Below are 72,089 nucleotides of genomic sequence, written 5' to 3'. Positions count from 1 at the left end.
AACTTAAAATCTTATTTGAAAATGTTAACTTCTAGATATTAAGTTGGAATTAAAAGACATTTTACTAATACTACTTCTCATGTAAGCAGACACATGTAAGCGTAAATTGTAGCTGTTGTCTCGAAAATTCAAATAAAAGCCATTTTTTTTTAAATTCGAAACTATTATTTTCAAAGTGTTATTTTTAATTCTAGCACAACCTTTGAAAAGTTCAATTAATTTTAGTTAATATGTCATACAACTTCAAAAACCATAAAAAAGGTTTAAGTAATTTTTAAATAAAATTTCCATCATCATCTTCGAATCTTAAGTAATCACAAAGTAACCTCAAAAACTTCAAGCAATCTTTCAGCAACCTCAAGAAGTTTTAAATAACTTCAAGTAACCTTTCAAGCATCCCCAGGAAATCATAAAAAAATATCAATCGACATTATTGAAACTTAAAAAATCTAAAGCAAAAACCTCAAGTTATCTAAAATAATCTCCAACAACCTTATGCAACCTCAATCAAGCTCAAATAGCCCTTTAACAATTTTAAGTAACCCTAAGAAACTGAGTAAATTGAAGCAAAATAATATTCACCAACTTCAAGTTTCACTGAAAATTTCAAGAAACCTCCAGGAATTTTAAATATTCTCAAAAAAATCACAGTTAAAACCAAGGATTCTAAGAAATTTCTAGAAACCTCAAGAAATTTCAAACAACTTTCAGCAACATCAAGAATCTGCAGAAAACTTAAACCAATGTACACACATTTTAAGCATGAACTCAACAGATTTTAAGCATCCTCAAGCAAATTCAAACAAATATAAATCAACATCAACCTTCTACAACCTTAAAAAATTTCAAGCCATCTCAAACAATTTCAAGCAATCTCAATCAATTTAAACTACGTAAAGTAACCTTAACCAATCTCACGCAACCTCAAGCTACTTAAGTTTACTTTAAACAGTTTCAAGCAACCTTAAACAAACTTAGAAAACACTTAAGCAACTTCAGAAAACCTCACGCAACTTAAATCAACTAAAAAAACTCAGCTCTTTTAAGGAACTTGAAGCAATTTTATAAGCAACTTAAGATTAACCTTACTCACTCAAAATCACTAAAATAACAATTTTACCAAAAGCATTTTGAAGGGAGAAAGTTTCGTATCCGTTGGTAGTTCTAGACTTAAATGTGGAGAAAGTCTTCTAAGAGTTGCGCTTTAAAAATGTTTGTTTAGCTTAATCCCTTAAGCAGAATCGTACACTAACAACTAGACACAAACTACAAAGTTACAAGTCAAGAATATGCAAATTATTTTTAAGATAGCTCTCTTACCAGAAGAGACATCTCACAGAAACTGAAATGATTCAAACTTCAAACACGATTGTAAAAACACTTCTATAAAAATATTCATATACCTCTGCTATGCACAAGTAAGAATTTATAAAAGCAATAAAAAACCTTGAGGTGCGCTGCCAGAGAGACGAAAAAGTTTCATGTGGAAAAATTATTATTGAAACATAAAGTTTTTTTTTATTGTTTCAATAAAAAAAAGTAAAAACCAAAAAAATACGATTAAAGTCAAAACAATCTTTCAAACATATGGAATTTTTCAAATTCATAAAAAAAACTAAAACCAAAGTAAAATCAAACTTGACATTTCTTTGACGTTTAGAAGTTGAATGAATTTTAATTTTAAAAATATCAAATTTGACCAAAACCTCAATGTCTATGCATAAAACCAAACGAATTTTCATTTCAAACTTCAAAAATAATTCTGGCACTGTTTCCAAAGAATATCTAAAATTTGAATTTATATTTACATCCAAATAAACATAAAGTCTCTTTCAGAAAAAGGAGGAAAAAAACAGTAAAACTGCGCTTCCTGGCCACAATCAAAAGGACCGAACCGAAAGATCGACCCAAAACGTGCTCTTCTCATCGAAACAGATTCAAAGACAAAAAAATAATAATAAAACAACCAAAAACAAATAAGAATACGAAAATAATAACTAAATCCGTCTCCCCGTTTGGTTAAACCGACCGACCGACCCAACGACCAACGACCGCCAGGCATTTTTCATCTTGTATCCAAAACATTTCAAGTAGATCAATCATTTTCTGGCGATGATTATATGACTTTATGAGTCCGTGTCCGTGTTTTTGTTTACGTACTTTTCCCCCGTTCATTCTGTTTTATGGTGGGGGCTGGAGGATTATTCGGAACAACCTTGTTAAGTTCTTTAACATTTTGAAATTGGTGCTCTGTACTTTTGAAAATGTGATGCGATGTTTTTGAGGATGCGACTTGACTTGTAAGACTTTGATGACGATGACGATGACGACGAAACAAATTAAAAGAAACAAGTGTAAATAAATTGGCTTGCCACTAAGACTCATTATTTTACATCATTTCATTTTCTGTAAAGACTGACTTTTTGTTTACGTTTGTTGGTGTAGAAAACAAAAACTAAAAGAAAACAACATAATCTTATATAGACCTCCAATAAGATTCTCAGATAGGTAGGTACATATTGTCTATAGAATTCCCCCTTTTAGTTTGTTGAAATCTCAATATTTGTGTGCAATTAAAGGTTTATTATGTTTTCGTTACATTAGAAGATGAAGTTATCCTATATCAACAACATACAAACTGATGTAACTTGAATGTAATCATCACGGAATCTGTTACCACTTTGATGTTTCCTTTCATCAAAAGAAAGAATTAAAAATGACATTGATTGAAATGTCTATGACACTTTATAGGAAACCTTTTGCCACAAAAAGATCAATACGGATCGTACTTAACTTATAAAAGGCGTTAAAACGTTGTTTGTAGAAACATTTTTCTCTTCATTTAATTAATCAAAAAAAAACATGGCTACCAACAAGTATGAAATCTGCTTAAAAAGTTAATTTTTATATAAAAATAAAATTCAGTTCGCGAACGGTTGGTGAAAGAAAAAATTCGCGAACGAATTAATGTATACAGGGCTTCCGGTCAAAAACAAATATTCCTGAAACAGTTCATAGCCTTCTGTATGACTGTTCTGAATAAAAAAGGACTTCCTCAAAGGGTACAGAAAATATAATATGAAATTTTAAGGTCAGTGAGTGTTTTTTAAAAATGACTTTACGTTTTTAAAAACCCTGACTAAAAATAGATGAACTTCATTGATTTTCTATTTTCAAGAATTGAAAAATAAAACCACTTGAGAAAATTCAACTTATTTAGTTATAAGAAAAGATGCTGGGATGCTGATAACTTCCCATCCCGTCTGTCAATTTGATTTGCTTAATAGTTTGTAGGTTTTCGTGTTTTGTTTAAAAAAGTTATCATTGATTTTTCAAAAAAAACTAACTAAAAATTACCAACAATATTTTGTATAGCTTGAAAACAATATTTTTAATTTTTGAAAAGATATTTGAGTCAAAAAATAAAATTTGTACCAAGTTTTAGTATCGTTTTCTTAAGGTTTTTATTTTTTATAAAAAAAACTGTCAATACGATTTTTCCTTAAATTTTGCGGAATGTTGACAACAATATTTTTTAAAATAAAAAACATTAGTTTAAAGCCAATATCTCAAAGTATTGAAAATATATTTATGTTAGTCGACAGTCACTTTTGTAAAAAAAACTGTCAATTCGATTTATTCGATTTTTATCAGAATTTGTCCAGATGTTAAAAAAAAAGAACTGTTCCAGAATAGCAAATGGCGGAAGGCTGATAGACATTTTAAAATGTTACGATTTAATTTAATCTTCTTCTCTTTGCCGACCTCGTGTGATATCATCTTTAATTAAGAAATATTTTATTTTAAATAAAGGGACTTTAGTATTGTAAGTATAATCCTTTATTTCGAAGTCGTCTAAAGGTAGGTACTCTACTAATTATCTCCAAAATTGGTGACCACAAACAAGAGCCTGATCATTTATTTTTCCTGAAACACAGGAACAGATGCAACCTGATGGGTCATTCAATCCACCACCTCCTCCTCCTATTTTAGCGAATTATTCTTTCGCCGACACTAATGCTGAAATAGCATCTAATATTGCCATACGCATTTCACCGTTTTGGCATGAAAAACCTCAAATATGGTGTGCACAAATAGAGCCTCAATTTCAGTCCAGAAAAGTAACTGAAGATTCATCGAAATTCAATGCGATAATTGAAGCTATCGAATCTCAAGTCTTAACACAGGTTAAGGATGCTGTTTTAAATTCCCCTAGAGATAATAAATATGAAAATCTTAAATCGAAAAGTATCGAAAGATCATCGCAAAATTAAAAAAACTTCTGTCTTAAGTTGACCTAGCAGACAAGAGGCCATCCCAACTCTTGAACGAATTAAGAGAACTTGGTGAAAATCAAATTAATTCAGAATTTCTAAAATCCTTTTGGTTACAGAGACTACCACCTCAGGTACGTCCATTCAGTAAAGAGCTTGCAAGAGCAAGTACAACAACTTAGCTTTCAGGTGCAAGAGCTTATGAAAATTTCAAGAATTAGAGAAAATCTTTATCGCCGTCGGAGTACACATCGTTCAAGTACACCGCACTCATACTCAAATAAAAATGACACCATTTGCTGGTTTCATAAAAAAATTGCCATAAAAGCCAGAAATTGTCTTGAACCATATCTTTCCCTTTCAAACTCTTTCAAACGTCATTCAAAAAACTAATTAGCGATACGTTGCCCAATGTTCTCATTAAACAACGCATTGGACAACAAGATTACAGATTGCTTGTTTGCGACTCGACGAGCAAAAAGAATTTTCTCATCGACAGCGGAGCCGATGTCTCCGTTATACGTAATTGAAAATTCGAGAAAAGTGGCTTTGTAGTTCGCAGATTTATGTTTAAAAATTTGTATGTAAAACCGTTTTAATAAAAAAAAAAACTGTAGCTCGGATTAAATCATCAAAATTTTAAGCTATAGATCATAAAAATGTTTACATTTTCTATATCTATTTTTTTTGTTATTACCCCAAACTTTTTTAAATAAATTGAAAACAAGTGAATTTTTTGACTATAGCCTTTTTTCTCATATAATGATATGAGCCTATATTTCAAGTAAAAAGAGTAACTTCAAACTTTTCGAGGTAAAAATACTCCGAAAAAACCAGGTTAACTTTCAAATATTTGTTATCATATCAAAAACACACAGGACTAAATCACATTTCCACATAAAACTCTCAGTTGATAGATATCGCTATCTTTTCAGAAACGTTACGTCCCTACATTGATAGCTACTCGATAATCTCTATGATCCTTACATTCCGATTAGCCATGCACATTTATGTGTCCTGCACTTCACGTCCATTGAAATTTCTCCGAATCGCCATTTGAATTATGTGTAAATGAAGTATACACGAGTATGGTGAAATAAATGTTCCACTTTAGATTTTTGCACTCGACCTATACCATATCTATCCTGAATCCTGATGCTTACGAAGGACGCATAACATAGCGATAGCACGCTTTCGGATATCCGAGCAATTGCGGCTCTTTTATTTGTATTACGAGTACATTCATCTATAGGCAAAAGGCAATTCATATAACTCAATCCCCTCTCAACACACAAAACTCACAAATTCTCGACTCGAGAGGAAGTATGAGGTCGTACAAATATATATGTTGCAAAAACTCGAACTTGAATCAGCTTACACACGTAAAATTGTCGTAATTCTCTTTTTCTGATGTGATGTGCTGACGCACAAAATACACGCCACCGCACCGTCATTATTCGATATAGACAATTCCTCTTAAAAGTGACGAAACTATATATTCACTATTAGCATCAAATTCTGCGTCTGCCACCATCGTGCGTCGTCGTCGGTGGCGGTATCGAATGAAATCATTACGTTTGGCAATTGGATATGAATTCGAGCCGGCTATTGAGAACAGCTTTCGGGTGAAGCATTGTTGTTCTGTCGATCTGAAAATATATGGGAGAGGCTGAGGACACAATGCTGAATACCTTATCCCTTATCGTTTGTAAATATTTACGCACGGGATAAAATCGAGGATTAATTTGTGATTTTAAACTGTGTCCCATGTCCCATCACATAAAACGTCCACGCTCTCCCGCAATTTCCTATTACATATATATGATTCGAGAGTAGGTACAAGTATCTATATACCTAACGTACTTCAGAGCCAGAGCCGGGTGCATAATCGCAATGACACGGCTACGTTGCTAGGGCACGTGTCACCCGAATGCAACACTAATCATAGTTTTTTTCCTATTTTTCTTTTTGTTAAGCCCGAGCCCTAGCCCAAGTCGAGCACTCCCCCTAAAGGACACTGAAGCTGGTAATTCAGTAATGGGTCGTCGAAAATTTCGGGTATCGTATCGATCCTTGAAAAATCTGCAGCACCCCTTAGTTCTGATTTTGATTTTTGTCATAATTCTTTTGCACTCTTTTCCGATTTTCATTTTTGGGGTGACATTTGGCTACACTAAATCTCAAGTATCGTAATTATAGTTCTTCCTGTTTTTCAAAGAACCCATACAAAAATTTTAGTTCTTAGATTTTTTTGTTTAATGAAAATATACTGATGATTGTTATCATTTTGGCATCATGTACAGATGGTATCGAAAGGAAAGGAATATAGAATTTCTTATAGCCTCGAGGTCTAACTATATTTTAAATTTAAGCATTTTTGAAAATTTTAGAAGGTTAGGGGTGAACCAATGTATTTTTTTTAGAAAAATGCTAGAATTAATTATTTTGTAAGTCTTATTGTAATCTGTGATTTTGATCCAAAAACATACTTATCTTTTTGTAAACTTTTTTAATCGACGCAAGTTCTTTGAAAAGAAGCAGAAAAGCGTCCGTCTGGCTGTTAAAGCTTTTAAAGCCATTGAGTCGATTGAGTTAAAAATTGCAAATTAAGGCGTTAAGCAGATTTGCATAATGCGCTTTTAAATTTTTTTTTAAATCAAAACCAATGGAGGTCACACAAATTTGTTGATTCAAAGAAGGACCGCGTAGATTTTTATGCAATTTTCTCAAGATCTCAATTTTAAACTTCCCATAAGAAGATAATTGTAATGGGTCCGATTTGTTAAATTTTGATATTTCTCCATGTATCAAGGTCCATAGATTCGAAATAAAAGATTTTTAGAGAGGTGTCTGTACGAGCGTGTGTTTTTTTCGTAGTCCATAGCTCAAGAACCAGAAGAGATATCGACTTCAAAAAAATTTTGTTATACAGATAATAAGGCAGAAATATGCAGAAAGGTTTCTCAAGAAAATTGCGTGGATGGTTTTTTACCATAGCAGTTTAAAAAAAAGGTGGACATTTTGGTAAACCTTGAATTAAATTTTATATTCTATATTGTAACGTGATACCAAAAAAGTATATTTTTGGAAAAAAATCCAACTAACGTTTTTTTTTTTAATCAAAAAAACTGAACAAAAAATTTGTTACCTCGAAAATTTTACGAATAAAAACGATTTCGGTTTCAAAATAAATAATTTTGTATAACGAAAAATAAGGTTTTTAACATCTGGTAAAATTTTGAGAAAAATCAAATTGACAGTTTTTTTACAAAAAATAAAAACTTTAAAGAAAATTTAACAAAAGTTGGTAAAACTATCACAGCAAGGCTTTAACGACAGTTTCTTAAACTGGATCTCCTCATATTTGCAAGATAGACGTTATAGTGTAAAATTTAGAATTGAGTGTTCAAGTTCATTTTTAGTGAACTCTGGTGTCCCCGAGGGTAGTCACCTCGGTCCTATTCTATTTGTTTTATTTATTAATGACTTGATTTCGATCATACAAAATTCGTCCGTCCTAATATATGCTGATGACATTAAAATTAAAAAAAAATTAACTCTACATCTGATTTTCTTCTCTTGCAAGAAGACTTAATATTATTCAGGGAATGGTGCAATTAAATCGTCTTGTTTTAAATGTTAACAAATATAAAATCATGAGTTTTACAATAAAAAAAGTTCCAATTGTTTTTAGTCACATGTTTGATTGTTGTCCTTTAAGTATAGTATATGTATTTTCTGACTTAGGTGTTGTCTTAGATCCTAAACTAACATTCATAAACATATTGACTTCATAGCTAAAAAAGCAAATAAAGTTCTTTGTTTTATTAAGAGATTTGGCCGTAATTTCCGTGACCCTTATGTTTTAAAATTACTTTTTGTTCCATTTTTGAGATCAGTCCTGGAATATGCTTGTAAGATTTTTAGGTTTTTGTCTACAATCCCTTCCGTGTTTTCATGATATTCAAACATTACCGCCTTATTCACAGAGACTTTCTCTCATAAATCTTATTTATTTGACAAATCAAAGGAAGTACTTGTTCTGTTTTATTGCTGATATAATAAACGGACAAATTTCATCACCATCAGTTCTTGGTAGTTTAAACTTTAGTTTTAGTCGTTCAAGTATAAGAATCCAGAAACCATTGAATACTAATTTTAGCAGATCAAACTATGGTGTATACATAGCTCCTTAAATTATTTAATTGAAATCTATAATAAATGTTACTCTTGTATTAATTCACCTAATGGTAATATAAGAAGGATAGATTGCAAATTAAAATTTTTCAACAGTCTTGTTTAAGTATATATTAAGAATTTTTAACGTTAGTATTTAACGAATTATAAACGAATTATAATAAATCAAATATCTTTTTTTAAATTTTGAGATTGTGTTGTTAAACTACGTTTATTTTTTAAAAAATATTGTTTTTAACATTCAATAAAATTTTGAGAAAAATCTAATTGAAAGTTTTCTTACAAAAAATAAAAACCCAACAAAAAAAAAACAATACTAAAACTTGGTAAAAATTTACTTTCGACTTTAATAGCACAGAAAATATTGCTTTATATTCTGTAGTTTTTTATAAAAATCTAAAAGTCCGTCATAAAACAAATAAAATCTACAAAAAATAGTACGCAAATTTGGTAAAAATTGATGTTCGGTTCTATATCTCGTGAATAATAGAAAACATTGGCTTCAAACTAATTTCGTTCATTCAATTTGTATTTGTTTATATTAGAAATAGTAACTTTTAAGAAATGCTACTAAAATTGGTAAAAATAATTTTTCGAATACAAATCTCGTTAACAAAAAAATAGATTTTGAAATCAAACTATTTCATCATTTATGCAAACATTTTTTAGAATTATTCAACTAACAACTTTTTTAACAAAACACGAAAACCTACAAACCTTTTAAGCAAGACAGCGATGGGAATTATCAGTGTGGGTCGCATCACAGCCTATTGTTTTATAAGTTTTCGAAAAAATTTAAATTTCTGTTGGCATTTACTGAAAAGCTTTTCAAAAATTTTAATATAATTTGCAAAAGTTATTGTTTGGTGAAACAAAAATACTTTGAAAAACAACAACGTTTTTCAGAAAAGACTTTGAGCTGTGCAAATTTGAGTTTGGTGGAACGTATTTTGCAAAGAGGAAAAGTTTTCAACTTAATAATTAGCTCTTTTTAAAATAGCCCTTTTTAAACGGTATTTACAAAGTAAAAGTGCAAAGTGAAAAGTTGCAAGGTGAAAAGTTGCAAAGCGAAAAGTGTTTGTTAAAATTTGCAAAAGCACTACCTAAAAAAAACAAAAAGTCAAAATATTAATATGTTTTCTCAAAGACAATTAATATTTTTCATAGTGGAGTTATTGAAGAACTGTTGCTTTAAAGATTTTATACTTGAAAATGATGTTAATAATTTGAAATAAAAAATTGTAACCTTTCAGAATTTTTAAAACCAAAATCTTGTTCATACTGAATTTTGTAATACAGAATTTTAAATAAGGATTTATTGTGCACTATTTCCACACCAGTCCACAAAAATATATTTTTGTATTTCCGAACAAGCTCTTATATTGCCTTTTGTTTGGATATTTAAAACGGGTGTCTCAAAACGGGTAACAAAAAATGTAGATATACACAAAATTAAATAAAAAAATCGCTCTCACAATTTAACAAAAAAAAGTATTAATAAATGTTTTCTTGTGAAACTAGATTGCGTTGTAGCATTTACTTTTGAAAAATAAATCGATAACTTTAAAATGATGCCAGTTGAATTTTAACAGTTACTCATTAAAAAGAATTCGAAGTAAAAGGAAAAATAGCTGAAGATTAAAAAGGTTGTGACCTCCTTAGTGCTAAACCCTGTTTTTGATTGCACTTTATTAATGAATTGCAAAATATATCGGAGCAGACTATTTGAAATCAAATAATATCATCTTAACACTTATTTATTTTATGTTTTGTTTACCTTGAACAAAAATTCTTACTCCTAAATTTTGCGTTGGTTCAGTGAAAAATGTTTAATTCATACTTTTACTGCCTTAATTCTGTCCGCGTCTGGACTATTTTATCAAACAAATAAAATTAATTACAACTCATGTATAGGCCTCAGCAAACCATCTCTGATGTTTTTATTATTTTACGACTTTGACATGTGCTATAGAACGACTGGCTCCTATAAACCCAAACCCACCCGGAATAACATAAACGTTTTGAAACTATAAAAAAAAGGATCTTTTGAAAATGGCCATGATGTGTTGCGTATGTTCAAAAAATGTTTTTCGTTCTTATTTTTATAGTTTCACAGAATCGCTGATTGTTTAGATTTAGAAAAAATGACAAAAGAAGAATATAAAATAAACGGTTTACATATTCTGAAGCGGTCTTGGTCATAAAACTTGTTAAATTTTTAAAAACGCTTACATCGCATATGTCTGGCGATCAGTATTCCAGTTTTTAGGAAAGAAGGTCTTAAGGTCAAATAAAACATGTTACGTTTTTCTGTTTTAATTAATTTGTTTTAGAAAAAAGTACATGTAAGTTCCATTCCAGGGTTTTCCTATGTTATCACTCATAAAGATAGTTTCCTCTCTTAAAGCTTCAATAGCGATTGTTCCCTCCCCATTGTTCTTATAAGTTGTACTTTTTTGTTTTTCTTGAAAACGCAAGTATCAGGTGCACTTTGTTCCTATACATTAATTCTCGAGGCTTTACACAAACCAGATATGAACTTGGCTTTTCTTTGTTTTTATTCACTTATGATAGCTCTTCAAACAATATTGCACACGATAGGGAGCTATAAATATTCCACAATTGACTTTTTGTCAAATGCAGTCATTTGGAAAGTCAACTTTTGTCTTCAACCCTTCAATGAGTAAAGATGAATAAGAAAAAAAAGCATAACCAAATGGTACCTTGCTCTGCTTCACATTTAATGGTGAAGCAAGGGGTGAATTTTGCACAAATAAAGCAAAAGGATACGCTCAAATTTCGACTCGTATAAAGTCGTCGTCATAATGTTGATGCACGGCAAATTTGTAAAGGGTAAGTTGAGGGAGTCTTCTTCTATGTAAATTGTCATCGTCTCATCATCTTGATTATGTGTGCTTTTACGTTGCGTTTAAAATTCAAATATTAGCATAAACGTTTCGTCTCTGTGTTGTATAAAGGATGATGGAAGGTATGTATGCTTATTCTCGTGTACATCAAATAAATTTCTCATACTTGAATACAGCCCTCCACAGTGTAAACATTGGTCTTACAAAATTGAAATTAATTTGAAATAAAAAGTTGCCAATTCATATGCAAAGTGTGGACCGCATATGACATCCAATCCAAGGCTAATATATAAACGGACGCAACCCTGATGTATTCAACTTCTACTCGTATATAATAAGGGTTGATCGTTTGTTCAACCAACAATTTTTTTTTAATAATAATAAACGGCCTTTTAGCTAGCGCGAATAATATATCGGCACGTAGGCTTGAAAAACTGTACAGTGTACATAATGAATGCCTACTTTACGAACATATACCTACTCTTTTATGACGGCTGAGCAGTGGGCAATTTCCGATATTACTTCAAAATTACCACGATACGTCATTGAATAGAAATATTTTTAATAGAAATTGCATAACTCTTGACGGGGGTTAAAGTGCGTATATTGTACTTTGTATAGTATATACGAGAGAGCGCACTCGAAAAGGATATTGTACGCCATATGGGCCAAGCAAATGTCGTTAATCACACTTTCAAATCGACAACAATATTAGGTATGTAGATACAACTGACGACCGACGACGCACGGTGACGACAAAAAGGAATGATTAAAAAAATAAAACGGAAAAAATCTCATCTAAATCGAGTTTTAAAGTGTATCTTTGTTTAAGATATGGGGGTTAAAGGAACAATCTCAAAGGGGCACTTGATATCTACTTAAGAAACTTACAACCCCGTTGATGATATAGTATAGGAGCATATTCTATTACAGGGCCGCATTTGTATTTGATTGAAAACTTTTTTTCAATTTACCAAAAATAGAAACGAGAGTACCCGTAACGTGTAGGTTAGGGCGTTTCACTATCATGCCAGATGTCTTGGGTTCAATCCCTGCCTGTTACATCTAAAGTGTTTCTTCACGGGCTCTTGCGAAAAATTGACAAATTCTCCAAAAGTAATTCTTGTCATGAAAAGTGCTTTCTCAAATTAGTCGTTCGGATTCGGCTTAAAACTGTAGGCCTCTCCATCCCTGATAACATTAATCGCATACAGCAATGGTTGAGAGTTGTAAGTCACTAGGCCTTAGTTCTCAACTGACTATTACGCCACCAGATTTATTTTATTTTTTTATAAAAATAAAAAATTAAAAACTTTTAACAGCTCAAGATTGAACTCAAAGCTGGTTGCTGAAAAGCTATACTGGTTAGCTATCAAATTTATTTGTTTGTGAACATTTAATGCCATGTCAATACTTCTAAGAAATGCCAACAAAGGAGAATTTTAGTGAAAACCTTCATTTATCAAGGTCTTCATAAAATTACCCTTATATTTAGGGTGATGGAGAAAGGTGAAGTGTAGTCTTATCCTAGCTTCTTCAATACTAAAGGTAGGTTTTTAATTTGTTTATACACATTTTTTTAGTGAATATATAATTTTTTTGATTTACTAACTCAAAAAAAAGTTCAGAAATAATAGTTTAGATATAACAAGTAGGTCTGAAAACGTAGTCATGAAATTTGATGATTCTGATGACAACTTATATTGTCTTGAAAGTTAAATTGGAATTATAGAAAAGACGCAAAAAAACAATTTTAGACAAAAATAAACTACTCTCAGTACTAAACAAGTGAAACAAGTTTCATAGAAAAGACCTTTAAAGACCTTGGTTCTTATAAATATCCAAAAATTTCAAACAATAACATACGATTTGATTTGATAGGAATTTAACAGCTTTTCCTGCTGCTAAAAGAATTACTGTTTTACAACAGGCATTGTTAAAGACCCGTTTAATACTTATTTTCAACCACAAATTTCAAAAATATTCTGAAATTCATGAAGGTAATATTGTTTAAAACCGTTTTCGAAAAATATTCTTCCGTTTGTACTCAAAAAATAATATTACTTTTAAAAAAACGCTACCAATTTCCTAAGATTTTTCCTACCGTTTTGATTTTAATTTATAACTTAAAGTATCTACCTAAAAATGAACGCTATTAAATTTCCCAAAAAACTTGATTATTTCATTTTTTATTTTCGAAAGCCATTATAGCGTTTTTTCCAATGAATTTTGTACTTTCCAATTTTGTATATTAAAAGAAGCCATGTTATGAAATTCAATTTTAGATAGGGCTGTAGGTAGGTAGGGAGAGATGGCAGTCATGAGCAGCCCTTGTTGCGCTACTCAATTAGTGCTGGAAAGCGCCGATTTGATTCCATAAACTCGTTAGACCTGTGTATTAAAAATATATCAAAAGATAATTTTATGACGAATTTATATTGACAAAATTAGTTGAGAGAGGAAATCAGATCTTTGATTGTCATATCGGAAAGTTCATCAAGATTTTTAAGGAATACCCTTCCGAAGCTTAACATTCTAGAACTGACCAGGTGGACACATTAACAAAGAGAGGAAACATTGATTCACATTCACCGTAAATGTACTGCCCTGGTCAGTTCTAGAATGTTAAGCTTCGGAAGACCATTCCTTAAAGATTGGTCTTTTCAACTACGACAGTGAGTAAATACTATAATATTTTGGTTTGAGTTTGATTTAAGTGTTTTGCATGCTTTAATGATTGCTGGTAATTCATCTTGAAGTATGTTATTATTTTCTTACAAAACTCAATTGACCAACTAGCTCGGCTCCAAGCTAGATGTCTCCAATTTCGAGCTCCAGGTTGGGTGAGATCCTTTTCCACTTGTGCGCGCCACCTGATCCAAGTACTTCCTCTTCTGCGCTATCCTGTATAATGATTCGATGAATTTCTGGGCCGGAGCATTGGTTTCCATACACTCTACGTGACCCGGCCATCTTAATAGTTGGACATTTACCCTTTTGGCTAAGTCTACGTCACTGTACAACCCGTACAGCGTCGTTCCATCTTCTCATCCAGTCCCCTTCTATGCATACGAGACCGTAGATCACACGAACAACTTTTCTCTCGAAACGACCAAAGGTGCTTTAATTCGCGTTTGTCATAGTCCATGCCTCTGCACCGTATAGCAGAACGGGGATGATGAGGGTCTTATACAGCATACACTTTGGAAGCTCGAGACAGGGCTTTGCTACTCAATTCCCTTCTTAACCCAAAGAAACAGCGGTAAGCAAGAGTTAATCTTGGTTTAATCTCAGCTTTGGTGTTGTTTTGTACTTTCATATCGGATCCTAGGTAGACGAAGTCCTTAACAACCTCAAAGTTACGTCTGTCGATGGTGACGTTTTGACCGAGTCGTCGTCGGTTTTGTAAGCCCTTTCTTGATGACAGCATAAACTTTGTTTTGCCTTCATTAATCCTTAAGACCATTTTGCCACTTTTGCCTCAATACAAAAGCCCCATTGACAACACACTGAGTTCTTCCCATTATGTCATGAGCATATGCTAGTAATTGGAAAGACTTTTAAAAGATAGTTCCTCTAGTGTTGAAGATGTACGATGTTAAATAAATCACATGACAGCGCATCACCTTGTCTAAAACCTTTTTTGACATCGAAAGGTTTTGTTAAGTTGTTTTTTGACATCGAAAGGTTTTGTTAAGTTGTTTCCAGCAGCGAGTATTCTCCTTGGTCATCCTGCACAAACCGACAAGTTTGGAAAGGATGCCAAAACTAGACATGGCTCTACACAGCTCGTCCTTAAAGATGTTGTCATATGCGGCCTTGAAATCGATGAAAAGATGGTGGATTTCGATTTTCATTCTTGGGTTTTTCCAGGATCTGCCGTAATGTGAATATTTGATCGACTGTGGACTTTTCTGGTATAAAACCACACTGATAAGGACCTATCAGGTTGGGTTGAGAGAAGATTTTGTAACAAAGAAATATTTCAGAAGAATTTAATAAACATTTCAGAAATGTCTCTGTTTCTGAAATATTTCATAAATGTTTCAATGGTTAAGACACACTTTTAGCAATCCTTAAATTTCAACCACAATGCACAATACTTTTTGTAATTGAATTTTTCTAAAGTACCAGACAAATATTTTCTAATAGGTTCCTAAACGACCAATGTCTACAGACTTAAAAGTCAACATAAACTAAGTCACATCTCTCAATTTCAGCCGAAATTTGAAATCACAACATTACGAAGTCTGATTTTAACCATATTTGCCTTAAAAAACACAACATGTCCCTAATAAATAGTCGATGCTTGTTTTCAAAATTTGTGTCTAACATACAATCGTCAACATACAATTGGGAAACCCTTAGCCTTGTTTCGTTCTTATTTTGTAATAAATATCAAATCCACCCCTGAGTGGTTTTAATAATCATAACATAAGTACTGCACTCAAATATTTTCGCTTGCTGGCAATAATATTTCTCAAAACATTGTCGTAATTTGAATCGTTGTCGTCTCATTTTATAGGCTGTCCGCCTCTTTTCGGCTGCCGCTTGCCAATGTTGATGTCTATGTTGATGTCGATGTCGATGCCGATGGAACATGGAACTTTTGAAGTGTGTTTACAATACAGAATGAAATTATTTGATGCAGTCCGACGACAACGACAACAACGACGACAATATGACGCTGATGATGATGATGATTCTGAACTGCTGCTGCTTCTCTGGCGCTGAGACACTATAAGAGTACATAAAATGGGTAATATGGGATTCATATTAAAATATGTAAACAAAAAATGTATTTAAAAAACACAGGACCCACACTGAGAATGAAATGCTCATAAATATCTAGATCTAGACCATTAGCCGACTAAAAAACAAGCCGATGGATTCTTCATGGATAAATCGTATACATCCAAACATTGTACTCATATTTGAAGAATCTACTAGATACATATTTAATAATTTTGTTCTTGTTTTATTTTTTAATTTTGTTGTTGCTTCCGCATATTTCTGTGTGTTTTGTTTGTCTCTGATGCAACCGAAACCTAAACCCTTTGAATAATATGAAGTTCACAGACGATCAGGAATCTGAAGGACGTCATGATTGCCATTTATATGTGAATAGAATGTTATTATCCTGACTACGACGACTAAAGGACGACGACTTGGACAAATATGTTTCTGATCCGACATTTTGCCAATGTACTATACTATAGTGTTCTGCTAACGTCATAAGGAAGAGAGAGTGGGCATTTGCATTGGCAAAAGGATAAAGGATATCGCCTTATGCTTTGACTTTGACTCTAACTCCTCCGAGAACGATGTGGGAGTGTAGGGAGAATGCGAGACAATAAGGACAAACATATGATAATATTGCTTAATGAATTATGCTCCTGCTGATGCTGGTTTTTGGAATATCCTATTTGTCGGCATTCGTATTAGACATGGCGTGGCATTATTTGTTTTTGGGAGTTTGAGTGTGGGTATACGGATAAGATTTGAATAAAATATCAAGACTTAACGCTGCTGATGGTTTGCTGCATCAGAGATAATATCTAGTGCACATATTTGGAAAGCCGTATAAATTTCTTAAGACTTCAGATGCCAGAAATATATGTAAGTTTGTATATATTTGAAGAAGTCAACTATCTTCGAGTATTTAATGTAGTTTGTGGCCAATTTTAGGAAAGCCAAACTTTGTGGGTTACAAGACATTCATTTAGCCAAAACGCAACAACAATCCTTTATACTCGTATGAAGTGCATTCTGGCTATCTATACATATGTAATTTCAAGAAGTGTGTGTTATAGTTTGTTCTTTGCTCTTGACAGATAAATGATATTTATTCTTAGACTTAATAATGTCAAATGTAGTTGACCTGATATAAGATTGAACTTTTTGTTTGAAGATGTTCTTATAGATATAATATTAAGTAGGTAGATAAAGTGGATTGTTTATTTTCATTGAATTTAGAAACTCAAATTCAGTTATTATTTATGTCAACTGAAAAGAAAGGATACATTTTGTTTGAAATAGAAGAGGGCAGCCCCGCCTGAGTTCGATGACATGTCTGGCACCCAATTCGAATATTCTATAATTTAGTGTTGTTACATATTTGGTTATTGACAACATTGATTTTCCAATGGTGAACGCAGCCTTAAACCAATGAATCATTATGAAGTTCAAAATTTAAAAATACAACAAGCTTTCCAATAAATGCTTTCATTTTAGTTTTTAAGAATAAACATTGTTTTAAAAGAAAAATTTATATTAAAAGATGTTCATTGCAATGTTAAGAAGAAGGGGTATACCATTTACAATGTTTAAAGATTACTACCATGGTTACGGTTGCAGCTCCACTTCATTTTCAGGAAATTTTCCATGACCAATTCGCACCTTTGTGGTTATGTAGTCTCGAAAACGTCACGATTTTTATATTTAGGGCCTTGCAAAATTTTGGAGAGCATTGCAAAAGACTTCAGCTTTGGCGTATTCTAAAACAAAATATTCGAAAGGTGTAATGTCACAAAGTCTCGGTGGCAAATCAGCAGAAGAATTTTTGTATTAATACGATCCAATCATACCACCAACGTCAGTCCAAAAGCTGAACTAAAGTAAGAGTAGGCCACCAACAGAAGTCAAATCTTATAGACTAATATCGCTTATAACAAGCAGGGAAACATTTTCTGAAAAACTGTCGAAAGGCTCAGCAAAATCATAGAAGAAAAAAGACTTATTCCGAACTATCAGTTGGAATTTAGAAGTAAACATTCCACAAACAAGTACAAACGAGTATGCACGACTATGTTCTTAGATATTTCTCAAGCCTTTGACTTGTTTGTAAACTGCATAGGGACCTATTCAAGTATTAGTATAAAACAATGAATTCCTATATAATGAACCGACTCTTTATAGTACGGTACGAAAAAAACCTTTTCGGAACTAAGGAAACTAGAAGTTGGTGTACCGCAAGGAAGTGTCGTAAGACCAACCTTGTATCGTTCGTATGTATAGGAATATTCTAGTCGATACCAAAGCTATCATAGCTATTTTTGATAGTGATACTGCAATATTTTAACAGTATCCGTTGCAAATGCTACGCAAAAATTGGAAAACAAAGTAAGTGTTTGGACGTAAAAATGGCGTATCACATTAAATTAAACAAAATCGACGCATATATATTTTATAAACAAAAACATCAATATTGTTCCAATTTCTATAAAAATTACAGAAGTACCTTACTACAATCCTGACCAATACCTTGGAATGACTTTCGATGCAAAATTTTTCATAGAGCACATCAGTGACGAGCTAAATTTGAAGTACAGAAGAATGTAATAAAAAGAACTCTGACCTTTTTATCCAAAACAAAATATATAAGTAGTGCCAGTTTCATGATGTTTAGTGCGTTGGACTGTTTATGCTAGAGGTCTTGGGTTCGATCCCTACCTATTAAAACTGTAGGTCCCCTTCACTCCTGACAACATTATTTGCACACAGGAATGATTGAGAGTCAATAGTCACTAGACCTTAGTTCTCAACGAACTGTTGCGCTGCCTATTTTCTTAATAATATATTATAAGCCAGTACTTATGCCCGTTGAAGCTTATGGTATCCAACAAATGCTGAACCTATATTAAATTTCCTAAACAAATTTCTTCTTGGAATAAAAAATCTTTTTTCTATAACTCTGGTTTCAAAAATTTGGTAGAAAACTGTAGAGCTATTTGTAAAATATCTGCAATTCCGAAACAGTTTGAACTTATTGTCAGATACCATTTGTATTGTAATATTTTACTCCTGGAAGGTCAACTACTAATCTAATGCTATATTCTAAATTTACCACCGATGCTTATGGGTCAAAGTTCCAAGTTGACACGATATTTAAGGATTTTATCAAGACTTTCGATCGATTTTTCACCTAACTAAAAGCTATTGGAATTCATGGTATGCTCCCTAAATGGTTATGTTACCTAACAGATTAAACACAATGCGTTAAGCTCGGAAGCAATAATTGTTCTAACCGGTGATTTTTTAAGAGCTTGAGAACTTTTTTTTAAAAAAAAAACGCATACAATTTGCAAAATCTCATCGATTCTTTATTTGAAACGTTAGATTGGTTCATGACATTTACTTTTTGAAGATAATTTCATTTAAATGTTGACCGCGGCTGCGTCTTAGGTGGTCCATTCGGAAAGTCCAATTCTGGGTAACTTTTTCGAGCATTTCGGCCGGAATAGCCCGAATTTCTTTGGAAATGTTGTCTTCCAAAGCTGGAATAGTTGCTGGCTTATTTGTGTAGACTTTAGACTTCACGTAGCCCTACAAAAAATAGTCTTAAGGCGTCAAATCGCATGATCTTGGTGGCCAACTTACCGGTCCATTCCTTGAGATGAATTGTTCTCCGAAGTTTTCCCTCAAAATGGCCATAGAATCCCGTGCTGTGTGGCATGTAGCGCCATCTTGTTGAAATCACATGTCAACCAAGTTCAGTTCTTCCATTTTTGGCAACAAAAAGTTTGTTAGCATTGAACTATAGCGATCGCCATTTACCGTAACGTTGCGTCCAACAGCATCTTTGAAAAAATACGGTCCAATGATTCCACCAGCGTACAAACCACACCAAAAAGTGCATTTTTCGGGATGCATGGGCAGTTCTTGAAGGGCTTCTGGTTGCTCTTCACTCTAAATGCGGCAATTTTGCTTATTAACGTAGCCATTCAACCAGAAATGAGCCTCATCGCTGAACAAAATTTGTCGATAAAAAAGTGGATTTTCTGCCAACTTTTCTAGGGCCCATTCACTGAAAATTCGACGTTGTGGCAGATCGTTCGGCTTCAGTTCTTGCACGAGCTGTATTTTATACGGTTTTACACCAAGATCTTTGCGTAAAATCTTCAATGTGGTCGAATAACACAGACCCAATCGCTGCGAACGGCGACGAATCGACATTTCACGGTCTTAAGCAACACGCTCAGAAACAGACGCAATATTCTCTTCTGTACGCACTGTACGCATTCTTGTAGTTGGTTTAATGTCCAATAAAGTAAACTTAGTGCGAAGCTTGGTCACAATCGCATTAATTGTTTGCTCACTTGGTCGATTATGTAGACCATAAATCGGACGTAAAGCGCGAAACACATTTCGAACCGAACACTGATTTTGGTAATAAAATTCAATGATTTGCAAGCTTTGCTCGTTAGTAAGTCTATTCATGATGAAATGTCAAAGCATACTGAGCATCTTTCTCTTTGACACCATGCCTGAAATCCCGCGTGACCTGTCAAATACTAATGCATGAAAATCCTAACCTCAAAAAAATCACCCTTTAGGAACATAAGAGTTATTTCTGGTGTGCCAGAAGGAAGTCATCTTGGGCAACTTTTGTTTACTTTTTATATGAATGAAATTTTTGTTTTATTGAACAATGTATTTTCTCTAATTTATGCTGACGATATAAAATTATTCATGCGAGTAAAAAGTTCAATTTTCAAAATGATTTAAATGTTTTAGCCAAGTGGTGTCAAACTAATAAACTTCCACTTAATGTATAAAAATGTTTCGTTTTTACTTCTCATCGTGTTCTAATGCCAATGTCTCATAACTATGATATTTATGATCAAGATCTTGGGCGTAAGATTTGAGATTCGTGATCTTGGTGTCATTTTTGTTCCAAAATTTACATATTCTTTATATTTAGATTATGTTGTTGCGAAAGCAAACTCTATGCTTGGTTTTCTTAAAAGAAACTGTAATGAATTTACAAATCCTAATGCTTTGAAATCTCTTTCTTCAGTCCGTCCTTTTCTAGAATACTGTGCAATTATTTGGGGCCCAAGTCCATCTACTTCTGTTGGCATTAATCGAATTGAAAGAGTTTAGAAAGCTTTTACGATTGAATGTTGATCATGTTTTTTCGTACAAAATTAAAAGCTCTGTAATATTAAATATATTTCAAGTACATGTTCCAGAAAGAAGAATGAGCCACCGAGATTTTTTAAACTGTCCAAGGCATAGGTCTAATTATGGTTGCAATTAACCTTTTACTAGGTGTATAAATATATTTTATATTTATTCAAATGAAATTGATTTATCAGTTAATAGAAGGAGTATAGATCTAAAATCTTTTATTTGTAAAGTTAAGTCCTAATAAATTAATTTTGTAAATACTGTGAGTAAATAAATAGATTGAACACAGGCTGCCATTTAAGTTCCACGAACCTCTTGAACTTTGGCTCTTTTTTGGTAATCGGTCCAATTTTTTGAATTTAAAATCTAGACATTTTTCGACGTTTAAAGTTCCCTAAAATCAAAGTCCTCAATTCTTAGATAAATGAAAATTGAAAATTTTTGTAAAAGAAATAAAAACAGGCACGAATGGGAAGTTATCAGCAAGGGTCGCATTCCATCCTCTTTTTTTCAATTGTTTTCAACAAATGTTGTTAAGTTTGTTTTATGTGAAAAATGATAAAGAAGCCTTCCAATATGTGTTCTTACATTTTAAGTATACCTATCTAAAAATGTTCTTTATCCTTAAAGATTAAAATTCATAAACAAATCCAAAAATAAATGTTTACTCATTTGTCACATCATCGGCACAGCAGCGTAGTAAATTCCCAACAACCAGTTGCTTTATTAGCAAATTCAATAAATCACAAATTTTATTGGCAGCAATTAACACTTTATGTTCTTAAATCTTAAGTCATTTGCTGCCGCATCAGCATCATCATCAACATCATGTCAGTCAGTTACAGTCACACCATCATCATCATCCGTCGAAGTTATATGTGTTGTTACATTAAACTTTCGATCTTTTGGGCGCCATTTTAAGCACTTAAACTAATAAAATTTATTTTGGCAAAAAGTCAGGTTGTAGGTATGTTTTTTTTGTTTTTGTGTTGTGAGTTATTAAAAATACATAAATACTTGAATATTATTGCCAACACGACATTCATCGGACGGACGTGAAGCAATTTAAGAACTTGTCGCCACTGCCGACACCGAATTAAGTGTTGTGTGATTTTTATATTGATTGATGGAACTGGCTGTGTTTGCTGTTGTCACTTCATTTCTTATCCCGCAGTACGTTTGGGTTCCTTGGACAGAAAAAAAAACACCAAGATCCAAGAAATCTTTTTTAAAGGAACTACAACAAAAAAAAACTCATACAATATCCAAGAAATGCTCCTTTATCCATCAAAAGGCAAGAAGTATAGAGACAAGAGACAACCAAGACGATGAGTCGACATCATAAGACAGCATTCGACGGCGAAGATGCAGATGATGACGAGCGACGACGACGACAACGACAACAACGACGACGGAAAGCTAAAGTTAAAGCAACGCCCGCCCGCCAACACAAATAGTTCTTAAAACCCATATAGCGCTTGGCTGACTTTCTTAATTAGTATCTGCATAAATTTCCATCCTGACAGCACTCAGGCGGTCATCAATCAAATTAAATTTTACACTGCACAACTGTTCACGTGGTTGTTTTTTTTTTGACAGCAAAATTATAAAGAAAAAAGAAATTTTATTTTTAAATGTTTTTGCCATAAGCGATGGACGACGAGCGACTCACGGCGAGGAGGCAATATGACATTCATCAGTGGGAATACTATGATTGGCCATATCGTAGACATCGACGCACGTAGTGCTGTCCTTCATAGTGACGCTGACCTCGTTCCTGATGGTTTTAAGTCTGATCAAGTGTCTAGATGACAAGATTATATTGACATTTTGGTATTTCTGCTCAGTGGCGTAGTGTGGTCAGATGCAAGTAAAATCAAGGATAGTATGTTTGGTATAATTCTTCACAAAATAACTAAAGAAGGAAAAAAGGATTCATATACCAGAAGCAAATCTATTTTAAAGGTAAATTGCTGCTATTACTCCCGGTGCATGGAAAACACAGAGCCCCGACTTTCTTCATGAATGTAGCTCCCTTTAGTATCGGCGTTGTGAACATGAGTGTCAACTTTACCAAACAACGTTCGGCGATCGAAAAATGAATAAGCGGATGATTAGCCGTTAAGTAGTCATGAGTTGGAATTCTACCGGATGAAGCCAAGTTAAGAAAAAATTTCAGAACATTTCATAAATAACATATTTGTTCACTAAAGCCTCACGTTTTAGTACTTTATATTATTACTTTGTACTAGACAGATAGGTCAGAGTTCTTTCGTAGTACCCAGAGCATTTTTCTGAACTCAAAATTAAGCTCTTTTTATTTCTTTTTGACGTACTTTTTCCATTTAAACTGAAGAGTTTTTTGATTCAATACCAAAGGCAGATCAAAAAACAACTGTGTCACTGATATATGAAGCTTTGGATCACACAAAACCCCTTAGAATTAGTTGTTTTTCATCTAAAGATTCCTTCTCATTTCAAGGAATCACCATCGACAATGCCGTTCAAAAAGAAAGACAACAATTGCTCGTCTCTTTGATCCGGGTCGAAGGACCAAAATGGTTTAAGTTACATTACAATTTAAAATCTTGGTTTATAAAAATGAAAAGAATAAACGCATTTTTAAATAGAGGTAAGTATACATTTATTCCTGACCATTATATCACCTTCAACAACTAACAACTATTCTCAACATATCAAAAACATAAAATATTTGATGAAGACATCGTGTCGCGTTTTGTGGGCGGCAGCATCCAGCATAAACTTTGCATCTAAAGTCATTCCAATATATCTGACTGTATAGTACTATTTATGGAATTTGATACATTGTTTGTTTGTAATGTTTTTTTTTTTGTGTCCATTTGAGAGTAAACGTGCTGTGAGTCGCTCTCTAGCTGCTCTCGAGAGCGATCTTGCAGGTGGGCATAGTCTGTAGATTAGTAGAAAATTTTAACATTTCTCAACGTTTCAAGATCCCTAGAGTCGAAATAAAAGATTTTAAGAACGATGCCTGTGCGTGCGTGTGTACGTTCGTTCGTACGTCCGACGTTTTTTCGTCCTCCATAACTCAAAAACTAGTAAAGATATCGACTACAGAAAGTTGCGGAAAGGGATCTCAAGAAAATTTAGTGGTTGGTTTTTTACCATAGCATTTTAAAAAAAGGTGAAAATGTTGGTTAACCCTAAATATCTCACGAACCAAAACCGCTTGAGACTTTTATTAAATTTTATATTATATATTGTAACGTGATACCAAACAAGTATATTTTATGAAAAAAAAAACAATTAAAGGTTTTTTTATAAATAAAAAAAACTGAAAAAAAAAATTAATCACTTGAAAATTGTACGAATACAAAATTATTCTAACTCCAAAACAATTTTGTGCATTGTCTTCAAACTTTTTTATTTCACAGAAAATATTGTTTTCGACATTCCGTAGTTTTTTTTTATAAAAATCCATATTTTCATAAAAAAATTAAATCTACAATATCTCGTGAACATTATAAGATATTGAATTTAAATTAGATTAGTTCATCTTATTTGTATTTATTTATTTAAGAAATAAAATCAAATGCTACTAATTTGGCTCTCAAATGGACAGTCTGCCGAGAGTTGCCCTCGAAATTTAATTAGCAGAAGTACTCTCAAGTTTGACAAGCAATTTTACCATCCAAAAGCTAACTTTATCGCCTAAAAATTTTCTGTAACGGATTTATCTGTCATCATTACTTGATCACCAAAGAATGACATGATAGCGTTGATATCCACTTGAATATCCCTTTTAAATAAAAGTTACAAGGTTGGTCCTAGGACACTTCCTTGCGGTATACCGACTCAAATTGTCTATAGTTCCAAGTAAATAAAATAAACAAATTAGGATGGCGCAATAGTCCATGAAGAACCAGGGCCTTGTGACTTACAACTCTTAACCGTTCTCGTGTGCAAGTAATGTTGTCAATGATGGAAAGGACCTACAGTTTATATGCGAACGGCTAATTTCAGAAAGCACTTTTCATGACAAGAATTACTCTTGGAGGATTTGTCAATTCCTCGCAATAGGCAGTAGCCGTGAAAAAAGTTAGGTGTCACAGGCTGGGATTCAACCCAAGACCCCTTGCTTGACAGTCTAACACACTGATCATCAACTCTACGAGTACTACTAGTTCCAAGTACCGTATTCGAAAAAGTCGGTTTTTAGCACATGAAATCAGTATTTCTTAGTACTGCCGGGAAAAGTCTCTAGGCAGATTGTGATTAAGTCATGAGTGTCAAACCTTATGAAAGACTTGACTAACATCTGAGAATATAGCTGAGCATACTTCTTTTTCTCAAAGTGCATTTTCTCCACATCCGTAATTTGATGCACTTGCTCTATCTTAGAATAGTGGGAATGAGTCTCCTTTTTACTTTTATTTTGCTAAGCTTTTATAACAGAAAAATTTTTTCGAAAAATTTTCCCATCATTAGCAGAAATTATATTGGTCTGTTAAATGTTGCTTCTGTTCCTGGCTTAACCTGTTTAGGTATAATAATGATTTATGTATTTTTTCAATCATATGATACCTATCTTAATTTAAGTCGTATGTTTCTTATATAAACATGAACTTTTAAAGGCATTTTCTTCAAAACTGAAGCAGTATTAGATCAAAGTTTATATGATTTTTTAGGGTTTATCGTTCCAGGTTTTCGATTCATTTACTTTATTGAGATTCTATTACCAGTATTTTTAGATGCATTGTAGCTTTCCATAAAGAGTTTTCGGTAGAAGGTTAAGGTATTTTCTTAGTTTTCGGTAGAATAACCTTCTAACTAAGGTATCTTCTTTGTCAGTATGTTTCCGTGGGGAGATATTGCCTAACTTGACACTATTGTAGCAAATGGCTAAAAAACATAAAAACATCAAGAAGTTAGCAGAACAAAAACCAACATAGAAAATATTGAACTAAAAAATTAAAATTGTCAAAACTAATTACCGACAAATTAAGCGTAAATTATCGACCTATCAATCTGTGAAACTATCTGGACACTCATATTTTAAATCTTGATTTCAAAATCAAACCTTTGAACTTAAAAATAGTTTCAAATTTATTTCAAAATTCAATTTAAAACAAAAACTCTTGACTGACAACACTTTTTATATCACAATCTACGGATATCCATAAATTCCATTCATATTGAATTTAATTTACACTTAAATCATTTCAAAATCGGTCCTACACATATTCTTATACTCTTACTTCGTGTGCGAGCTGTAAGCGTTGATATGATTTTGACACATGTTGATGCCACTCTTGATGTTTTATGCATCAGTGAGGTCTATTTGCTTGATATGATTTACTCATTTAATCCCTTCTTCTTCATCTTCTCTCTAATTCAGTTATTAATATAAAATTCCAATGATCACCATCAGTAAATCAAGCATCCATTAGCAAGATGAAAATTGTGTACCAAGATCCATAAGCCATAAGCAATTTGGTGACTTTGTTGATGATGGTGTTGTTGTTGTTGTTGTTGTTTCCATTGGAGGTGCCTCTAAACACTTAATGTCATCACTTTATTAGTCAACCAAATAAATGCCATTTAACAGCACATCATGATGTGCGATGCGATGCTATATAAATTATCTTCATATACTTTTTTTAGCTTCCATTTACCATTTTCATTTTCATCTTCAAAGATGCGCTTCAAGTAAAGATTTACGAGCCTCTCATATATAAATTTGTAGATAGGTATTCCTCTGATGTAGAATCCATATAGGCCAGACAGCATTTTCCACGCATCACTCGGTTCAGTGACAGAGTGAATGAGTGGGATCCATCTACTATAGAATCCAGATGTACCTTCTACAGAGTTGGTTTGGTTTAGTATACCACGAGTACGTATAGATAGAACCACATACCCACATACGAGTAAGATAGGTCGTCTTAATGTGCCTACTGCCTACCTCAACCGAGTCGAGTGTAAAGTGATTGGGTTGACATTCTTGCGGAACCTGCACTTTGAAAAATAAAGAAACATTTAAAACCTTTTAACTTCGCGCATCGTTCGTTGTCTTATGACTGCACTTTGTTATCCCTTGATGTAGGTAATTAATTTTAGAAATTTTGTTTTGAAGGTGCCTATATGTATCTTTGAAGTATTCAAGGGGGTTAAAAATTTGAAGGTCGCTTAAATGAAGTGCTTCAATTTTTCGAAAAAAATGTTATTAAAGATACTAGAAAACCGCATGTCATTAGAAGGGGTTTCTCATCATGTGCTTAAGGAAGCACATGTTTTTAAAAACCAACCTTTGTCTATAATACCTATCACACGCTTATGCCCTTACCGACCCTTTCCCTTGGCAGTAAACATCATCGCATGTCTATAGGAGCTCTCAAGTGGAGATATGGTTTCAATCTCTATGGGATTCTATATTAGGGCTATGAAATGGGATACGAAATTTCAAATACGAAATCACTTGAAAACAAAATATTTCCGACGATTTAAAATTTAAAATGGCGTCTAGAAAGCCATTCGTCGCTTAAAGCTTAGATAGGGATGGACTATTAAGTCGCGAGAAATTTTGTTGGGCTTGATTGCCTTTACTCGCACACAGAAATCGTTTAGAATTTTAATTTGTACTAGGTCCTGATTCTTTTATGCCTTTAGAGCCACCAAATTTATTTACTTCTTACGAAAAAAATTAACAAAATTTTGAATAGACACAACAAATTATAAAAGTCAAATGAAACTTTTGAACAAACCTAGAATTTTGTTCATATGTTGCTGTGATAAAGGTTAATCCAGAAAGAGGCTTGGAAAGCTCTCACTTTTTAAGCTGTAATCTACTGACTTTGAAATTATGAATTACCAATAAAAATGTAAGGTTATACGCTTAATTTATTAACGTATTAAAATTTTAAAAATTCAGTATAAACAAAAAATTAAGTGGAGCAACAGTCCGTTGAGAACTAGGGCCTACTGACTTACAACTCTCAACGATTCCTGTGTGCGAGTACTATTGTCAGGAATGGAGGGGACCTACAGTTTGAAGCTGTATCGCAAGAGGCAGTAACCGTGGAAAAAACTTTAGAGGACATAGGCAGGGATCGAACCCAAGACTTCTGGCGTGACCGTCCAACGCACTAAACATCATGCCACGGGTACTACAAAATTCAGTATTAAAATAGTGAAAATTTTGAAAATATAAAGCACTTTTGGGTCGTCTTAAATGTATCTCTCATACGAAAACAGTAAAACTGTTGGAAAATTTCAATGTTTTGTGACAAGCCACTCATGCCACACAGTAAAAACCGTGTGCTTCGCTCAAGAACAACTGAGAATATTGCTGCTGTTTTTCGATTCTTCGTCGATTTTGCAAAAGGACTTAAAAAAAGGTTTAGGAGTCACTTAACTCAAGAACACAAGTCAGTAGATTACCAGCAATGTTGTACATTCGATGTTTCGAACAGTGGCAAGTTGCTTTACATTTCGTATAGCTCATGATTATACCTTTTCCGCCAGATGTTACTTTGCCTGTCGATATAAACCGAAGCATAGGTCGTACGCAGAACCTTTCTCTCGAAGACACCAAGAGCTGACAGCAAGACTGGGATGATCAAGGTTTTATTCAGTGTCTGTTTGGTACTTCGCGATAGGGCCCTATTCCTCAACTGCTTGCTTAGGCCAAAGAAACAGCAATTAGCAAGGGTAATTTTACGTTTGATCTCCGCGCTGATGTCATTTGCAGAATTAGCAGCAGTGCGAAGATAAACCAATCCGTTTACCAATTAGTTACACCTGTCAATTGTCACGTTTTGACCCAGTCTACGGTGTGGATTGACTCTATTTGATGACAGTAAGTACTTCGTTTTGTCCTCTTTAATGCCAAGAGCCATTTTCTTAGCCTCAGACTCGATATTAGAAAAGGCACCCGTCACTGCTCGTTTGGTTCATCCCATAATGTCGATGTCATCTGCATATCCAAGATATTGTTAGGATTTCTGAAAGATGGTGCCACTGTATTGGCGTTGGTGTTGCGCACCAATAGTGGAGCAGCTACATGACAGCGCATCGCTCTGGTGATTTCGAAGGTTTTGGTTAAGTCTCTTCCAATTTTGAGGCAGCAACGAGCATTTTCCAATGTCATCCTGATTTCAAGACTCAACATGGTACGGTATAGTTCGTTCCTGGCAAAAGATGGTGTGTTTCAATGTTATGTTCTTGGGTCTTTTCTAGGATTTAGCGTAGCGTGAAAATTTAGTCGATGGTAGATTTTCCAGGCCTGAAGCCACACTGGTGAGGGCCAATTAGTTCGTCAGTAAATGGCTTCAGGCGTTCACATAATACAGTTGAAAGGTTTTGTATGCGATGTTTAAAAGGCTAATGCCTCTGTAGTTGGCGCAGAGAAGGCGGTCACCTTTTTTATGGATGGGTAGATGGTGCTTAAGTTCCACTCGTCGGGCATGCTTTCTTCCGACCAAATTTTAGTAACTACCTGGTGCATGCTCCTTACCACATCTGCTCCAGCGTAAAGCTCCGCTTGCAGACCTTCATCATCGGCCGCTTTATTCGACATCATCCTAGTGAAGGCTAGTTTAATCTCACTCTGGTCGGTTGGGTGGAACTCTAGATCGTCAAAAAAATGGATTTGACGTGAATGCTCGCTGGCGGAATCGTTGACTTCATGACCATTAAGCTGGTTGAAATGATCAAATACGGTATTCCCTTCCGTTGTTTTTTTTTTTTCCTCCGCCCCTGTTTCTTGTTAAATAATCCCTGCTCGTTTTTACTTTGAAAAAATTCGTTGATAAGCACAATAATTGTTGCAACTCTCTCTCTCTCGTGAAACTGTTCAAAAATGTCTTCATCATTAATGCATCTTTCCTAACTTCCCATATAAAAATGTTGTAATCGGTCCAATTTGTCAAAATGAAATTTTGAAATTTCTCGACGTTTCAAGGTCCCTAGAATCTTAAAAAAGAGTTTTTAAGAGCATTTGTACGTCCACTACCGGGGTACCGTTTTTCTTCAGCCATATCTTAGAAACTGGAAAGGAAATCGACTTCAAATAAATGTTTGTCATCTCGAATGTTTTAAGAAACAGAAGTGAAATTACCTCCAAAATAAAAGCATGCATCTGAAAATAACGTTTTCAACCCCTAATAAAAGTTTTAGAGAAATCAAATTGATAGCTTTAATAAAACTAAACGGTGATTTTTTAAGAGCTTGAGAACTTTTTTTTTAAAAAAACGCATAAAATTTGCAAAATCTCATCGATTCTTTATTTGAAACGTTAGATTGGTCCATGACATTTACTTTTTAAAGATAATTTCATTTAAATGTTGACCGCGGCTGCGTCTTAGGTGGTCCATTCGGAAAGTCCAATTGTTGGTAACTTTTTCGAACATTTCGGCCGGAATAGCCCGAATTTCTTCGGAAATGTTGTCTTCCAAAGCTGGAATAGTTGCTGGCTTATTCGTGTAGACTTTAGACTCGACGTAGCCCCACAAAAAATAGTCTAAAGGCGTCAAATCGCATGATCTTGGTGGACAACTTACCGGTCCATTCCTTGAGATGAATTGTTCTCCGAAGTTTTCCCTCAAAATGGCCATAGAATCGCGAGCTGTGTGGCATGTAGCGCCATATTGTTGAAACCACATGTCAACCAAGTTCAGTTCTTCCATTTTTGGCAACAAAAAGTTTGTTAGCATTGAACGATAGCGATCGCCATTCACCGTAACGTTGCGTCCAACAGCATCTTTGAAAAAATACATTCCAATGATTCCACCAGCGTACAAACCACACCAAACAGTGCATTTTTCGGGGTGCATGGGCAGTTCTTGAATGGCTTCTGGTTGCTCTTCACTCCAAATGCGGCAATTTTGCTTATTTACGTAACCATTCAACCAGAAATGAGCCTCATCGCTGAACAAAATTTGTCGATAAAAAAGCGGATTTTCTGCCAACTTTTCTAGGGCCCATTCACTGAAAATTCGACGTTGTGGCAGATCGTTCGGCTTCAGTTCTTACACGAGCTGTATTTTATACGGTTTTACACCAAGATCTTTGCGTAAAATCTTCCATGTGGTCGAATAACACAAACCCAATTGCTGCGAACGGCGACGAATCGACATTTCACGGTCTTCAGCAACACTCTCAGAAACAGACGCAATATTCTCTTCTGTACGCACTGTACGCATTCGTGTGGTTGGTTTAATGTCCAATAAAGTAAACTGAGTGCGAAACTTGGTCACAATCGCATTAATTGTTTGCTCACTTGGTCGATTATGTAGACCATAAATCGGACGTAAAGCGCGAAACACATTTCGAACCGAACACTGATTTTGGTAATAAAATTCAATGATTTGCAAGCGTTGCTCGTTAGTAAGTCTATTCATGATAAAATGTCAAAGCATACTGAGCATCTTTCTCTTTGACACCATGTCTGAAATCCCGCGTGATCTGTCAAATACTAATACATGAAAATCCTAACCTCAAAAAAATCACCCTTTATAAACATAAAAAGAGGAAAGTTATCAGTGTAGATTCGTCTGTTGATTTGTCTAGCTTAAAAGGTTTGTAGGTTTCCGTGTTTCGTTAAAAAAGTTGAATTTTGGGAAAAATGTCACAAAATCTCGTTGGATAATAAAACTTATTGCCAAATTTACACAATGTTTTGAACGATTTTTACCAACAACATTTTCGAAGAGTATATAGTTCCGTGCTTATAGTATCTGTGTAGTTCTTACTCGCAACTTTCAAAAACTGATGGGTTCTAAAGTCACATCTTCTGTGACCCCAAAGCTTACTCAAAATGAAACCTTTTATTGAAAAACTCTGTATACAAGTTATCAATAATTTCTTACAACTTTTGAATCTTTTTGCGTTTTATGTGCACGCAATTTTTTTTAAACCCCCACAAAACTTGCAAATAGTATTAAATGTATTGGAAAGAGATAAAGCAGTATAGGGATAAAATTACTTTCTTCCAGATAAGCGCACGTGTCGTTGAGTCCAAGAACAAAGTATAAACTGATACCATATTTAATTTATTTTCTAGATATTTTTCCCAAAAGAGTAAAATAAGATCTGAAAAATTGTTGTCTAACATGACCAAGAAAGGACGAAGCGTCCTGTCCAAGATTAACTTCTCACAGCAATTCTTCTCATTTTTACATCATTAAGATGAAGACTTATGTGTACTTGGACCATGCCAATATAACCTTACTATAAGAAAATACAGTTAATCAGCTTTCAAGAAATCTAAAAGAAAAAAAAAAAACCTTAAACGTCTCTTTACTTTTCACGAAAAAAAAGACATAGTGTAGATTTTGTCTCCATATTTCCAAAGACAGAGAGCTAGGGCTTTACAACAGAAGATGAAGATGAAAAAGAAAGCAGCACACTGCTGCTGGCACAGATTGGAAAACATCAATTATTTTGGCATCAAAAGGGATAATCGAGAGGAAATCAAGAGATTTTGATATGTGGATCCTGTGCACGAAAGCGAAGCCGATTTCGATTTAGAACATCACTGAAACTGACCCTCATCTATGTTCGATTCCTTCCTATATAAGTATATATGAAAACAGTGCGGTAGCAGATGTAAAACATCAATAACCCTCAAGAGTGACACATTTTGAGCGAATACAGTCCTCCATCGAAGTAGTGAACCGAAGCGATATACTTCGGAAGCAAAAAAAGAAAGAAAGATTTATTATACCTACTGTACGACTTTCATATGGGATTGGGATATCCATCCCAATAGGTAGATACCATTCTACCTCGTGAACAACATCATCATCATGGTCATCATTGTTCCATGTTCCCATGTCACAAGGACACAAGCAAACTCTCCATCCATATCCCAACCAACCAACCAACATCAAAAGGATAACAATAATAATAATCTGTCTCCGAATGGTCATTGTGTGTACGAGTTTATATCCGAGTTTCAATGTCCTCTGAAGAGGATTCCAATTAAGAACTACCCACAGTCATTTCTGGGTAAACGAAACGCACTCTCTGGACTGGACAAGTATATACGCACAAAATGGGAATCAAGTGAGCCTCGAATAGTGGCGATTCTTTTGCAGTTTGTTTTTTCCACAAATTGCTGTGAGAATATGATTTTAAATTGCCCAAGCGGGAGTAGGTATACAGATCGATTGAGTTAAGAGAAATATAAACTGTGTGGCCGCACTATTATGACTCTGCTGCGTCCACGTCCAGTGCCTCAGTGGATGAAGCTTAGGGATGAGGCTACCTCTACCACCGCAATCTGAGACTGAGACACCCTCATGGGAAAAATCCAAAACGCACAGAGATTTTGTTAAGCCTCAAAATTGTTCGCATTCTGCAATTTTATTCAATTTAGGAAAACTGATTTTCTATAAATGAATGCATGAAAGCGAGGACATGGAAAAGGGACACACAGTTCATTTATATTGAACTACTGGCAATTTACGCAATCATGAGTGGCATTCATGTACTCGAAATCAATTTATATCACTCAAACTGTGTTTAATTGGAGTTTATAATAATTGGTATACAATTTAACATACCTACATTAGCTTAGTTGTACGATTGTACGGGCGTATCATTAATCATAACAACAACAAACAAAAAATTAAATATTATATTAAAATAGTTCTGTTTTTATGTATACAATGCAAACATTGACAGAAAACATTTTATTTACTTGTACAAATTTAATTATATTCATGGAAATTGTTTACTTTCTTTATGTTTTAAAGAACATGTAATTATTTTATGAAAGTTATGAAATAATTAGAAGCAAAGTTTGATTTTTATTGGCAAATATAGAATATAGAATGTATTTATTTGTACAATTTAAATTTATTGTGTAGTTTATTTGTTTGTATTTGAAAAGTTGAAAACATAAAATATGAATGAAATAAAATTCATGTTTTGCAAAATAATTGTTGGCTAGTGATTTCTTATATGGGTTTGGAAAATACATGTACAGGTATATATGTAAGTTGAGTCGAAGGGAATGTTTTAAGTAAAGATTTTATCTGTATTGTAATGTTTCTTAATAAAATGCTTTCGATAAAAGGTAGTTAAATTGAAGGAACCTATTTTTATTTGGAATAAAACAAAAATTGTTTATGAAATTATTTTCATTTCTTTTTAACTTCCCATAGGACTTATTGTAATGGGTCCGATTTGTCAAATTGAAAATTTAGACATTGCTCGACGTTTCAAGTTCCCTAGAGTTTGAATTAACTTACTTATTTAAGGTGGCGCTACAGTCCGGGGCGGACATGGGCCTCAACCAACATGCGTCTCCAGCCAGCTCGGTCCCTAGCTAGCTGTCTCCAGTTCCGCACGCCAAGTTGGTTGAGGTCCTCTTCCACCTGGGTGCGCCACCTGAGTCGCGGTCTTCCTCTACGGCGCCGTCCCTCGTGATTGGATTCGAAGACCGGGCTGGAGCGTTGATGTCCATCCGCTCTACATGACCTAGCCATCTAAGCCGCTGGACTTTAATTCTACTAACTAAGTCAGTGTCGCTGTACAACCCTTACCCGTATCTTCTCCTCCATTCTCCATCTATGCGTACGGGACCAAAAATCACCCGAAGAATTTTTCTCTCGAAGCATCCTAAGACGACCTCATTTTTCTTTGACAGGGTCCAGGCCTCAGCGCCATAAATAGAACCAGGATGATGAGTGTCTTATAGATGGTGATTTTAGATGCTTGAGAGAGGACTTTACTTCTCAATTGCCTTCTAAGTCCAAAGAAGCAACGATTTGCAAGAGTTATTCTTCTTTTGATTTCAGCGGTGTTGTTGTTGTCTGTAATAATAATAATAAGTAATTTTATTTACAAATAATTAATTAATACATACAATTTTACAACAATAATGCATGGCTATTCGCCGTCTGCCCGATTGACAACTTTGTTTGATTATTATTTAATTAAAAATTTTCATTTATAATTCTATTCCTATACTTTAATGCTATTTTACAATATTTGTATAATAAGGGAACATCAACTTCATTGAGATAATATGTTATACGTTCTTCTGATAATATGTCACTACCAAAGACATGTCTTCTTGTTTCTCGTAGAACAGTTGTTGTCTGTATAAATAGCGGTGCCTAGGTAGGCAAAGTCCTTAACTTTTGTCCAAGACGTCGTTGTTCAGTGTCCTTTTTTGATGACAGCATATACTTGGTCTTGCCCTCATTGACCACTAAACCATCTTCTTCGCTTCTGTCGCAATGCTCAAAAACGCTCCATTGACATCACGCTTTGATCTTCCAATTATGTCAATATCATCTGCGTATCCGAGTAATTGGATGGACCTTTGTAAGATTGTGCCTCTAGTGTTGACGGTTGAGTTTTGCACAATTCTTTAAAGAACTATGTTGAAGAAGTCGCATGACAGTGCATCGCCTTGTCTAAAACCTTTTTTGACATCAAATGAATCGGTAAGATCTTTTCCGACCTTGATAGAGCAGCGTGCATTCTTCATCGTCATTCTGCACAATCGAATAAGTTTAACAGGGATGGCAAAACTAGCAATTGCTCGGTAGAGCTCTTCCCTATAGATGCTGTCATACGCGGCTTTAAAATCGATAAAAAGAAGGTGGGTATCGATTTGAAGCTCCTGGGTTTTTTCCAAGATCTGCCGTATTGTGAATATTTGGTCGATAGTGGACTTTTCTGGTCTGAAGCCACACTGATAAGGACCAATCAGGGTGTTGACGAATGGCTTCAGACGGAATTCGGTTCGTCATTGGGGTTATATAATTTGGAGAAGTGGTCTTTCCATATTCTCAGCATCGACTGCGGTTCTACTACGAGGTTCCCCTGATCGTCTCTACAGGCTTCGGTTCGTGGCTGGTACCCTTGGGCGGTTTTTTTTTTTACCTTTTTGTAAAATTTACGAACCTCATTCCTGTTCTGACATCCCTCTATCTCCTCGATCGCGCGCTTCTCGTGCTCTCTTTTTTTCCATATAAGAAACCGGTGCCTCTCTCCTCTTCTGATCGTAGAGCTCGCGAGCAGCTCTAGTCCTTTTGTGCAGCGCCGTTTTGTATGCCTCTTGTTTCGCTGCGTGCGCTTGCCGGCATGGCATTCGTCGTCAAACCAGGGGTTTCGCTGTGGTGGCCGTGTGAAACCTAGCACTTCAGAGGCGGCATCTCTGATTGCTGCAAGGCAATGTTGCCACTGGTTTTCAATGCTTAATGCAGGAAGCATAGGACTCCTTAGGAGGTTATTAGAGACTCGATCGGAAAAAGACATGGCAGTCTCTTGTGATTGTAGCCGTCTAACGTCGAATCTTCTCACAGTACTTCCTTGTTTTGGCTTGGATCGGGATATCCGTAGCCGTACCTTGGCTACAACGAGGTAGTGGTCCGAGTCAATGTTGGCCTCTCGGAATGTTCGGATATCCTGTATACTGGAGAAGTGTCGTGCGTCGATCGCAATGTGGTCAATCTGGTTGACGGTTGAGATTTCCATGTCCCCTTGTGGATATTAAGATGTGTGAACGTCTCGCCCATCAGAGAAATCGATCAGCCTAAATGCGTTGTCAGAGGTAGTGTCGTGCAGGTTGTATCTTCCGATTATGCCACCAAAGATGTCTTCTCTTCCTAGCTTGGCATTATAATCTCCTAAGACAATTTTAATGTCATAACCAGGGTACTGCTCATATGTCTTGTCCAAGAGCTCGACGAATATATCTTTGGTGTCTTCATCTTTCTCCTCTGTTGGGGCATGCGCGCATATTAGGCTTATGTTGGCGAATTAAGCCTTGATGTGGATTGTCATGATGCGCTCGCTCATACTGTTGAAACTCAAGACTTTTTGCCTGAGCCTAGTTCCAACAACAAATCCACACCCAAATAGACGCTGTCTTTGTTCTCGGTAGCAGTCGCCGTAGTATATATCGCAGTCTTTAAGTTTGCGTTGGCCCGGTCCATCCCATCGCACTTCTTGGATGGCTGTAATATCTGCCTTGCAGCAGTTTAGGGCTTCCGCTAATTGTTCGGCTGCACGTGGTCTGTTAAGGGACCTAACATTCCACGTACTCCAAGGAAGGGGAGCCGGATAAACCGCTCCTTACAGGCCAGGTCTCCGAATATGTCAAAGAAGCCTTATAAGGTGTTCACTAAGTTGAACCTTACTGGAAATGTAGATGCCACCGTTGATTCCATCTCGAGAATTCGTCCGCTGCCGCCTGGATAAGGAGAGGTGCCTTAGTGGAAACACCTCTCCCCCCTCTCTCGTTTGCTGCCCCCAATAACTTTCCACTGGGGTTGGAACCCAATCTCCAGTTGAGGTACTAGGCACCCGATGTTCACCGCGGGGAGATGAGAGTAGGATTTGATAGACAGAGGTGGGTTTTGAGAAAAACCTGTGGACGCTTGTGTCCTCTTGAATGCACATGTCTACCATTTGAACAAAAGCTTTTTAGAAAGATGTCAATGCGTGCATGTGTACGTACGGTCGTACGTTGGTAGGTTTTTTTCGTCGTCCATAGGTCAAGAAAATGGCGAAGGTATTTTTTTTTACCATAGCAGTTTAAAAAAAAGATGAACATTTTGGTTAATCCATAATATCTCACGAACCAAAAACGCTAAGGACTTAAATTACATTATAGTAACTTGATACCAAATAAATATATTTTTTTGAAAAAAATTCAAGTAATTATAAAACAAACAAAAAAAAAACGAACAAAATTGTCATCTCGCAAATTTAACGAATGAAAAATGATCTTATCTCCAGTTTTTTTTATAAAAGTATGAACCTAAAACAAATTAATAAAAGTTAGTAAAAATTGATTTTCGACTTGAATGTCTTTTCAAAAATACAATTTTTTGAAAAATTGAATTTAAATAAAAGAAAAATTAAAACCTAAAAAAACATTTCTAAAAGTTCGTAAAAATTGATTTTCGACTCAAATTTCTTTTTAAAAATTAAAAATATTGGTTTCAAACTTATTTTATCTTACAGAAAATATTGTTTTCGACATTCAATGAATTTTTGAAAAGAATCCAACAGCCCGTTTTTTCATAAAATAAATCTACAAAAAACAGTACAAACATTTTGTAAAAAATATGTTCGGTTCTTGATATCACGTGTACTCATTTGTATCTCATTTCTATTTGTTTATACATAAAAATAGATTTTAAAATCAAACTATTTCATCATTATGTTATTGTTAACATTGTTATTAATTTTTAATTTTTTTAGAATAATTCAGTTGAAAACTTTTTTAAAAACAACACAAAAACCTACAAACCTTTTAAGCAAGACAAATTGACAGACAGGATGGAAAGTTATCAGTGTGGGTCACATTTCAGCCATTTTTTATTATGGTAATATTAATTATGTATTTATAAATTTCCACACGCCTTGATCTCCATCCAATTGTCCACATTTTTGAGAACGCTTAGTAATAATTGAGTTTCTATGCCGTTGATGTGCCGAATCATCTCAGTTTTTTGCTCTTGAATTGTTGCTATCTTGTTGACGTACAACTTTCTTCTTCTTTTAAATAACCCCAAAGATAGAAGTCCAACGGTGTCAAATCACATGATCTTGGCGGCCAATTGACATCACCACCATGGAAATTTGTCACGCAAAAGAGCCATTGTTTCGTTAGCATTTTAGCAAGTGGCACCGCGTCGTCCTGTTGGAACCACATATCTTCTAAATTTTTTTCAATTCGGACCTTAAAAAATTTCGTTATTATCTCAAAATAGCGAACACCATTCACAGTAACTGCCTGATCGGCCTCATTTGTGCAAAACGCGACCCGATGGTGCCACCAGACTGTTAACCCCAACAAACAATCACTCTTTGTTTTTGCATTGATTTTTCGACAGTCACTCTTGGATTATCATTCGACTAAAGCGCAATTCTGCATATTGAAGAATCCATCGAGCTGAAAATGTGAAGATGATAAAAGTCTTTATGCACATTGTTTATCAACGACAAGCATGAGAGCTGCAATTGTTAGGCATTACCCAGAGTTGAGTAGCACGGCACTTCAGACACACTATCGCGAACAGCAGCAATATTTTATGCAGTACGAGCTGTACGCCCGTCATGCCCTGGTGTTTTCATATCCTACAGATGAAGTTTGCTCAAATTTTAGCACAATTAAATTGAATGAACAAATCATGAAGTTCTCGAAGAAAAGAAGTGTGTCGGTGACAAAACGGAACCCTGGGGAACATCAGAATTTATTTTATGAATATCAAACTTTAACCCATCTAATTCAACTTGTATTGAGCGTTTAGAAATGTGATTTCGAATCCAACGACGAATAGATTCATCGATACCAAGAGCACGTATTTTCGATAAGAAAGCTTGTTGCTAATCTCTGTTAAATGGTTTTGAAATATCAAGTACAATAATCTTACTTTCTCCAAAATGATGTAAAAATGTGTTGTTCGCTTACTGTCGGTCATCAAAAATCTTTCGTTCTTCAAGATATTTCTTAAGCTAATGTATAATCAGCTTTTCAAAGACTTGGAAAGAAAGGACTTATGCACAATTGAACGACAGTTTTCAGGGAAAAATAGAAAAGGCTTACGCAGTAATTTTGCCAGCTGTAAATTTGAATTAAACGCAGAACTGGATCAGATGACCTTGTTCCTGTAGCCAAAGAGTCTGTTTTAAAATATTTCCTGTTTTTTTTTTCAGATATAAAAATAAAGCTACAAAAATTCTATTTTCAAAAATTTAAATGCCATTTAATTTCCTTAATTTTCTAATTTTTTGAAAATCATTAGAGCGTTTTTTAATTAATTTTGTGTATGAACATTTTTATAATTGTTGTTTGAAAATATTTTGGGTATGCAGTTATTTAGAATATTAATATATTTGATTTTCGTAAAAAATGTTAACCCACTTTTGAGATATCGAATTTTGAAAGAAAAAAATTTAATATTTTTTTCAATCAAAATATTATTTAAACATTATTGAAGCTTGTAAAAAAAATGCATGAGTTTCTGGGAAAATAAAAAAAATAGCAGTTCTAAAAAGAGTACCAAGAGCAATACAAACAATTTTTTTTATTGAAAGAAGCCAATTTAAGAAACACAATTTTAGAGAAAATGTATTAAAATCTACCGGTTCGTTTTTGAGAAAATTAGAACTTTCGATTTTTGACCAAAACGGGTTCTTCATTGTTCATCCTAAAAACGAATTTAAAAAACGCCTAACTCGAACTTGCTTAAAACCTAAATTTCCAATTTTGAACTCTATTGAAACAATGGTTTGGTCTGCAAGGACAAACATACAGGCAGACGGAACTGGGGAACCCATTTTTTCGATTTCTCTACTTTTGTATTGTAATGTTTGATTAAAATCTCGAGTTCTAAATTTTGTTCGAATGCAATACTTTTTTAATAGCTTCTTAATGTTGCAAGCAATACAAATTTCTTCCATCTAAAATCTGATAGTAATTTAAGAAAATTTGTGTTGACAGTTTTTTTATAAACAAGTAAATTAAAAAAAAAGTAATTTTAAAATTGATTTTCGACTCAAATATCTTGAGGTTTTGACTTTCCTTAACTTAGAAATATGAACTATCCCAGCCTTTATTTTCAATTGTATTTCTTATCACAGAAATGTGAATTGGCATATTGTAATCCGTTTAAAAAATTCTGACGTTCAAACATTACTAATCCATAGAAGAACATAAACATTGAATTTTCAATAACTTTTTTTATTATAACACAAATAATTTATTTAATAATTATTTGAATAGTGACGAAATTTAGCAAGTTTTATCCTTTTATCAGGCAAATTCTTCATGTTTTGATATTTTCAACTTACAAGCATCCATTTTGTGTGCTGAATTTTTCTAAAAAATAATTTATACAAAATATTGTTTCTTTTAAAAAATGTACACTGTGTAGTACATTTTTAAAATTAATATAAATTTAAATTCTGCTTGTTTTAATTTTTGATAAAATAAACAAATGAGTTTGGTACCGCTGCGTTTAAAAATTTGAAGCATGTAGTAATCAATAATTGTCATAAGTTTTCCCTACTCGAGGAGATTTTTTGTTTTGCCTTGCATCCCTAAGTGTTCATACCATTCATAAAAAAAAAACTTTTTATAATTAGACTGATACATCCTTAAAAAATATAATTGTAAAAATATGTTGAATTTAATACCCACATAAAAAATATCATTAAGGAAATGTCATGTACTCCAGCTTGTCCTTATTAATCTTATACATGTCATTTCCATTAATCAAAAATGCTAAATTTTTAACATTCTTCCATTCAATGCCCTTTGTTATTTTGTGTCTTATAAAAATAAAACACTCTTCGTGTGATAATACAATAAGCCTATAAAAAAACAATTCAGCATCTCATCAAACTACATCATGCATATCCACTACAAATCCTAGATTAGAAACACTATAAACAGTCATATAGCCTCGTGCATTGCATCCTTTTTTTTACACTCTAAAATTCAACATACACCCGTCACCGTGCATCACATCCTTTATTGCCTTCACCATCATAACAGAATACACAGAATTGAAATGAAGAAAGGGGTCAACAATTGCGCCACTTAAAATTCCTACTTAATGGAGTGTCAAGAACTTCATATACTCGTATTCGTATATATGATATAGCAGCATCTACCAACCAATGTAGCTATACGTAACCTCGAGCACTGCTGTGTTTTCAAAACACAATTTTGAAAAATGAAAAGAAAAAAAAAACACATAGATCCTTTTTGTTTCCATTGAATTGAATGTGTATCGTTAGAAATACTGTATCTAATTATAAAATATGGAACGCGCAATGCAACATGAAAGAAAGATAAAGGGGACGAAAAAAATTGTAAGGGAAATGGGTATAAGGCTCATCAAGGTTGACTATACACTCGTATGGCTATTACAATACTTTACACAACCCCCAGAGCGGTTTGCTTCTGCGCCTAATTTACACGCAAAACGAATAATAGAGTATATCCTGTGCAAACATATTATCCTTGGTGTAAAGCGGCTGTCGAACAATACCAAATGAATCACACGCTATAAGGATATTTCAAAATATCTATTGTACCTATAAAACACGAAACGCGCGGCGCGACGTATATCCTTCCTCTATCTCTCTATATTGTAGGTATAGGGGCTGATTGTAATTACAATTACAAAAGAATTCAAGAAAAACCTCCACCACCATCATCGTACTTAGACAAGGATAGATCCAGATCCAGAGTAATGATACATTTTTTGACATTTGTGCACCGACACCCAGGGATTAGTTCAACAACTGCCACTATTGTGTGTGCACCCTATAAATTGTCAAAAATAACGAACGTTTGTGCAATCAATAGTATCACTGCATAAGCATCACATTTTTGAAGGAACCCCTCACAGTCGCCATCACCACACAAAATCAACACAGTCTTTGATTAGTTTTCAGTGTAATTTGCAAATGTAGAATCGTCATCGAGGACTAAAAAAAGGACCTTCAGGAGCGTCCCTTGTTTGGGCCTTCTTCGATTGTTTTTCAACATCCTCGGTTCATGTTTTAGATATTACATACCGTACAGGCGTATACCATGAGGTACAATTTTGTCTTTTCCTTCGGGATCGGGCTGGGCCAGGGATCAAAGGGCTGGCGTTATTTATGTTGTCACAAGAGATTAGCATGTTGTTGCTTTTGTTTGACAAAGAAATGAAAAGAAAACTCAGCAGAAAAACGAAGAAGATTTTCGTTCTGTCTTTCTCCAAACTTGGATATACATATATGCCCTAGGCTATAGGCTTCAAGAAGACTACCATTTCCATGTAGGTAAAGATATTTTAAGTCCGCTTGAGCAAACGATTAAAAGGCTTCAAATTTGTGTTTGTGTCTATTTTATCATCCGATGAAGCGAGACTATGTTTGTTTTTGGTCTCACTCCACGTTTACCATCTGAGACTTTTTTAAAGAATCTATTTGCTTCCATATCATTGCCATAACCACGGGGATGAAGACTCTTTTCTAAAGTCTAAAGCGAGGGCACATACAATTAAGAAAAATATGATAAGAAAGATTTAGGTGCGGGACATTTTTGTAAGATAGAATTTATGAGATGGATACCTGATGATGGTCTTCTTTTTTTTTCTTTCGTGACACTTACCAAAAAGGCGCCTTTTTTCTTTGGGATCCACTTAACAAGTTGGCAGTTTTATCTGTGTTCTAAATCTTTGTCTAAACGATCTTTGACACCAGGTTTTTTTTCCTTGAAGTTTTATGGCTCTAAGTATATTCCTTATTTTTTTCTTCAAACTTATCACAGATGATGATCATCTGGTCGAGTTAGAAAGCCAATTATTTTTATTATTTTTGTTGTTGTGGTTGTTGTTGTTATATTTGACCATTAATTGTGTGTATCATGTTGTATGAGAATGAATAAATGAGAATTTGATAAGAAATCTTAAAAACCGATGTAGAGTGCAGAATCGTGTTGGATTGTACGTTGATAGATGTTTTATTGCTGTTGAAGGTGGCATTAATTAAGAAAGAGTTCTTTATGGTAAAGAAACCAGAATCAGAACAAAAAAAAATGTGAGAAAAGGAGAAGATTTCTTGATGATGATGGTTACGAAAATTAATTTCTGATTTTAATTTTAAATAAATCAATAAAGAATATGTGCTTACAAAGATTTTTTAATTTTTGTTTCTGTATAATTAACGTTGCACTCAAGGGGTTATTAATACTCTTAACATGTTTAAGGTTTTAACACGGTGCGAGATTTAGAAAAATAGGGAAGGATTAAAGAGGAGATACTGGTGCACATTGGTCTTAAAGTTTTGAATATCAAAATGATAGGGAAAAACAGAGTTGGGTTAAGCATTCCACATTCTCGATGTTCGTTTAAAAAAAGAATCTCTATACTTGACAATACGCCCAAAATTGAGCTCAAGGTTAAACTAATATGCATACTTTAGGAGTACCAGTATTACGGCTGAATTGTTTGAGGGGGGAATGATGAGTGAATTTTGGTAGAATTAATTAACCAAAATCTGTAATTAATGTGAGATTTAAAGGCTTAAAAATAAAATATGTTAAGATTGTGGTGTCTTTTATCCTTGTTTAAATAAAGAAAAAAATAATTTAATTAAAGTACATTATATCGTTTACACTTAACACCGCAAAGTGAAATATTATAAATAATATATTATTTGTTCACAACAAATGCCTTTACTATGATTAAGAAAAATCAGACTAAAGAGATCGCTTGGAAAGAGGTCATAAGAGAAAGTCAACTGGATTTCAGACAGATTCAAGTCGGATACTCTTAATATAAACACAGGGCTTCTTTTTGTTTACAACTTTCTTCCTCAATTTGATAAATTATCTCCCGTTTGCAACTTTTTATCCAATTTATTGATTCCTCATATAATTCTCTTAGACAGTGTTCAAAAAAGAGCATTTTAATAACAATAACTCATAAACTCGATTACGCCACTCGAAAATTGTCGTACAATTATTTGCTTCATTCGCTTGTTCCGTTTTTTATTCAGTGGAAAATATTGTAGCAAAATAGCCAGTTGCATTCTTCCCCTTAATCAGGTTAACCTTAATACTTACGATTCTGTGAATCAAAGTACCATGGAGCCCAACATCGTCCCTACTATGAAGTACGGAGATTTGTTCTTTAGCCGTACTACGCGAATTCGGAATGGTTAACCACGCTCTGGGATTTGGAATCAAATAGCCAGTTGCATTCTTCCCCTTAAACAGGTTAACCTTAATACTTACGATTCTGTACATCAAGGTACCATGAAGCCCAACATCGTTCCTACTATGAAGTACGGAGATTTGTTCTTTAGCCGTACTACGCGAATTCGGAATGGTTAACCACGTTCTGGGATTTGGAGTAAAATAGCCAGTTGGATTCCTCCCCTTAAACAGGTAAACCTTAATACTTACGATTCTGTAAATCAAGGTACAATGGAACCCATCATCGACCCTACTATGAAGTACGGAGATTTGTTCTTTACCCGTACTACTCGAATTCGGAATGACTAAGAACACTCTGAGATTGCCAGTCATTTCAATAGTCAAGAATTTTAACCTATGTGCAAAGCCATTCCTTTTTTTAAAGGTTTCACTGCTTCGACAAATGTAAGGTATTTAGATATGAAAATATGTAAAGAAAGCTTTTATTTAATCCACTTTGCAACCATTTCATGAAAGAGTTGTACGTTTCTAGAAAATATTCAACATACGTAGAGAAAGACTAGAAATCCATCTCAAATCCGGAGAAAAGAAAAATCAGCTGCAAAACTTAGTTGGAAATAGGATCTTATTCACTTGACAAGGCTGGACTACAAGTTCAATCAATAGGAAATAACGCGGTAACACTTACAAGTATCGACACTTCTATCGCAATCAAAATATGTTAATCTTTGACTGTACTTAACTTTAGTTAGCTTACTCGATCTCTTATAGCTTGCTGCCTCCAGTTTCCAGATGTAATGTCGTGTAGGCTATGTCTTTCGATTGACCTACCAAAGATGTCTTCTTTACCAATTTTGGCGTTAAAGTCTCCCAGAAGAATTTTAACATCATTTTTGGGACATTGTTCATATTTTATGACGAGGAGCTCATAGAATTCGTCTTTGGTCATTCTTTTGTCATCCTTCTCTTCCGTTATGGCATGCGCGCTGATAAGGTTCAGGTGGTGAAAAACCACATCCAAATAAGAGCTTCATCCCATCGAGTAGACACTTCCCATAGTAGAAATCACAGCCTTCAATCTTTTTACTGCCTGGCCCGTTTCATCGCATCTCCTGGACGTCAGTCACATCAGCGGCGAGGGCATCAGCAAGCTGCTCTGCTTTGCTTGGTTGGTTGCGTGTACGCACATTCCATGAACATACACGTAAATCGTTGTCAATTTTTCGTTTGCGGGGGGGGGGGTGGAGGAGTTGTCAACATTATCAGTCCGTTTATCCGAGGCTATTACTTGTGTTTTCATCACACTTTAAAATTTCCTTTCAGGCCTGCGCATGGCTGAGATCGTTAGAGCTGGTTCTTCAGAGCGATATCTGGTCTTTTGCTCCTAATTACTGAGAAGGTAACTCAGGTGATACAGCTCTGGATCCAACATTCGTTGGTAGTTCACCTTTCGGCTATCCAGCGGGCACCACTAGGAGGTGGCGATACGATTTTGCACCACCAACTATACTACGTCAAATTTCACATCCCTATTTTGAGGAACCAAAATCAATATCTTTAGTCAGATGGTCGTTTTATGTTTGCTGTACTCGTTTTTTAATAGATTATATTGAATGTCTTATAGCGTTTTTTTCTATGTTTTTACGTATTTCCTGAAAGAATTACAAACATTTTGGAAAGAACCGTTTCTTGATTATTGAAAATAATGTTCGACCAGAAAATTTAAGAATTAATAATGGGCAAATCAAAAAATGGTGTATTAATCAAGGTGTTAAAAGCCACTGACAGTTATAATGACACATATAAGTATTTTAAAATACAAACAAAAAACAAAGCGACGACTTCTTGTTGAGTTCTTCAAAAAATAAAACCAACAAGGTTTTCAATTAACGTCCATTCTTCTTATCTTTATATAACGATACAAAATTTAAGAAAAACCAAAAAACATCAACCAACGCATCATAAAGAGCACTCAAAAATACCTTACAAATTTATTTTTGCAAGTCTGATGAAGTTCTTGACAACAACACACAATGACTTCCATTAAGATAAATCTCGTTCATCTCATATTTCATAAAAGAGGAGACATTTTTTTTGTACCTCCATCATCATCACTTGCATCTGAGCAGAGACCAGTTGGCGTTGCCCATCCTTATTTATGGAGGTTTTCAGAAAAAAAGGATGTTAAACTTTGTCAATCTTCAAAAAAACTCAACACAACCCAACACACTAATTCAGAATAGCAAATTCACATAATATCTACATACATACATTCGAAAATTATTCATGAAAAGTTAATCTTTTAAACCATTCAACAACATCCACAACTCTCCTGCCTCCTCTTTATCCCTGCTGACAACCCCATTCCACACTGAATTAATATTAATTAACCAAAAGTAAACAAAAACATCTTCTTCTGCTCCGGAAACACCAAAAACATTTACACAAAATCCCTGCATTTCCAAAAATAATACAGAAAAAAAATTAATATTAAATTTTCTCCGAAAATCCCATATGATGTGTGTTCCGGCGGGCGGCCGGCGCAGTGAACGGCGGCGGCAGCGGCGGTGATGGTGGCGGTGCTGTGAAGCGTTTTGTGTGGGTAGGGTGGGAAGAAGCTCATTAACATCTCCATTTCCATAGAACAAACACAACAAGTAAAAGCAGCACCTTTGATGTTCCATCATCCGATCCAAATCCAAATCCAACCAAGCCCAGCCCCAGACATCATCGCATCTCGCATCGGTCGTGCGGATGTCATTTGGGTACAAATTAAATTCGACAGAATTCTGACGCATCTTATAGGGAAAACAATCATCAGAGATATAGGTGCCTATATGATTTGTGGTTCGAATCCAAAAGTGGCCAGGTTACTTTCCCTCAGATCTGGGGAACAGAAACAAAAATACCACCAGAGACCAGAGGGGGGAAGTTAAGTAATGAAGCAAATAGATAACCCAGTATCATAGTAAGGCGATGTATACCTAGATACGACAATCGGCATGTCACACTGAATACCGAACACCAAAGCCCAAACCGAACCGAACTGAACCACCATCAGATTCAGAAACGGCAGGAGCAGCTGTCCGCCCAGACTAATAGTCGAGATGTCGAGAAATTAGCACTTAATGCCATAATTAATTATTTCAAGTGTTCCGAAAGTTATTTCGCATTTATCTTGCCAAGCGGTGTGCTTAGGACTTTGTTGGATTCTTGGATCATCCATATACTATACATGTATATTTGTTGTTGGAAACCCAGAGTGGCATCATCCTCAGATGATTTGGGGGGGAGATTTCATTTTTGTTTTTTTTTTCTACTTTTGCTTTGGGCTCTTAGGTATACTCATATACTGAAAAGACTGAGACTGAATGGATTTGTCGGTTGATCGCCAAAGTCTTTACGAACCAGCACCATCCACACAGCACATGTGGGAAGGACTGAAGAAGATGAAAATAACAAACGCCAAGCTAAAACCACAAAAGTTATTTTTGGACGCTTCGTACTTGAGAGTCCAAAGCGGAGACAGGCAAAGCTGGCTAATGTAAAATATTTAATTGGATACTTTGTCTGGGGTAATATATATTTTTCCTGCAAAAGAGTACATCTTTTTTTTAAGGTCTTCATCGACTTTCATTTATGTCTTTATGTGTGGAATGTGGACTATATAAGAAAGGATTGTACGGATACTACAAAATTTGTTGGTCTAGAATTGTTTTGGAAAATAACGAAATGCTGATTGTCAATGATTAAAACCATTTTTCAAGTTTTTCATATGGAGAAAAAATTCGCGGAAAAAAAAACTTCACATGGAAAATAAACGTTAAGAAAATTAAATAGGAAATAACTTCACGTTTTACATCATGAATTTGCTTTCCATATTTTTGGTACGAAACTTCAAGAGTTAAAGGTTGGAGGTATTTTAACGGATTTTGGATATTTTCATAAATAGGCGGAGCACTTTTCACGACAAGAATTACCCTTGAAGAAATTGTCAATTCCCCGCCAGAGGCAGTATCTGTGGTTGGCATAAACAGGGATAGAACCCAGACCTCTGGCATGACAGTCCTACCTTTTGCATAAAAATAGTGGCTTTCAATCCTCTTTTACATAATACAGAGACAAATTTCGCGCGGAAAAACCACAGTCGATTTTTTTTCAAGTGAATTTGTTTCACTACAGTTGTGTGAAATTGCTAATCCTATATTTTGGTACGAAACTTTTGCCTTTTGAGATGAAGATTATTCACATTTTAAGGGGGAAATATATACATTTATTTTCGATCTAAGGTGTTATGGTCCATTTTAAATTCATTAAAATTATAAGTTAAAATATTCTCCTATATAACGTAGGCCTTTATTTCACTTGAACTTGTCGAAATTAGAATTATTTGTATAAAACTTTTGTCCATTTGAATGAAAATAGTTCACATTTGAATGAAGAAATAACTCCATTTTTCTTTTATTAATGATGTTTTAATCCCGTTCAAAGGTTTTCATAAAAATTTTATGTAGAAATGCTTAAAAATTCGATAGGAAATAATTTCACGCGAAAAACTAGCGTCTGAATTTTTTAAGTTCAAAAAAGATATATCAAACTGTTATTGATATTTTTTTGTAAGAATTTAGTGCCTTTAAGGTTTTCAAGTTTTAAGACGGAAAATGACTTAATGTCTTTATGATTTTGGTTGTTGGTTTATTTTATAGTTTTTCATAAAAATCGTAGGTTTGAATCTTTTTACCAGACAAAATTCCAATCAGAATTTACGTACTTTTGCCTCTAAAAACCAATAAGTTTTGGGAAAAAGCTTTGCTTCTCTTATATTCCACACGTGGGAAAGATTAAGGAAGTTGAAGGGCAATAGTATAGTGGAAAACAAGTTTAATATTGCCTTATTATTTTGTTTTGAATATTGCCAGTATGGAATTTTTGACATCAAGGTATTTTAACGGGGAACGGAATGCGTTTCTTTTTGATTTAAGGTAATTTATTTGATTTTCAACTTGTTTTACATTGTGGGCTTTGATGCTGTATTTTAAAGGGAAATATCTCAATTATCCTTTAATGTCGGTAATTTCAGTTGATTTTAAAGTTATTCGTGAAAAGGGTGGGATTTTAGCCTTTAGTATTTATGTTTAGAAAACATTTTGACGTTAAAAAATCTCACTTGAATTTTTTATGAATTTTTTGGTTTAAGAGCGAATATATTACTCATTTAAACGAGGAAATAACTCCACTTCTCTATTAATTGGGAAATGTACGGCTATTTTAAAAAGTTCAAGATAAATTGTTAGACTTAATTATCTTGAACATATCATAAGAGATAATTCTGTGATATGATGGTTAGTGTGTCGAACTGTCAACCTGGCTTACAGCTCTTTACACTAACCATCACTTCACAGATTTCAATCCCTGTCTGTGCCACCTAAATTTTTTTTTCCTCGGGCACTAAACCTTGCAAGGAATTGACAAATCCTCCAAGAGTAATTCTTATCTTAAAAAATACTTTTTCAAATGGATTCGGCTAAGACTCGCACAGATGAATGGTTGACAGTTGTAAGTCGCTAGGCCTTAGTTCTCAACGGGCTGTTGTGCAACTTGATTAAATTTTTTAGTTAAGAGTTTGTAGTATTTTCCATTTTGCTATTATTTAGTACACATTCGTACATTGTAAAGTTCTTCATACAATTGTGGGTTTTAATTAATAAACTAAAGAATAATTTTTGAGTTGAGAGATTTTATTAATCAGTCCAATTTTTCCAAGTGAATCGATTTTTAAGAAGACATGAATATGTTTATGTTTTTATAAAATCTTGTATTTGGACGGAGAATTGAATCACTTTCTCTTTCATTTAAGTTTTGCGTAAAAATGTGGCCTAAGTTTAATATAGACAATAATTTTAGAAGAACAAATTTAACTCGATTTTTTGCAAGTGAACTTGTTTCCTTAAAATTAGAGGTAATTGTAATTTATCCATTTGCATGAATCATTTAAAAAAAAAAGTTATACAAAACTGTCATTTAACTTATGCCTTTTAGGCTTAAAGTTTATCAAATGTATGTATGATGGACCATTTAAAAGTTTCTCACAAACATTTAAAGTTTAATTGGCTTAACCAAAAGAAATTCCAATCAGATCACTTATATTTAGAGTATTTTTCCCATTTTAAAATGTTCAGTATAAATTGTGGGATTTAAGCTCCCACGACATTATCTCATGCGAAAAACTCCACACGAAAAAAAATAGGAAATAAAATCACTATTGCAACATGAATTTGTTACCAATCTTTTTCGTACGGAACTTTTAACTCTAAGAACAGCAAAAGTTCTAGGCGATTTATAAGATACATATTTTAGTCCATTTTCAAGTTATTTGTTTAAACACTTTTAAGCATGCTAAGAAATTACTTTGCCTTTTCTACATGAATTGTTTTGGTATAAAAGTTTTGAATAGTTGGCATTTCAAAGAGGAAATAACTCCACTTATCTGTTATTTACTCCGTTTGAGTGTAAAAGTTTTGAATGGTTGGCATTTCAAAGAGGAAATAACTCCACTTATCTATTATTTACTCCGTTTAAGTATAAAAGGTTTGAATGGTTGGCATTTTAAAGAGGAAATAACTCCACTGTTCTGTTATTTACTGTATTTAGGTCTATTCTGAAGAATATTTAATAAAAAAGTCGAATTTAAGCCTCTCTTGTATATATTTACCAATATACACAACAATTTCACTTGAAAACATTTTACTCGGTTTGTATATTTGTTGTATAAAATATTGGCTTTGAAGCGAAATAAGTCCATATCTCTATTATATTTAGGAAATGCCAATCAATTTTAATTCTCTTGTAATTTATAAAGAGAAACATTGCTTGGGAAAGAGGGGATTCTTGGAAAAAAAACATTAAGTACATTTTTTCACAACAAATACAAACAATTTTAAATTATTTTTTTTTGTGTGAATGAAGAAATAACTGCATTTTCCTTATTTTAAAGAATTTAAGTACATTCGAAAGTTTTTTTTTATAATTTCTCGACTTATCAACTGTTTTAAAATTAAAGGAAATAATTTTACAAAAAAAATACTTCAGACAAAACTCGAAAGACAATTTTAAGCAATTTATTGCCTACCAGTGGGAAATTATATTCCTTTTTATGAGTAAATTGATTTTTTTTAAACGACCTTTTCATCTCTAAAAATTCTTAAGTTTATTGATTTTTTTAGTTTGCTTCATAATTGTTTCAATTAGTCACTTCATAGCCCATAACATATTGAAGACGGTGTGGATCCTGGAATTTAAGATTATTACCCCTTTTTTTATGGTGCTGATGTTGAAAAATGAACCTTATTAGTCGTATTGGTTCCGATGAAATTTGATCTTCCTCCGACTGCATGAATAAACAAAAGTTCGGCTTACTACAGTGGCACATAAATTTGCAAGTTGTTTTTTTTATTATACTTATTTAAATTTAAAACCTGTCACTGAATGGTCCATTAGATATTGAATCTCAATTTGTTGAGGATTATTTTCGATACGGTTGCTTTGGCAGGTCGGCCGGTGGCTGGTGGTGTTATTCAAAGATTAGTGGCATATGAGTCAGTGTGAATTTGAACTGAGGAGCTGTTTATATACATATTAAGGTACTCGTAGAGATGAAGATGATGATGATGCTGATGATGATGTGAAGAGATTTGAATTTCATCGGACTTTTTTTATTTTTGTGTTTTTAATTCGAAATCAGGATGAGTGTGTATAGATTTGAAAATGGAAACAGTTAATCATTGTGTCATTGGGTAAACAAATCAACATCAACAATGAGAAAAAAGCCGATAAGCCTTTTCGTGGAAATATACACCACTTCTCTTTTTGAGTGCAATTGGATGACGATGCTTTTGGAACCAAATTCTTTTGAATTTAAAGAAGCAATGATATCAATTGTAGATATAAATGTCCATATGCATGTTTGTATGTAAATTTAAGGAAATACCTGAGTGGTTAAATCAACGTAAGAGGTGTGAATGATGGTGAATTATTGGTGTGTATAGTGATCAAAGAAGTATCAAATTAAAAGAGAATTAAAGAGAATTTTGTGTTTATAGATCTTGTTAGATATTCACATTTAATTCTAATAAATAATAATTTGATACAAAAATTCTTGAAAGAGTCACTTATTTGGAATCTAAATGAATATATTCATTATTTAAGTTAGTCGTACTTGAAGTCCAGTCATACAAAATTAACGATTTATCTGTTATCTGCATGAACGCGGTCTTACACGAAGCCCTTAAAAAAACAGCTGTGTCAAATCGCATGATTTAAGTGGTCTAGAAACTATTTTGCAATAAAGCCATATTCGATTGAGTTATGGGGCGCGTTTCAATATCTCGTTAAAATCACATATTCTCTTATGTCTTATTTTTCAAGTAAGGTCCAATCACACTTCCAAAACAAAGAGCGCTCCAAACAGTAACTTTTTGTGGATGTATGGCCTCTCTTCAATTACTTGACGGTTCTAAGAACCTTAGATACGACAGTTTTGTTTACTAACATACTCACCGAGTTAGAAATGGGTTTAGTCGCTGAAGAAAATTTTGACATTTTCAGTGGTACGAGCAAAACGATGACGCACAGGCCTTAGTTTATCTGTAACCATTCCAGTCTCTTCAAATTTCTTCACAATTTGGCCTATTGCTTGCGTAGTTGGACGTTTCTGTAAACCATAATTTTGTCTTAAAGCGCGAAATGTGGCTGAGGCAGATTAACTATTTTTGTAGTAGGTTTCAACAAGTTTAATGCTTAGTGCGATAGAGTGAATCATTTTCGTAAATGTGATACTTTCAACTGCTCTTACAACTTAGTTTGACAGATGTCGTATTCCAGCCCTATACTTTTGAAACCGTAAATTGGATAACCCGTTTAATGAATTTTGCCTGATAAATAGACAATGATTGTTTCATAAAAGAGACCTTATTTAATGTATTGTTTTGTTCTTGAAAATCAGATCAAACTTTATACCACAATTCTCTTGATGGAAATTTGAAGGATTTTCTTGCAAATATTCAGACTACCTAGATTTTTAAGACCTCCTGAAATCTTCACACCTCCCTTGAAATTGCTTCACCTTTCCTTAGTTCTAGACCTCAACTAATATTTCAAGACTTCCCATACAATTTCCAGGCCTCCATTTTAATCTTAATAACCTTCCTTGATTTTTCAGAAGATTTCATAAAATTACTAGACCTCCTTTGAATCCCATGACCTCCCTGTAAATCTCCAGAAATAACTTTAAATCTTTAGACCTCCTTTTAAATCTTCAAAAATTACTCGAGCTTCCCTGAGATCCAGACCATCCCTTATGTTTCAAGACCTCCCTTAGTTTTGCAAGACCTCTTATGAAATTTCCAGACCTCCCTTGTAATCTCCATAACCTTCCTTGATTTTTCAGAACCTTCCGAAGTTCTTAACCGTCTTTGAAATCTCTAGACTTCCTTTCAAATCCCATGACCTCCATGTAAAATTCCAAATATCCCTTTAATTCTCTAGACCTCCCTTTAAATCCAAAACCTCTCTTAATGTTTAAAGGGCTTTCCCGATTTTTCAACACCTGCCTTGAAATCTCTAGACTTCCTTTGATTTCTTAAGAGTTCTCTTAAAATATCCACACCTCCCTTGATATGTTTTCAAGGACCTCATACACTTTCTCACATACAATCCCTTATTTTACGAGTCGAAAAATTTATTGAAAATTGTCTCTGTATTAACACATCATTTGCTAAAAGTTTCTCAATGCGAGAGCCGGAAATGGCTGACTTGCTACCGAAATAATATGTTTGGTAATGCAGACTGCTGTTATTTTTAGTCTTCAAAAATGCAAATCTAATTAAAACCTTTGTTTAGAAGTTTGAACTCAACCGACCCAATAGTTTAAACTGTAAGTGCGAAGACAGAGTCGGCGGACCCACTTTTTTCGCCTGCTCTAGCATCGTAATGTCATTTCATTATTAAAATCTTGAGTTCAAAACTTTTTACAAATAACGCCATACTTACCATGAAGTAGTTCCTCTATGTAGCAAATAAAAAATTTAGTACTTGTCTAAAATATTTGAACCTAAAATGCAATCATAAAAATGTGCAAGCTCCCATTTATTCCTTCATCCAAACGACCAAATTCCTATGATTCAGTCGGGAATTGTATTCCAGCTGCTTTTCTAAATACGTTATAAAAAAAACTCATTGCAAAAGTATTCAAAATAATATTTAATTTATAACACTCAATAAAAAAACGAATACTATTCGTCACACAATTTATCAGACACTAATATTGTACTCATACAAAACAAACTCATATCGTTTTTATACCATAAATGATAACCATGTAAAATTATCAAATAAATCTCTCCTTTTAAATAAAACGTTTTATCGTAAAAGATATTTAGCTGCATATAGAATCCAAACCTATCTTTTCCTATAGCCTAGAAGTCGTCTGAATGTGGATTCGGAATTGTGGACATCTCTTCTGCGGTTCGGATCGGTTAAGTGTGTGTGGTTGGTTGCCTCATTCGTGCTCATTGCGCTACCAAATGTGAAATTTATCTGAGACGTCAGTTTTATGTGTCGCGCATAGTTAAACGCCAAAAGATGGGACATCTCCCCTAAGATTAAGATTTGCCTCTCTTTGTAATATTTATCTGTCTGTCTTCTGCGTCCATGTCTGCTATGTAGAAGCTATCTCACATATGATTGCGAACATACGTATTTTCGCAAAAAGCAACATTTGCGGTCTCGCGAAAATATTATATTTTGTTTGATATATGAGTTGGGCCGCAATTTATCCAACGGATTAGCGCATCTATAGAAAATTCGCGCGTTAACTTGCTAGCGATTCATAGAGACTGTGTATCTTATACGACCAGGAGAGGAGTAAAGGAATAAAGGGACGATAGTCTAGGAATAGGAACAATGGATGATATATAGATATTTTATATTTCAGTTTTTTTTTTTTTGTTGAGGAATTCAAAGGGAAGATGACTTTGTTGCGATAGAGAGAAGTCGTTGTCGGTCGTCGCGTCGTTCATCGTCCTCGTCGGGTGCCAAACATAAAAATGAAATGAATGCGTCTTATCGTAAACCAAATCTGGGCCCTGCACAAAGACTTTCTTCGTCTGTTTAAAGGATCAGGATGTCACGTACAAGAACTATTTTAGGTAGTCCTGTCATGTGTGTGTGGAAATAATATAATAATCGAATCCGGGTCAATGAGGTAAAAGTACGTTGCTGCTGCTGCTCTCCTTTGTGTATTTTACTGATGGTATAGTACGCAGTGTTATTGAAATTAAAATGCACAGGGGAATATACGTTTGTTCTTAATATGTAATTTTCTGAATGCGAAATACGAAACAAACAAAAATATATTCGAGAATTGTTTTTTTTTTAAAGATTTTTTTACGATTCATATCAGTGCAACCCTTGTTGTTTTTGGGGGGGAAATAAAATATACAATGTGTAGCTATGTACCAACTTACCGTTACAATTGATTTGGAGAATTTGTAATGACTAATCAGCATCAGAATGGTTCCATCAGTTTCTGCGTTTTTAAAAACATGTGTGCCTTATAAAAAAGAAAGAAATAAGATTAAAGAATTTGCTATTTTAACTACTTGGTAATGCGAGGTAATATTTATCGACAATTTTAAAATGTACCCTTTTTGAAAAAAAAGATTAGTATCTGTATAACAACATTTATTTGAAGTCGATATCTCTAGTGGTTCTTGAGCTATGGACGACGAAAAAACGTCGCGAACGTACGTATACACGCACTCACAGACATCTCTCTAAAAATACTTTATTTCGACTCTAGGGGCCTTGAAACGTCAAGAAATGTCAAAATTTGTAATTCGACAAATAGCAACGATTCCAATAACTTCCTATGGAAAGTTTAAAATTATTTAAAATTGGTATTTGTATTTGTATTTATTTATTTCAAAAAATCGCTCACAAGGTAGGACATGAGTCTTGTAAAGTGTTGTAAGCCTTTACATAAATTTCGAAATTGAAATAGAAATGATATACACAAGGCGTCTATTTAAATATTTATATAGAGTAAAGGAAATTTCATCAATTATTTGTCAAGTGGTTAAAAAGTAAAAATTTAAATCTACGTATGCTTCTTATTCTTCTCATAGCGATGGGAAGAGAGTTCCAAAGGCGTTACAATATAACTACAAAATTGATGCTCAGTATTTAGAAAATTGTATCGGAGTAATATTAAAGCAAAAAGCCTTGTTGAATGAGGGAAATTCAGCTTACCGTATAGATAATCATGTTGTTGCGTTTGGATGATTTCATGCAGGTAACTCAGAGAGCGAAAGTTTATTAAGCTGTCTAGACTACGATCAGAAATCCGTACCGCTAAAATGGATATGTATTTTCATAAGCAACATTCAATTTGCTGCTAGTCAAACAGTCTAGTTTAAAAAAGATTTCACACCCATACAGCAGAATCGGTAGTACAAGGGCCTTAGCAAGTTGCAGTTTAGTTTTGATCGGGATGAAATTTCGAGTGACTTGAAGAAGGCGGAGACTTTACCACTGGCACTATTAAGGTGGTCATCCCAAGTGAGAGTGCGAGTGCGAGTGAATACTACTCCTAGGTTTCTAGCAGTACCAACATATTCAATGGTTTCGTCGTCAAGTTTCAAGGGGTTTAAACTCAATGGATCAGGGTTAAGGCAGAGATCCTTATTTTTAGAGCAGATCCTCATACATTAAAGCTACGGCATCATTTTTGGCCCCAAACGGTCAATTTATTAGATGCTGCACATCATCATCATAAAGTTGAATTAACGTTCACCAACTTGTAATAACTCATTTATGTAAAGTGAAAAGATAATTGGTCCAAGGATAGATCCCTGTGGCACTCCACTCAAAACATTGAGAAATGTGGACGATTATGAATTGCCCACAAGCTCAAAGGACTCAAAAGTCTAAAGAAAATCCAAAGTAAATTCGCATCTTTCTACAAAGAATTGAGTGGTTAATAGTATCAAAAGCTTTAAATAATCTAACAGTGTTAGTAATGAAATGTTTGACTGTTAACAGTTGAATTGGTTTTTCCTGAACACCGTTTAATTTAAAATCATGCAAAATGAATATAAAAATAAACCAGCATGGTGTTCAAATATGCGTTTCGCCCCGATGTAATAGTTGGGCTCATCAGAAGATGCCCATTACACCTTGTCTTGACGCATATTTTCTCGAATAAATCGAGAACCCATATAATATGAGCTACATAGAGCTACTGAGAATTATATGGTTGCTTTAAAGTCTTCAGAGAAGATAAATTGTAGCTATTTTTATTTCCTTGTTATGGGACATTTGAAGATGAAATGTTTGACTGTTAACATGATCGCTGTCCATTGCCATTCTTATTTCATCAGTGACAAAAATTAAGGCAGATTTGCAGCTGCGCTTAAGTTGAAAACCAGACTGACAGGTACTTAACAGGTTATTGATTGTAAGATATTTTTGGATCTGCCCCAGAATAGTTTTTTCAAACACCTTCGAAAGAAATGGAAGAATGGCTATCGGCCAGAATTCTGTAGCAGTACCTGTTTTCTTAGTTACCTAATCTTAGCTTTATTCCATTATAAAGGAAACTCGAAAGTAGTCAATATGCTTTTAAATATGTAGGTTAAATAGCGCCGTATATATGGAAGAAGTAGTCTCAAGAACTTAGTGTTCATTGGGTTCAGGCCAGTAGCATTAAATTTAATCTATATTATTTCCTCTACAATGTCTTTCTCTTGTATTTTTATAAAACTCAGAGAGCTGTTTATAGCAGTTGGTTCCTCCTCATTAAAGCAATGAACGGGTGAAGCAACGTTTAAGGGGGCATGGACGTAAATTTTTTGCTGAGAGCAATCGTCGTAACCAACCGGCTTTTTAGATTGTTTGCCAATAACGATTTCACGCAGGTTTTTAAATAATTTTTTGCCATAGGTAAGAGAACCAAATTTATTTTCATAACAAAGTCTTTTTTCCGTTCTGACCATTACGACAACTTGTAAAAAGTTGGTAAAATTTGATTTTCGATTTAAATATCTTTTCGAAACATTGAGATATTGGCTTTAAACTAATTTTATCTTATAAAAAACATTGTTTTCAACTTTTTATAAATTAATTTTTGATGATCTCCAACATTTTTTTTAGAAATAAGAAAAGTCTTAAGTGTGCCACTTTTTTCCTTAAATTACATAAAGTTTTATCAAAGTTAGAGCTCTCGTACAATAATTCAACGCTATATGAGGAAAAAAACTTAAGACCTAGAGACTTGTAACAAATTTCTTAAAAAAATCAACTAAACTAGAAAAAGTACGCATACGCCTCAGTGTTCCATTAAAACAAAAAAAACGTAAAACCGTTCTTTTCATCGTCCATATCTCAAGAACCAACAAAGTTATTGACTTTAAATAAATTAAGTTTTACGGATATAAAGTTCCAGAAATGTAAAGATGATTTTCAACAATATTTAGTGCACGTTTTTTAACTATGTATGTACATCAATTAAAAAAACATTTTGCTTCACTCCAAATATCTTTTGAACCAATTTTTTTAAATATAATATTTGAGTCGAATGAGAAAACTTACAAACTCTGACTTTTTTTCTAATTTTTGTGTGCCGATTTTCGCATTATTAATAAAAAGCAACATTGAGTTTTGAACGCACTAAACTCCACAGCTTAAGAGAAGGGTTGTGTTGTAAATACAAAAATGAATATAAAAATTCGACAATATTGTATTTAATGGTTCGAAGTTTCACACAAATAAGTCCAATAAAAAAAAAGATAAAAAGTGTTGGAGATAGGTCAGAGCCCTGGGTCACACCAATGATTATTTTGTGGGTGTAAGACTTGAACTTGAATTCAGTTTCTTATTCAACTAAGATAAAAAGCATGCATAGAAACATGTCATTCTCGGTTCCAACGTTCGTTTTCAATGGCACTCCCTTTGTAACTCGATGTATAACTATATTTGCCTAGAAGCACAGTTTGCATTTTATAAAACGTAACCAGATAGTGTTATTAGTCCTTCTGAGTATTCTTTCGCAATCGTGCAGTTATAAGATTATTGAAAGTCTTTTTTTGAAGAGGTATTCTTTAATGGTAGTACCCGTAGCATGATGGTTAGTGCGTTGGAGTCTGGGTTCAATCCCTGCCTGTGCCACCTTAATTTAAAAAAAAAAAAATAATTTTCGCGGGTACTGCCTCTTGCGAGGAATTGACAAATCCTTCAAGAGTAATTCTTGTCATGAAAAAGTGCTTTCTCAAACTAGCCGTTCGGATTCGGCCCAAAATTGTAGGTCCCTTCCATTCCTGACAACAGTACTCGCACACAGGAATGGTTGAGAGTTGTAAGTCACTAGGCCCTGGTTCACAACGGACTGTTGCGCCACCCCATTTGATTTTGATTCTTTAACGGTGGCAAAATCACTGCATAAGGTATTTTTCATTTTTCTACAGGTCTCTTTTCGAATAGATAGGAAATAGCATTTGTGCAGTTTGTCTCTAAGAATTTCTATATCTCGAAGAACGATATCATCTAAACGACCGGAATTATTACTTACGTAGTATTAGGTCTACCGGTTATTTAATGGTTCATTGAACCGAACCTTGGCTTGATGGACTGTCATGCTAGAGGTCTTATGTTCAATCCCTACAGTGCCTCCTAATTTTTTTTGTCACGGGTACTGCTTCTAGCAACGCATTGGTAAATCCTCCGAGAGTAATTCTTGCCATGAAAAGTGCTTTGTTAAATTAGCCATTCGGATTAGCTTTAGGTCCCCTCCATCCTAGGGAGCGTTACTAGAACACAGGAATGATTGACAATTGAGTCACTAAACCTAAGTTTACTAAGAACCCTTGTGCCACCTAATTTATTTCTCGTGGACAAATATTTACTACGTTTAATTGAAAGAAAAAAAATGAAAGAAAATGATCATAAAAGCTATAAAGCTATAACTGAAACCTTGTTTTTACAAGCAATGTTCTGAAGAACTAGATAGTTTGATTCGTTCCACTTCCAAAAAACCAGCCATAATATTTACACTTTCAGACTTATAGTAAAGCATAGAGTTTTTTTTTTAACCGCACATCGAGAATGTTGAATGCTTCACCCAACTTTGTCTTTCCATCCCATTGTGATATTCAAAACTTTATTACTAATCTGCACCGGTGTCACCTCTTAAATCCTTCCCTAACTATCGCACTGTGTTTATGGTGTTAGAAATCTGCTTTAAAACTTTGTTTAGTGTTGAAGCCTTTTATACATTATACTTAGAAAAATTCAATTTAAAATTTTTTAACACTGTAAAAATTGAATTTCCAAATCTCTTATCAGCTCAAAATGAACCCTTTAAAGAATTCGAATCGTTATGATTTATTAAGAAAAAAAGAAGTCAAGTCGTCAGCACTCAAGCAGAGTGATACTCGAAGGAATAACACTTTTCCTATCAAAAACACAAAAAACATGTTTCTTATTTTGTGTTTGTCATCAAGGGAATTCAATTTTACCAAAAACCATGTTAAGTAAATTGTAGATATTATATCAGTAACAACTTTTGGGTATGAGCTCAATTGTGATTACAGGGGGTCATTTTTCATGGTTCATACATTCATATGTAATGTATTAATGACATCAGCGTATGGCGCTGTGTGTTTCATTCCTTTTTTAATTTTAAGTGTTTTTTAAAAAATAATCCTTCAACAAACTTTTCAAAAAAAAAAATACACACATCATTACGAAATGAACCAATATCACTTAATAATTGATGTGACCTGTCTCATGGTTAGAGAGACTCAAACCATCATCTCATTAAGAAAAGAAGATAGATAACTGCGACAACAGCCGTAAAGCTGAAAATTTATTACCATTATGGACTCTGGTCTATCTTATCACCGACAGGCCGACGAGACAGTACGACGATGGGACGGACGCCTTTCTTGAAGAGGATACCCGAATATTTTCTTCTTTTTTTCTGTGAAAGGCCATCAGCCGATAAAACGCATCTTTTAATTCCTTTTCTTCTTGAAAGCAAGTCCCTTATTCATGCCAAAGGACGGACGAACGACGACGACGGGTCGATTTGGTCCAGTTAACCCCGACACCGACACTGACACCAAAACCGACTTACGGCCCAACAAAAGGTTCTAAAAGAGATAATATATGAGAATGTTCTAAATTTTTTGTCTCCACACAAATCGAAGGAATGAATAATGACATTTTTTGTTCCATGTCTTCGTTCTTCGTTCCATCACTTGGTATCCTGTCTTGGCGATATCAAAGGTTATATTCTTTTCATTCAGATCCAGATTAGTCGAGGATTCATTGCCCAAATCCAAAAATAAGGAGGTGTATTGATTTACTCCGGTTGACAATAGAAGAGTGTCAAAAAATTCTACAAGGACTCTTTCGTCAGGTAGAGGAATAGCCGATTAAAATCCAGGCTCAAGAAATATTCAATACATATATATGAAGTTATGGTTGAGTGGAAATTGCATAGACAACCAGCAGGATATCCATATTCACATTCATAAAATGTATGCACTCATATGAGAAGGCAATTGAAAAGAATCAGGACCCTTATATGAGGTCCTTTGTGGGTGAAAAACTACTCTCCTTTTCAGTTTAAGGTTAAAGACGAGTTGGACGTGGAGGAATATTGTGCATTGCATAGGTATCTGTATCTCTGTTTTCGTTTCGAATAAACTGCTTTATAATGTTCAAAGAAGAGAGTGTTTTTTTTTCTTTGGAAAACCAAACTTACATCAGAGAAAAGAAAAGAAATCTTTTAAGTTATGATAGCAATAATGGAAATTTTTAAAGCAAAATGATTTTTAACATTCCCTCATACCTATAGAAGTTCGTACTAAAGGTCCTCTATAAGTATATGTACATACATAAAGAGCTTATAAGCCACCGAAAATGGAAGTATATTTACTGTACATACGGCATTCTATTTTTTAGTTCTATACTTACATCTGGTATAGGTTTATGTTAATGGACATGATGTTACAACAGTGGCACCAAACATATATGATTGAGGTATGATGTAGTTATAATATTGGTAAAACCCTTCTGTATTCAAGTTCAATTCCAAAAAAAACTCTCAGACTGGTTAAATATTTTATATTTCTTACAAATTTAAATAAAATAAAGTTTGAAGCCAATATTTTAAATTTTTCACACGATATTTGAGTCGAAAGTAAATGTTTTAGCATATACAATGTATTCTATTTAGTAAGAAAACTCTCAATTTGATTTTTCTCAAAATTCTATCGAATATCGAAAACAATATTTCTTATTAGTAAACATTTGTTTAAAGCCAATATCTTTAAGTCTTGAAAAGCTATTTGAGTCGAAAATTAATTTTTACAAACTATTAATAAGTTTTGTTTAGGTTTTTATTTGTTGTAAAAAAAACTGTCAATTCACTTTTTCTTAAATTTTACCGAATATTGAAAACAATATTTTTTAAAAGATAAAATAAGTTCAAAGCCAATATCTTAAATGTTTGAAAACATATATAAGTCGAAAATCAATTTTTAACAACTTTTGTTAATGCTATGGTAAAAAAACCATACACGTAATTTCTTTGATAGTTCCTTCAGCATAACGAAATTTATTTGAAGTCGATATCTCTATTGGTTCTTCAGCTTTGCAGGCATAAAAAAAGGGCCCGAACATATGGACATCTCTCTAAAAATCTTTCATTTCGAATTAAGGGACCTGGAAACGTCAAAAAATGTCAACATTTTCAATTCGAGAAATCGGACCGATTACAATAACTTCCTATAGGAAGTTAATAAGGTGGCACAACAGCTCCTAGAGAAACAGGGCCTAGTAACTTTTAAGTAACAAAGTCAGTAAATGAGTAAGTCAGTTAGCCAGTAAGTCAGAAAGTGAATAAGTCAGTAAGATAGAAAGTCAGTAAGTCAGAAAGTGCGTAAGTCAGTAAGTGAGCAAGTCAGTAAATTGGTACGTCAGTAAGTCAGTTAGCCAGTAGGTCAGCAAGTCAGAAAACGAGTAAGTCAGTAACTCAGGAAGTCAGTAAGTCATAAAGTCATTAAGTGAATAATTCAGTAGTTTAGTAATTGAGCAAGTCAGTAACTCATTAACTCAATAACTTAGTAACGTAGTAACGCAGTAGCTAAGTAACTCTGCAAAGCCAGTATGTAAGTAAGTCAGTTAGTCGGTAAGTCAGTAAGTTAGTAATTAGTAAGTCAGTAATTCAGTAAGTCAGAAAGTTAGCAATTCAATAATCAGTAAGTCAGTAATTCAGTAAATCAATAAGTCAGAAAATGAGTAAGTCAGTTAATCAGTAAGTGAGTAAGAAAGTAAGTGAGTAAGTGAATAACTGAGAAAATGGGTAAGTTACCAATTATGTTTTAAACTTGATTATAAAAAGTTCATTCAAAGTGATATTTATTGCAGACCTGCAAGTATTCCATGGGACATACCCTTTATAAAGGCTCCACTGTTCTCTAATAAAGTGCAACCCGTTTGCAGGTACTCATGTGCTTATAATTTATTTGCAGTTGAACAACAAATGTGTGTGTTTATATATCTATAAGTAGGTATGTTGCATATACCTTCGTCTCAGAGTAACAGCAGGTAAACTCTAGAGTATCCTTCAATAGCATTCAATTCAGCACATAAACTCTGGCATAGTGTGTGTATATGTATGATGCTCATAGGAACAGAAGAAAATACTCGAATCGTAATGGTCCTTCATGAATAAATCTAAGATTTTCCTTCACTACCTATTGTGTTTGACCCTCAAGTATTAAATGAATACGAAATAATGTTGTTGTAGTTGTTGTTGTTGTTCTTTGTTGTTGGTTGTTATATTTAAGTTGAAAAGTGAAGTTGAAAGATTACATGGGTTGGTTTTGGTCGTTCTATGCTCCACCACGTGATCATAATACTCACTTTTGTATACCTATATAGATGGTCCTATAGAACTTTAGAGGAAGGAAGGTATAATGAATCAAATTCGATAGCGGTGTAGTGTATGTATATAGACTGTGGTGGAGGAAGCCGGACTTATTTAGAGATGCTTTCCGCCATCTATAGAACTGCCACTGCTACGGTCAATTGTTGGTCTTATGGTCGTCATATATTTTAAGTACAAATTTATGTTCGATTCGATTTAAAGTAATGACATACGAGTAGACTAAATGGGGGTAAACTGTAAGAAACGAAACGACACACTTATAAATAAATATATGATATTTCTAAGCATAATCGGTAATAATAAAAAGTGTATAAAGTCAAAATAGTCCATTTGTTTGATACACAAAACTATTAAGAAAGAATTTTGGTTTATATGTTCGTCGAAAATGGCTAGAATTTTTTGTTTTGAACAATGCTAAAAGATACATAAATTAACTTCTTTATGTCAAGCATTTGAAGTAAACAAAATGTGATTTAGTTTTTGAGAAAAAAAGCAAAATTACGGAAAATAACTAAATATTTACATTGTCAAGAAAATATTTCTTTAAGTTAAGTTTTAACTAACTTACAAGTCTGAAAACTTTTAGAATAATTCTAAAGTTCTTAACCAACCTAATTTATAGTTTTTAATTAAGGCCATGTTATAATACCCTTGCTTTCGAAGTTAGTATTCTTAGCAAGACGTTCTCCAGTCAATTTATATACAGGATGTTTTTTAGGTAAATAATTTTTCAGTGTACTTTTAAGAACTATTATAAATGGCTGCCATTTTGACAATTGATAGATTTTTAGTTTGGTTTGGTATTAACGTATGACGCCTGCATTGTTCAGGAGTTATTCTTGAATGCTAAACCAAAAAATCGAAAATTGTTCAAATTCATTATGAAAAGCATGGTTCTTCTCAACTATTAATTCAATGTATAAGTCAAAAAACAATGGAGTAATGATAACCTTCAAGTGCATGTTGAAACACCGATTAAGTCACAAAAACATATTGTTTGGTTCGGTTCTTACTTCTTTAAAAACGATGCTGTTTAGAACGTTACATTCAATGTTGACCGCTATAAACCTATGATTACTGAAATTTTCAGTCATCAATTGAAGAACAATGAAATGCAGAAGCTGTGTGCCACGTTGATAGTGCCCAATTGATTTCACAACAGTTTCTTGTAACAGACCCATTGTTTGTACTCCGACTCTGGTGTTCTGTGTAGTCCAAGGCAACGTCGCAGACATTGTCTCTGAAAAAACCGAATCTTTTAAATTTGAGATGGGCCAACGTTGAACTATACCGGGCACCCATAGGTCATCGGCCGGATGAAGGCCATATAGCAAATCACCTTCACCCTGCTGTCAAGACGGCTGCTAAAAAACAACAGTTTTGTCAGAGCCAGAGCAGCACTCATATGTTTGTCAAACTACAGGTATTGATGCAACCAGATGCCAAGGTACTTAACTACACTTTTATTCGCCAGTAATCACTAGATTTTTCCAGTTCTTTCTCGTATCCCTCGAGGCTTCATACAACGGAGTCCTGACCAGAATAGTTTTGCATTCCTGAATGTTGATTTTTAACTTCCAGTCATCGCAATGTTGCTGAATCTTTTCAAAGTCACCCTGCAAAAGTGTCTTGATAATCCAATTTTTGGGCCGTTTTGTACGCATTTAGATTGTCGCCGTACGCTATTTCCTGAGTCAGACTTGCTATCAGATCACTGGTGTTATTGCTGAATAAGATCGGTGGGTTAGCCGCTCCCTGTTGAAAATTGATATTTTTTTTATCAAATATTTTGGTACATTGCCAATTTTGACGATAAACTGTCTACCAATATGCATGTCATAAAGCATATACAGTAGTGTTTTACTTATGCCAAGCCTGTTTAGGTTTAGATACAGCTCATACGGTGTCGTAGGCCTTTTCCAAGTCGACCAGACAAGCATCGGTACATTGCCTTTTAGATTTGTTCCACTGGATATCAGAAACAAGCTTAAACGCCACATGATTAGTGTCATGTCCCGCCTTAAGCCCGAACTGATTTTCCAGAACTATTTTGTTGTTCTCAGCCCACTAGGAGATTCGCCGGAGTTAGACTTAACTACTTTCTGTGGGGATATGTGAAATCGTTAGTCTACTTATAGGACAAAATTTGCTACATTATGGCCGATATATTGCACAAATGTTGGAAAAAAGTCATTGAAAATTGGGCATCTAGATTAGAAAACGTCGGATACAGAACTGGCGGTCATATGACTGGAATCATTTTTGAATTATAATGTTAGAAGATTGTCTTTTGAAAAAAGTAATTTTTCTTTATTCCATTTAAAAGTTTTTGCATCAAAAAAAATCCCTGTACCTATAAAAACTCAATTTTGATTAGTTTCTATACATGATAGCCTCTCTCGCTGAGAACAGCACTAAAAAACTTTATTTCTTCCATTAAGCCCTTTTTGAAACAATATTGATAAGTTTTTTTTAAAGCCAAAAAAACTTTCTTACTCACGACCTAAATTCGAAGTTCGAGAAAATATGAATTTGATAGTAAAAGAATGATCCAAAATCTCACATTAGATACTTTGAAATACTATTATAAATAAGTACTATTCGTTATTTGGTTATTTTTTGGAAAATGTAAACCTCCTTCTTCCGAATTCCACTGTTTTCAACTTCTGTAAAAAGTTTAATAAATAATACTTGAAATTTTCAAAATTTTTTTTATAGTTTGAAAGTTTTTAATAGAATTCATAAACAAGAATATTTCTTGAATTTAAAGATTTACAAGTACAAGCGACACGTACTTTACTCATTCAATAGCTTATCTATTTTGGAGGAACATATCTCTTAAAAAAGCTTTTATGGACAGCTCAAAAAACATGCAGTAATTACATAGAATGCAACATGAAAAATACCAAAAATATGTACTAAAACAAATGAAAATTATATTTATAATGAGTATATTAGATTTATGTAATCAGCACATAGATTATTCTTATGTTTATGTAACAATTAACAAAGTGTATGTAATGAGTCCATAGATTTATGTAATGGTTACATAGCTTTGTTGATTGACTAAATCGATGTTTCTAATAAGTGCGCAAGATCTTTACTCACTTTATTGTCATGTAATCGTTATAGAAAAGTTTATATGTACTCATCACACTTAGCACGTATAGTGTTTACATGCTATGTAATTTTATAGAATAATGTTTTCCATGTAATGAGTGAATATGTAAATGTACACAAGCTTTACTCATTGATTTATAATGTTTTATGTATATTACAGCATTACATTCAATATTTTAATTATTATTATCAGCACAAAACTTGTAAAATCAAACTTTACTGATTACAAAGACTTTTAGTAGTGTATTTTGTCCACAAACACTGTTACTCAAAACGGACTGATATGTTTTTGGTTAAATGACTGCTTGTTGTCAGTAAAGACTTAACTATTTAATTAATACAAAAATTATGTGTGCAGAAATCTATGCGATGAGTACATATATTTTTTGCCTAGTCTATAAATGTTTCCCCAAGTCAACCACTGTCATTGCGTCATCATTTCTAGAACCCATTTAACTTCCGATTGACTCTTTTTTATCAAATCTAACAAATTTACATATGGCCCGCTGATATAATTTAATATACTCTTTTGTTTAAATCAATGTTAAATAAAAAGACTAATAACAAGAACAGAATGTATATCACAAACAAAGTATAGAACCAGCTCGTAAATCTTGAAATCTTTTTAAGTGTATTCTTTGTTGTTCGTATTTGCTTTTTCGAAAAGACATCATCATGCCAACAAATATGTTAAAAGCAAAATGTATCCATAAATCACCACAGCCAGCAACGGCGAGATATTAAGGGGCCCGCGCGCGCTCCAGAGCGGATCAACCAATTCAAGACCGATTCAACACCAATTCCAATCCCAAATCCCAAAAGCCAGTTGCGAAATATTTCTTTCCACTTAATTTCAGATGCGTGAACTCTGCTCCTCTTTGCCATAAAGAATTAAATAAAAAAAAAAACAAGTCGTTTACACAGCTCGTCACAAGTATTTTGGAATGAAGTCGAAGAATAAAAAAACTAATGGATATCTTTAAATTCCAAACCACTTGACACATAATGTGTCGCCCCTCAAACAACACAAAAAAACCAAACTCCCATCGAATCTTTGTGAAGCTTTATAATGAGCCTGCTTCCTTGGCTCGACGTGCGGTAAGAACAAATCAGCTCTTCTCTTCTTTCCTTCCATCTCTTCTCGAAAATAATAATAATTAAATGGAAGCCAAATGGTCTTCAAAAATGTGCTGCAACACTAATTAAGATCCAAGTTTTATGACTCAGTCAACATTGTATAATGATATTGTTTTGTGTCAAGTTAATAGAATTGAAAAAATCATATAGCGTGTTCGACGTTCGTGCCTACGTAAAGGGGGCACTTAAGGGCAGTAATTTGGGGTGAGTTAGTGCGTATTGATAGAATTTTTATTTGGGATACACAATATAAGGGAAAGCCTCTTCAATTTATACAAATTTATTATATCAACATGACACCTTTTGTAAACGAGTATACATTACATTACATTTTACTACATAGCTGAAAATTTGTCTTTTCACACATTGAGATTAAGATTGAGATTGAGGGGAAGACGTGTGTGAGCGGTCCTTTAGGTAGGTTTATGTGGCGACTTGATGTAAAGAGAAACATTCCTAATATATGTAATAGCTTTAGTTTTGTTCATTCCTCATTCTAAGGAATCTTTAGACACGACACTGGAGAGCAAAAAGAGTCAATAAAATCTGTCGGGTTTTTGGATTGAATGAGAAGAGGGTGTTTGCTTAGTTCATTATAGTTAGTTTAGGTACCGCACGTACCACCTCTTTACGTAGCTTCGTCATCGCTACCGGCCAGCTAAATGAACCGCCACCGGCTGCCTTAAAAGATCTGTGATCATACAATGCACGTACTGAGAGCTTGCTGTTGATAATTATAGGGTGCTATGGGATGGCGTATGTATGTGGGGCAATATACGAGAAAGGTTGTATCAAAATTTGATAACAAATTTAGAGACATTTACAATAATTTGTCTTTAGAGGGTGTTTTTTTTAGATGACTGGAAGTTTCCATTTTTAAATCAGGTCGAAAACATAAAATTGAGAATTATCGTGCAATCACCAAACTTTCTGCTATACCGAAGCCTATTAAGTTGATTGTAAAAAACAAATTTATTTTCATGTTAAAAAACTTATATTTCCATGTCAACATTTGGATTCATGACTGGCAGATCTTCTACAACTCATTTGTCGCTTTTTATTCAACATTTGTCAACATTTATACTGATTTTAGGAAAGATTTTGATAGTATTTGTAATACCACTTCTTGTTCAAAACTCAATAGATTCGGTTTTCATTAAACTTCCATCAAGTGGATTTCAAGCTATTTGGTTAATAGAAAACAAGTTGTGAACAGTTTGAACTCCCTGGCAACAAAAAAATGTATGTACCAGCTGGTGTTCCACAATGGAGCTATCTTGGTCCATTGTTGTTTTTAATTTTTCATAAATGAATTTAAATTATACTTGAATTTTACAAATGGTCTATTATTTGCGGATGATTTTATAATATTATTTCCAACTATTAAAAGCATGATTGTGTATTAATACAAAATGGTATTGATATTATAAACGATTGGTGTAAAAGTAATCATCTTTTGCTTAGCATAAATAACTGTAGTTGTATGTCATTTTCTCGATGTCATACTATTATTATTTATAATTATAATATTTCGTCTTATATAGAGTTTTGGAGATTAAGAACCTCGGTGTAATACTCAATGAAAAAATAGATTTCTCTGGGCATATGGATTATGTTATTGATAAAGAGAATTCAATGTTTGCCTTATGCCATATGCAATAAATTCCGGTCTATATGCCTCTTGAACGTCCTCATTTGGAATATGCTTCAGTTGTGTGGGATCATCATTATACAGTTTCAAAAAATCGTTTTGAGAAAGTTCAAAAGTCTGTTACAAAATTAGTAGTTCGACAACTTAAATGGAAATTAGATTAAATGACTTCGTCTGAACTTTTTAGAAAATCGGCGAATTGTTAATTAATTAATTTAAATAAATAAGTAAATATGCTGAACTTTGTGTAGTTTGACAGCTGTTTTGAATTCTGTTCGGAATTCTGAGTTGACGCCCTTAAGATCGGAAAAAATCTCATTTCTGCCAAATTTAAAGTTACAACAAACTGTCAGTTGTCAAATTATTGTTCTTAAAGTTGCCAATATTCTACTACTCAAATTTGTCAAAGATCATAATACTGGAATTTATCACAGATCTTAGATAGAAAATGTCTGACTTTTAAGGAATGACCAGAAAGTAAATGTCTAAGAAATGGCAACTGAAATAGTGAGTTCACGCAATGTAGAGAAAAAAAGTGATTTGAGAAACTTTATGACCAACAAATTTTGAGTGCTTTTTTTTTTTTGAAAAAAAGGTGTTTCTAAACTTGACAGTTGCCAACATCCATATTGTTAAAGTCATGTCAAAACGACTGTTATTTACTTCCAAAAGGATGTTATTGTAATGGGTCCGATTTGACAAATTTAAAATTGATTTGACCTGGTCGAAATAAAAGATTTTAAGAAAAATTTGAGTACGTACGTCCGTACAATTTGAAATATTAAATATTCTCTAGGTTATACAAAAATTGGTAGGGGATATTTTAAGGAAAGGATAACTGTATCGTTTGGCTCATAATTTTGTACCCGCCACAACTATATGGCAAGTATTGCATTCGTAAAAGATTTTTAACTTGAGTTTCTACTAAAAGCTTACATTCACCATCATCAATAGAGCCATTACTGGCAAATGCAAACCCATCATCATCAACGATAGCAAACTCATTGTTATTTTCATCTCTTTCAAACAAAACTCATCTAAACTCACCTATCTCATGTGGATTGAAAGTAGTAGAAGGCCATCGAACTTTATTTTTATCTAAACTTGACCCTTCAACAAACGCCCTCGTTATTAAAAACTTTATTTCGAACAAGACTGATACGTCGCTATTAAAAGTTGAGAAAACAATTTATCGAAACCACTCTTAATATGCATCTTTTAAGATAAGAGTTCCAGACTCAACTTTCCACCT

This window comes from Eupeodes corollae, chromosome 3 (assembly GCF_945859685.1).
Source record: "Eupeodes corollae chromosome 3, idEupCoro1.1, whole genome shotgun sequence".
Classification (NCBI taxonomy): Eukaryota; Metazoa; Arthropoda; class Insecta; order Diptera; family Syrphidae; genus Eupeodes; species Eupeodes corollae.
Note: the sequence above shows the minus strand (reverse complement) of the source record.